The 68,123-nt window shown below is 51.8% G+C and overlaps 4 protein-coding genes across 9 annotated transcripts; 2 read left to right on the top strand and 2 right to left on the bottom strand.

The window, feature by feature from the left end:
- Positions 1 to 9,736: 9,736 nt before the first annotated feature.
- On the bottom strand, positions 9,737 to 13,515 carry PTMS (parathymosin). Of its 2 annotated transcripts, XM_063148507.1 has the most exons (5): positions 13,187 to 13,515; positions 12,325 to 12,396; positions 11,554 to 11,635; positions 11,340 to 11,404; positions 9,737 to 10,700 (listed from the first exon to the last, which is right to left on the bottom strand). In XM_063148507.1, the coding sequence occupies exons 1-5, from the start codon at positions 13,232 to 13,234 to the stop codon at positions 10,650 to 10,652; spliced, it is 318 nt and encodes a 105-aa protein (XP_063004577.1). In that variant the 5' UTR covers positions 13,235 to 13,515; the 3' UTR covers positions 9,737 to 10,649. The 2 variants fall into 2 exon arrangements, with proteins under 2 accessions (XP_063004577.1, XP_063004576.1); XM_063148506.1 differs by lacking the exon at positions 13,187 to 13,515 and having other exon boundaries at positions 12,325 to 12,400.
- A 7,615-nt stretch (positions 13,516 to 21,130) lies between these two features.
- On the top strand, positions 21,131 to 27,727 carry MLF2 (myeloid leukemia factor 2). Its single transcript, XM_063148505.1, has 9 exons — positions 21,131 to 21,214; positions 21,379 to 21,452; positions 23,176 to 23,302; positions 23,764 to 23,799; positions 25,243 to 25,296; positions 25,685 to 25,810; positions 26,141 to 26,300; positions 26,381 to 26,620; positions 27,138 to 27,727. Exons 2-8 carry the CDS (start codon positions 21,403 to 21,405, stop codon positions 26,557 to 26,559), a joined length of 732 nt encoding a protein of 243 aa, XP_063004575.1. The 5' UTR covers positions 21,131 to 21,214; positions 21,379 to 21,402; the 3' UTR covers positions 26,560 to 26,620; positions 27,138 to 27,727.
- Positions 27,728 to 38,313: 10,586 nt separating this feature from the next.
- COPS7A (COP9 signalosome subunit 7A) lies at positions 38,314 to 41,535 on the bottom strand. Its single transcript, XM_063148504.1, has 8 exons — positions 41,347 to 41,535; positions 41,173 to 41,248; positions 40,588 to 40,676; positions 40,311 to 40,513; positions 39,738 to 39,843; positions 39,237 to 39,388; positions 39,056 to 39,121; positions 38,314 to 38,914 (listed from the first exon to the last, which is right to left on the bottom strand). The coding sequence occupies exons 1-7, from the start codon at positions 41,506 to 41,508 to the stop codon at positions 39,082 to 39,084; spliced, it is 828 nt and encodes a 275-aa protein (XP_063004574.1). The 5' UTR covers positions 41,509 to 41,535; the 3' UTR covers positions 38,314 to 38,914; positions 39,056 to 39,081.
- Positions 41,536 to 48,895: 7,360 nt separating this feature from the next.
- Positions 48,896 to 62,240, top strand: PIANP (PILR alpha associated neural protein). 5 transcript variants are annotated; one of them, XM_063148500.1, is made up of 7 exons: positions 48,896 to 49,022; positions 49,907 to 50,068; positions 56,330 to 56,426; positions 56,538 to 57,127; positions 57,272 to 57,353; positions 57,585 to 57,812; positions 57,961 to 62,240. In XM_063148500.1, exons 3-7 carry the CDS (start codon positions 56,392 to 56,394, stop codon positions 57,980 to 57,982), a joined length of 957 nt encoding a protein of 318 aa, XP_063004570.1. In that variant the 5' UTR covers positions 48,896 to 49,022; positions 49,907 to 50,068; positions 56,330 to 56,391; the 3' UTR covers positions 57,983 to 62,240. The 5 variants fall into 5 exon arrangements, with proteins under 5 accessions (XP_063004570.1, XP_063004568.1, XP_063004573.1 ...); XM_063148498.1 differs by lacking the exon at positions 48,896 to 49,022 and adding an exon at positions 49,542 to 49,591; XM_063148503.1 differs by lacking the exon at positions 48,896 to 49,022 and having other exon boundaries at positions 49,778 to 50,068; positions 56,330 to 56,398; positions 56,541 to 57,127.
- Positions 62,241 to 68,123: the final 5,883 nt, after the last annotated feature.

Genomic DNA, 68,123 nt, shown 5'->3' with positions numbered 1-68,123 from the left:
TTTTAAACCGAAAGGGCTCATTGTAAATCAAAATGGATTTATTCCTTTATAGCTGAGTTTTCAGCTGGATCAATTCTCTGCTGCTCATCAGTGTTGACAAAAGAGAGGCAGCAGGAGAGATGGAAGGGAGGATGGGATTGCCCCTCTCTGCAGCACCACCCATTTGTGCTGGGCTAACAGGATGGTGTGCCAGACTGCAATTCAGAGGGTGCTGGCAGCTGAGCTGTTCTCTCAGTTTCCTCTCCACCTGGCACCTCAGGGCAGGTAGCACCCTGTGTACTTCTGTGGGATATCTCCTACTGCCCCACAGGAAAAAGGCACACAAACCCAAACAAACCCTCCTGTTTGTCAGCCACAGCATCACAGAGAGATTCAGGTGGGAAGGCACCTCTGGGTCCCCACTCCACCCCTCTGCTCCCAGCAGGTGATTCCCACTAGACTGGGCTGCTCAGGGCCTGGCCCAGGTGCATCCTGAGCACCCCAATTGTGGATAATCACTGCTTGCTGAGCTCCTGCCTTCAGCACTGCCAAGAGCCCTGGCTGGCTCTGAGTGCCCCCATTCTTACCATGCTGGGAGAGGACTGGCACATAGAACAGGCTTTCCTGGTGTAAGGGCTGGCCCTTACTCACCCTCAGAGGAGGCTGGGACCAAAGAGCTGGAACTATGAATGGACTTGAAAATTCCCAGGGAGGGGTGGGGTCTCCTGTGTCACTATGAGAGATCTGGGTTCCCAAAATGGAGAGCAAACTGAGTATTACAAAGTTGGTCACTGGGGTGCAATTGAGGCGACAGGGAGTAAACATGGTTTTAAGCTTGATTTTTTTTTTTTTTTTGGTGCCATTTATAATTCTTCCTGGTTCTAAGAAGTTTCAGACATCAGATCCCTTTCTCCAGGAGGAGCACACTCTGAGCAGCAATTCTCTCTCCTGTGACAGGTTTCTCTGCCAGGTTTTCCTCTGAAAGCCACAAAAGACCCAAGGACTCTCTTTAGCTGCACAGCGTGTGAGAGAGCAGAAGATAAAACAGCTAATGCTTTTGTGGCCTGTGTAAACACTTCAGACCCTTTGCTGAGGAGATGAAAGTCTCCTGGAAATTCAGACTATGTCAGCTTCCAGTGCTGGGCTGCCACAGGATTTGTTCAACATCCAAATGCCCGTGGATGTCTTATACTGCCAAGACATGGTGAGGAGGCTTCAGAGTCCTGCAGGTGAGACTGTCCCTGCTGGCAGGGTGCATCTGTTTGGCAAGGTTCAGGGGAAGCCACTGCCTCCTAAGAGCCCTGGTAAAGTCACACTTGGAATTCAAACATAAGGCTCTGTGTTGAGGAACAAAGCATGTGGATCACACTTCCAGAAGAGAATACAGTATCCTGGGAAGACAAGACTCCAGGGAGGGAGATGGATGATAACATGCTGTATAAAATGGGATCTCAAAGAGTGAACAGATTGTGTTACCTCTGTTTACAGCACAAGTTACTGGAATGTGTCCATATTTCGAAAAAGGATGTGGAAAAATGGAAAAGGATTTAGAAGATTGGTACAAAAAAAAATCTCACTTGAGAGCCTGGGGATCTTGCTTTGAAATGAATGAACTTGAGGTGTTTGATTTCTTCTACATAATCTGAAGAAAACAGTGGTGAGCTCAGGCAGCAACTTTACTGCAAACAAACAGAAATTAATGTTATGTGTCACAAAGACTGTATAATTCTTGTTGGAGGATGATGTGGAGGCCAGGAGTACAAATGAGTTCAAACACAGATGGGGTTATTTGTGGAGGATCAGTTCCTCTCTGGCTTTTAAATATGCTGACCTGGTGTGAGTGGCAGCTGAGGATGTCCCTGACTCTTGCACAATCCATCTTTCATATTCTTTTCCCGTGAGCAGGAGGCAGGCTCTCCACTCCAGCAGAGGAACACACAGATGACCAGTGGTTCTAAACTAAACCCCAAAATCTGCCTGGAAAGGAGGTGCATGTTTCTCTTGTTGTGGCCTCTTCGCCACCTGCAGATGGTGAACCACCATGTTAACATGAAACATGGTCAGTGGCATCCCTTGCTCATCCCCAGGATATGGGACTCCACAGGATTAAGGAAATTGAGCCAGGCAATCACCACTATAAGAATAAAACAGTATCTGCTCAGATTTCTCCAGGATTTTCCCTTACTCACAGCCCTGACTGGAAGGGCTCCCAGAGAGTTGGTGCGTGCCCTTTTCAACATTCAGAAGTAAAAGCCAGCTTGTGTTGCTCTGCAAGAAAATTCCACTGGAGGGAAACCATGGATGAGCATGGCTGCTGAGGTGAGGCACACAAGGCACAGGGAAAAGCAAGGAAAAAGCTCCTGGACTCAGATGAAGTGAGGTGGTGGTGGTGGCATGTGGGTGTGGGGACTTTCCTCTGAGTTTGGCAGGGACTGCCTGTTTTTTCCCTAGCTACAGGTGCTCAGAGGGCTCATTTGTTCCAGCCCTGAAGGAGATACAGGAGTTTCTATGTTTTCTTTTATTTTTTTTCAATTGTTATAATTTTCTCCTGTGTGTTGCTTATTAAGTCAAAATAAAAGTCACTCTGAAGAACTGCTAACCCCAAGGGCTCTGTGTGGCCCCTGTCTGAACTGTAAAACCAAATCAGCTTGTGCAGAGGAGGAAATAGAGGCAAAACGCTCCAGCCATGAGCCAAGGTAAAGTTCAGAAGCCTTAATAATGGAAAAGGAGGCTACAGTCATACTGGCACAAGTGTAGTTATTTAAAAGGGGAAAAAAATTAAACCAAGCCAAGAGCAACAGCATTTCCTGGTCTGTGAAAAACAAATGTTTTGGGTCAATATAAAAAAAGCAGGGGTCCTCAAAGTGAAGTGGCATACTCATTCAAGGGTCAGAAGATGATCTGACCTTCCCAGGTTCTTGAGGGTGGGATTCCACCTTGCAGCTGTTTTCATGAGGAAACAGATCCAAGAGATGCTCTTCCAAGCTTGCCTTCCTGTCTCAGTGCCACAGGGATTGACAGCCCCTGGCTACACACTCACTGCCACTGGCACAATTTCTGATAGTATGGTCCTTCGTGGGGTTCTAGGACAGACCAAGGTAAAATTTTGGTTTAAAAGGAGGAGGAGGAAAAAATGTGAGTGTGTAACTAGAACAGGGAATAACTAAAATGACTTCCATGGCATGTTCCTATAGACTGGGCACAGCTGAGTGGATGATAAAATGTGCTGAGGGTGGAAAGGACAGAAAACTTTTAAAATGCTATTCCTGCCACGTAGAACTGAAGCTGTGGACAGTGAGGAAACCAGGCCCTACCTCCTAAGGGCGGGACAGTCAAACTCCAGTCCTCTACCCAGGGGATGCAATAAGGGAAGGAACACTTCTGGGAAAGGGTCCAAAATCCATATGTGTCTTTCTAGGGGAGGTCCCTTGGGCTCGCCTTGGACTGTCCACAGGCAAAGGAAAGGACTTTCCTGAAGCCAGAGAGACACCTGTGTGCGTTCAAACCATCCTGGGGACAGCAGCCAGGACCAGTCTGACCTGAGTGACCACACAGGGACCTCTCAGCTCTCCATGTTCACCTGGTGGGCGAGCAGAGCCATTCCCAGCTCCAGCCCGCCCTGTGCCGGCGTTTTGGGTGCAGGGACGCTGGGGTGAAGCCGGCTCCGGTCTGCGCTCAGGGACACGCCGGGCCGGGCGCCACCAGGGGGCCCTTGGAGCGCCATGAGGGCTCCAGCCGAGCCTCTCCCGGGATAAATCCGTCCCAGGGGAGCAAGAAAGGCAACGTGGGGTGAGCCCTGCACGCTGAGAGGTCTGAGCCCCGTTTGCGTGCGCTGCCTGCTCTCCCAGGCTGCTGCTCTGCTTCAGTGTGAAAAACGCCAGTAACTTGTTTTTAAAATTTTTAAAAGTTTAATAGTAATAAAATGGTTAAAAAGAATAGTAACACAATTAGAGTAATAACAATTTGGACAATTTTAATTAGGACAATACGAGACAATAAAAACAAAGAGCTACAGACGTCCAGGTACCTTTTTCGGGGCAGCACGAGCCCCCAAAAGGACACCCGTTAACAAAGGATTAACCCTTAAAAACAATAGCCCGTTGCATATTCATACACCTCATACATGATGCATAAATTCCATTCAAACACAGGGTTCTGTCTGGTCAGTGTCAACTTCTTCCTCTGAATCCTAACAGCACCTTCGAGGTGGGAAGAATTTCGCTTCTTCTGATAAGAGGGCAATAAATTCTTAAATTCTTTTTCTCTGAAAGATTTAGGTGTCCTGTGGCTGCTATCTCGCTGCAAGTCCTTTCTGTTAAACAAAGCATCTTACATAGCACAGTTTCTATTTTAACTTTTTTTATGGCCTAAAACTATATTTAACACAGTACTTAAGAGAATTAATACAGCATTACTTTCTAACACAACACATATAATATTCATGTTAATATTTGCGAAAAGCAATCATAAAATACATGCGTTTTTCACATTCAGCTTGGGAAAAGAGATTTGGGTCAGCCTTTGTGCCCCAAGTTCAGGCAGGAGGACTTGGTCCTGCTGGGGGTCACTCCGGAGTCCTCAAGGATAAGAACATGTGCAGCACTAGGGTGTCCTGCTGTGCAGCACCTGGGACACCACAGGTGTCACCTCTCTGTCCCAACCCTGTGACACCCCGTCCTCCTTCCTGTCTGCAGCCTGGAATCCCATCTGTGGGCTTGGAAGGAAAAGCATAGCCAGCCCTGGGGGATACTGGGAATACCTAGAGGGATCCTGCCACAGATGGGAGATTTGATCTGGAGTCAGGATTTGATCTGCAAGCCCTTTAAAGCATAGAGAAACTGAGACACAAGAGGATCCTCTCCCAGTGAGGAACTGGAGTCAGCAAGGCACACCATTAGCAATGCCATAGCAGAATGCTTATTGCCACAGCTATGGAAAGGGATTCACAGACCCTGAAGCAGTCTGTATTTTCTTTAGTTATGAGCAAAACCTCCTGACTCATTTGAATTACAAGGCTGGCTTTTCCAAACATCCCCACTGAATCTTCTGTGAAATTTACCTTGTGAAGAAACATCAAATTCCCATCTCAAATCTGGGTCTGTATTTACCATGCTGCTGTCCTGGAAGCTCAGGAGGTTTGTTGGAGCCATATTCAACAACTTCAGCTCTTTTCAAAACTGGATCTGACACAGGAAAATATTTATAAGTACACCAAGAAACTCCCCAAAAGAAAACAGCAACCAGGTATAAGTTTTCTGGTGTTCTGATGGACAAGCCTACCTGGGGTTTTGCTGGGCCTATGCTGGGAAGTGCTGTCCAGCAAAGACCTTTTTGTGCTGCCCAAGGATGCTTCAGGCAAGGGGCTTTGAAAGTTTTCATTACAAATTGTGCAGCCTAGTAAATGCATCCTAAAATGATGCATGGATTGTTTGTTGTAAGACCTGGGAAAGTCTAGGCCATGACTCCACCTGAGCTGCCAGTGAGGTACTGGCAGACACAGGTAATCACAGGGCTCTGGAAACTGGCTTTTTTTGCTACATCTTACACCTTTTACTGGTTGCAGGATCTTCTGTCTTGGATGCAGGGAGCCCTGGTAACACTTTGTACTTAGGGACAAGATCCTTCACTGCAGGACATGTAGCAAACACCCTGCTGACATAAACCACTGCCTGGCTGAAGGGACTGAACTGAGAATAAAGCACCTTGAACCCAGACAGGACACTGGAGAGGCTGACCTGGATGCTTTGAGATGCAGAGTTTAAGATACTTGGTAGAGAATGGGAGCAATAAATGCTATTTCAAAAAGCACCAGAGGTGTATAGAAAGTGCAGGTCCCACAGCCCCCTGGCAACAAGCAGCACCAGTCAGATGTCACCCAGAGCACACACAGGAGTTGTGTGCTCTTCTGAGACAGGAAAGCACCTTCTTCTGTGTCTAATAAGAAATTATTAGAAACAGAAGAAAACAGAAACCTTCTTCTGTGTCTAATAAGAAATGCCTCCCTCAAGAGCAAAGCTGTGCTTGGTGGCACCACGCTGGGCCCATGCTGTGTGGCTGAGATCCTTGAACACTTGGAGACCTTGGGTCTGTCCTCACTCCTGTGGCTCTCCAGGCTTTGCTAAAACCATAAAAGTTCACCAGGAAATAGTACTGGGTTTGCATGGCAAGGTTTTAGTCATGGAGGGGCTCCAGGGGTGGTTTCTGTGAGAAATTGTGTGTGATGAACTGGCTGCAAATCCCTGCACTGCTGGAGGGGAGGAGATGGAGAAAATTGGGAGTGAAAGTGAGCCCAGGAAGAAAGGAGGGGTGAGAGGAAGGTGTTTTAAGATTTGGCTTTATTTTCTCATCATCCTGTTCTCATCTGGTTATTAATAAATTAAATTAAATTTTCCCCAAGTCAGGCCTGGTTTGCCTGTGACAGTAATTGGTGAATGATCTCTCCCTGGCCTTATCTTGACCCATGAAGCTTCCTTGGCATGAGCCTTTACTGCATTTTCTATTCCCCATCCTGTTGAGGAGGGGAGCATTACAGCAGCTTTGGTGGATTTCTGGGGTCCAGCTGGGGTCAGCTCAGCACAGAAGGAAACCCCAAATTCACCCACTGAGGAGACATCTGCAATGTGTCCTGAGCCTGAGCCCACACATGCAAGCACAGACTCCTTCCCTGAGACAGCAGACTGGAGCAGCCACGAGCAGGGCTGTCTTTGACTCTGTGTCTGAAATAAGGGAGAGAGGTGGGAGGGAAAAGTACACGGGCTTCCCAAGGATCTGGGAAGGAGAGTGCTTTCAGCTTCCCATATGGCATTTGGGACCTGGCAGAGCAATGTGTCCCCTAACCAGAGGGACTAAGGAACCCCTGATCCCAGGGGGAGAGGAGGAATAATTGGTCTTCACTGGATTTTTAAAACTAGAGCAACAAGGTGATTGTGGACTTTCCTGAAGCAAGAAGGGTTTTCCTCCCAGACCAGCAGTGCTGGAGGGCTCACTTTTTCCAGGTCTGAAGGAGGGTTCACAGCTCTGCCCGTGTGATGGTTTTGATTATTCCAGTCTTGTATCATCTATTGAATTAAAACTGGTGTGAAAGACACAGAAGCTGGGCAGAGGGGATCATTTGCCTAAGGGGAAACGAGAAGGTGATAGCTATAAGATACAAAGAGCATTCATCTCTGGGCTCAGCACTTCAGAATATCTTCAGACTCAGCTCACATTTTCAATAGCAGTCCTCTATTTCTTCATGTATCACAGAAATTGGTAGGTGGAAAGGGATCTCAAGATCCCCAACTCTCTTGGTCACTCGGAGCTGATCCCAGAGCTACATCTGGTTTTATTCAGCCAACAAGGCAGCGTTGTTGGTCACCTGCAGCAGCCAGGGCTGTCCCCAGAGGTTTGGCACCCCTTTCACAACCACAGCAGCCCTCAGGAGGCTTGTTCATCACTCTGGTGGGCCCAGGTCCCACCTGTCCAGTGACCCCTGCCAAGGAGCAAGGGGTCCCTCGCTCATCCAGGGACAGGGACCCGGCTAAGACCCCCTCACAGGTGGCTCTACCTGCTCTCTGCACGGTGCCAGCGCTTGCTTTTCCTGACCACACCTAGGGGCCATCAGAAGCAGAAATTGTCACTCTGGAGGGAAGTTTAGCAGAGCCTGCAAGAGCGCGACTGCGACTCCTCCACAATTCCCTCAAAGCAAGCAGACCTGGAGGAGGAGGAGGAGGAGGAAGGAAATCTCCGGTGCTGCTTGGCTGGCAGGAGCAGCTCTGCTGTGAGCTCGCAGCAGGTTCCATGGGAAGCAAGGAGGGGACAGCTGAGGGAGTTCTGCCCCAGCTGATGAGGTTAACAGATGGCCACAGGAATTAAATGAAATGAGCGGAGAATTAGCACAGGGACGAGGAAGGCAAATAAGGCCCCGAAAAGGCTTCATCATTTCTGGGGAATCACTGGTGAACACAGGCTTTGTTCTTACCCTGCTGACACCAGCACCACTCGACTGATCTCATTGTGGGAGAAGAAGTAGGCTGAAAGATGGATAAACCTGCAGGCTCTGACACACCAAGCATACAGGCAGGCTGGAAATGAGGCACAGTGCAAAGCCCTGCATCCTCAACTGCTTCTGGAAACCTGTGCCACTGCTTGCTGGGCTCACTCTGTCAGCCAAAATACCATTGGATTCAGCATGGATCTTCGTGGATCTACAGGAGGGGAAGAAACTCTGTGATTTTCTGTGTTATCTGTAGCCCTCACCTCAAGTCAGAGATGATGCTCTGCAGGTCACCAACATGAAAAAAAAAACCCCAAAGCAGATCAATTTTTTTTTATTTCTGTATCTCTAGCTGTATCTTCTAACTATTCACAGACAATGACAAAGGTGTTCAATAAAAATGCATTAGGTGCAAGAAATAGTAGAAACTGGGGAATCAAGGGGCCCATAGAGACACAGAGAAGCTGTCTGGCAGCCCTTTGTCACTTCTCTCTGTCCTGCAGTATTTCCCTCAGAGGAAAGGAAGGCTCACATTGCTAGTGCTGGCCTAACAATCAGCTGCTGCCCCACTTCCTTCTGGATGACTGCCTGGATAGAGCCAGTGGTACTGCTGCTGCATCCACATAGGAAGCAGAGATGGAATTATGCCTCCATAACTTCTCATTAGCAAGCACATTTTTCACTGCCCCCAGCCAGGCGCTGCACGGGTGGTGGGGAGGAAGTTTGAAAACCCCAATCTGCCTGTGCAGAGATGCTATCACCCGCTGATAATTCGGCTTCAGCGCCGAGCAGCAAAAGCTGGCTGCCAAGCAGAAAGTTTGGGGAAGTCCTGAGGACTTGCCCAAATCTGGAGCAGAGACTAGAATCTGCAATTAATTTTTTTTTTAATGAAGGAACGCCGGGCATACCAAATGGCACCGGCGCGGCTCCGAGGTACGCGCGGGCTGGAGCAGCCCATGGATCCCGGCGGGAGCAGGGACAGTGCGGTCACTCCAGGGCTGGAGCAGCCCATGGATCCCATGGATCCCGGCGGGAGCAGGCAGGGGCGGAGCGGGTCCCTGGCAGGCAGCAGGAGCTGCTCTCGCACCGCGGCTCCCGGGACAAGGAGCCCCCGCTGGCTGCAGCTCCTGCGGGAACGGGCTGCGGGATGCGGGGTGACCCCACGGGCAGCGGGGCTCGGCAGCAGCCCTGTCCCTGTGCCCAGCCCTGCTCCGGGAGAGAATGCCGGCGGATGCTCTGCCCCTCTGGAGACGAGCGAGCGCTGTCGCTCCAGAGGCCGATCCGCAGCCGGAGCAGCACAAAGCCGCTGACGCCGACACAAAAGTTGGGATTATTTACAGCTCCCGGTGGCTCCTTGCGCGGCTGCCAAAGCGCGGGTTCAAAGAGGAGAAACACGAACGGCAGCTCTAAAGGTCTGCTCCGATAAAAAGACAAACGCTTGACAGCTCTCCCCAAGGCAGCCAAAGGCGGGACAGAAGCGGAGCTGCCGCGGGTGAGTCACGCCGGGAGGCAGCCGGGGCAGGGCTGCAGCCACAGCTCCCTTCCCTTCCCAAACCTGCTGCCCAGCAGCGCTTCCAGAGACTCAGGACAGCCCTGGAGCTTCATCCTGCGTCTGTGCCGTGCCCTCGCAGGATCCCAACAAGGGGTTCCCAAACACCCAACACACGCCTCTGGATCACCTCCATCTCCCCTCCGCACCCGCTGCCGGCTGGCCACCCCCGCTGGCCACAACTCCCACCGAGCCCCGCAGGATGAGAACGCACAGCCACGCACAACCAGCGGTTTGAAACATTTTTAAACGCTTTTATTTACAGTGCTTGTTGAAAACAATATATATATTTATATCTATCATCCTCGTGATGTCTGTGCCATAGAAAACGCTGTGGCTATATTGCCGTTAATTTACAAAAAATGGTCACAAGAAAAATCTGAAAGGGAAAAAATGGAAATCAAGTTTGGTCCCCAATTGTGTCTCTCTTGATTTGTTTTAAAAAAGCCTCCAAATTAAAAAAATACACAGCTCAGATGAAATTCATATATAAAAGCAACCCTTATCTTCCAAAAAATTCACGAGGGCCAGCTTGCTGTCATGTAAACTTGGAAAAAAAAAAAAAGCTTAAAATAAATCCTGTCTCCGTGTGTTGCTAATAGAACCATTATTTGCTTGTAATATTCTTTGTCTCTCAGGGTTCAGCGGGAAAGCTGCAGGATGAGAAGAGGCCTGGGGCCGGGGAACGCACCATGAGAGAGATCTGTGCCCACACCTCCTGGCTCAGGGAGGAGCTCGGGCAGCAGGGCCGGGGGGCGGGAGCGCTCAAGAATCTCACACCAGTGACAAAAACAGGCGGGCAGGTGACAAGGGGACAGGTGACAAGGGGACGGGAGGGGCTTTGCCACGTGAAGCGCCTGGCGAGGTTGTGTGCCCAGGAAACCATGAGATTCTTGAGGGAAGAGGAGCACTGGGAGGTGGGGTGCAGTGAAGGGATGCAGGGACGGGGATAATTCAGCTGGGGAATGATGTCATGGACGGGCCAGGTCTTTGGGTGAGAAGGGAACTGCTGTCTTCCCGTCTGAGAGCGTTTCTAATCTTTCCTCATCTGAGATTGTGTGAAGCCAGAGGCTAACGGGCAGTGCAAGCACAGGCTGGAATGGAGGAGGAGAGATGGACGGAACAGGGGAGATGGGAGGGGAGGACTCAAGCTTTAGAGCCATTTTCTGTCTTCTGTCTCTTTGGATCCACTTCATCCTGCATCAGCCACAGAGAGGAAGAAGAAGGAGTTACCACCAGTCACCACCCCAAGGTACATTATTTCTCCATAGAATTGTTAACTGCTGCTCTTTCCTCCATATGGAAATCTCTGTTAGGCCCACCCCCAAATCCACTCCCCTCTAAAGCACCCTGGCGTGCCTGACACAGCTGGTTAAGATATGGACAGTTCCATCCAGAGGGACACCACGCCCATGCTGTTACTTCCAGGAGGTGTAAGAAGCCAAGGCTCACACCACTCCAGACAGACCTTAGGGTCTGCCCTTATGTGGAAGATCAGACCCTTCAGACACCGCACCCTTACAAGTCCACCGCCTGGCCTGAAGCCCAGAGGTCACAGGTAGTCCAGAGGCCACTGCCAAGCACAACCTCCAGCACCTCGACTCTCTCACTTTCTCAGCACCACTGGTGCTGGTGGAAGGACCTGGATCCTACAAGGAGCATCTAGTGATTTACAATCCCCTTCCCAGATCAGATTTGTTTACCTATCTGCTCCTGAAGCAGTGAGGCCCGAGGCCTATTTGAGATTGTCAGCAGCAGCATCCACATGGATTTGATCAACAAGCAGCAAGTAGCCCCACTCCCTCTCCCCTCCATTATTCTCACACTACTGCTCACCTTCTCCTCCTCTGCAGATCGTTTCTCTGCGTGGCCATCCTGCTCCTGCCCATTCTCATCTGCTTCTAAGCACAAGCAAGAAAGGAAAATCACGGGTTAAACTGAAGCAGCATTTAAGGAAATGTAATCTCACAGTCAAGAGGGATCAGAGAGAGAATTTCCCTCCACAACCCTTTATTCCTCCATGGCCTCCTATTCCTTTAATTTTCCCTACCTTCCTCCTCATCACCACCTTCGTCTTCATCCACATCATCGGGATTCTCTTCATCATCCTCGTCAGCTCCGTTCTCCTCATCCTGAATGAAACGAACCGGTCAGAGCAGAAATTAGTGCCAGGATGACATTTCCACGTGCTCTTTGCTACAAGCACAACAAATTCCAGAGCTCCAGCCACTCCAGGTATGCATTTGAGTGCATTGTTGCTCCGACACCGTTATTCCCAGCAGCCCTCCTTCACAAAGCCCATCCTTCCAGTCCATGCCCAACAGCACGAAGCTCCTTGCCTCACATCCCGATGAGCTGCTGCCATCCCTCCCAACAACCGCAGCATCTCTCTGATTACAGGCTAATGACTTAGCCGAGGCTCACGGTACATCTGCTCCCAGATCCCTGCCGACCTCCATCAATCTGTGCCTCTCCTCACTGCTCCTCCCCCACCTTCTCCAACACATGCTCCCTGTGGTCCTGCGCCCACTGGGGTATCCCGGGGTGCACATCTCCCGTGCCACATTCTCCCACTTGTTCTCAGCTCCGTTCCCTTCTCTGACCTTTTTTCTCCCCGATGAGCTGTGCTGACTACACCAAGTCCTTCAAGGCTCATTCTCCACAATTATCCAGGAGCTCACTACTCTCCCTTTACCTCTATGTGGATCTCCCTTGGCCTGCCCTCTTTCTTCATCTCCCGCATTCCCTTCCTATTTGCTGCCCACAGCGAGCACAAAAACCTCCCCGACGTGACCAAATCCGTCCCTCAGAAGAGCCTCACCTCTACTATCTCCTTCTTCTTTTCTTTGTGGACTGCTTTCTCTTCGAGTTTTTCCTTCTTTTCTTTCCTTTCCTAGATATGAAACGAGGTGCGGGGGGAAGGGGGGGAGGAAAACCAACAACATTCCGGCGGTCAGCGGCAATAAAAGAATAAAGGACGGGGATGCCTAGACAAAGAAGGCTGGGAGGAGAGGCGGCATAGCGGGCGAGGAGGAGACATATTAGGCGTTAAATCCGCCCGCCTGACAAAGGAAAACAGCGCAGCGAACGCGCGTCACAGCTACTTTTAGCCCGCACACGCGTGTGGAAACCAGAAGCGGCACGGAAGAGTTTTAACGATTTATTACCAAAAAAAAAAAAAAAAAAAAAAAAAAAAAAATAAGGCAACCTTGCCCGTAGGATCGAGGCGTTTCCGGACCTCTCTCTCTCTCTCCATTCCACGCCTCCCTCCTCCTTCCCCCGCCACCCGAGGGCCCGCGCTTTGCTTTGTGTCCACACAACTTTCGCCCCGCTCCGCCGTGACACCGCTTCCCGCCCCCCCCCTCCCGCCGACCCCGCTCCGAGCGGCGCCGAGCGGAGCCGAACCCAGCGCGCGCTCGCGCCGCCCGGCCAATGGGGGGCGGGGGCGGGGCGGGGGGGCCCCGAGGGCCCTCGCGCCCCCCGCCCCGCCCCCGCCCCCCCATTGGCCGGGCGGCGCGCGAAGGGGCCGCGCGCGCCCCCCGCCGCCCGGGCACCTCACGGAGCCCCCGGCCCCCCCGCCCCCTTCCCCCGCCGAGCCCGCTCCCTCCCCTCCCCTCCCGCCGGGAGCGCCGCCGGTTGCCAGGGTGGGCAGAGGGGAGCGGGAGGGGAGGGAGGTGGCTCACCTTAGCGCTCAGCTCCGCCGGTGCCTCCTCAACGCGTTTTTCCGACATCCTGGCCCCCCGGTTGCGAAGGGAAGAGGCCGGTGGGAAGCGTGCGCGGGAGGGAGGGCGAGAGCGAGAAGGGGTCAGCGGCGGGAGCGCAAAGTCCCAGCGGTCCGCAGGCGGCGGCAGGATCCCGCCCCGGGGGCCAAAGTACCAGGGTCTCCCGCGGTGGGGGGATCCGCCGGGGCAGGGGATTTATACAGCGCCGGTGACGAGGGAAGGAGGGACCTGGGGAGGGAGGAGAGAGGGACGGGAGGCGGAGGAGGGAGGGGAGAGGGACGGGCCGCTAGAACAATGTGCGCTCAGCCGCGGCCGCCCGGCAGCGGGGGCGCACCGCGGGTCCCCGCAAGGCGCCGCACGACCCCGTCGAGGCCAGCCGAAAGCCCCGCTCCGCGCCGAGGTGCTGCGGCTCCGACGGGAAGCGTCCCGGGAGGGGAGGGGAGCCGAGCTCTCTGCCCGCAGCACGCCCGGGGAGCCGCCCGTACAGGCTGGCTGGCTCTCCAGGAGGAATCCGGGGGAGGCGAGAAGCGGCGCTGCGGGGCCGTGTGGGAGGGCAGCGCTGGCGACACGCGGCCTCCTGCCTGGAATTTTCCACTCCAGCTGCCCGCCCTTCCTCCGCTGGAAGCGCTCCCGGCGGCGGGGCTCCTCCCGCCCCTCCCCTTCTCCCCCCGCCTGCCCGCCCAGCGCCGGGCGCTTTTCCCGCGCTCTGCGCGCGGCGGAGCGAGTGGGCGGGGCCCCAGGCAGGGAGTGGGCGGTGCTTCGCGGAGGGAGTGGGCGGGGCAGCCGGCGGCGGGGGGGGGCGGATTAGCGATCGCATCCCCCGTCCCCATATAAGGAGGGGCTGGGGCAGGGACGCCTGATTGGGCCATTCAAATGAGCTGTCTGCCTGGCAACAGGTTTCTCATTGGCTGGCGGCGGGCAGCGCGCCGGCGGGGCGGGGGCGCGGGGCCCTTTGGCGCAGTGCGAGGCGGGAGGGGCCGCTGGCACGTGGGGTGGCGGGAAGGCGCGCGAGGGCGCGGGAATTGTCCGTCCCGTCCCGTCCGGCACCGACCTCCCGTTCCCGGGCACCGGCCGGGCAGCGCACGGCGGGCTACACTGACCCTGCCGCCCGCCCGCCTCGATCCCGGAGTCCGGCAGACATTCTGCCGGTGCCTCCCTCCGGGCTGGGAAGAATCATCGCCCACCTCCGGGTCGCCCTTTAGCCAAAGGGTCCTTCCTGCAGAACCGCGGGTGATGACTTGTAACTGCAGGGATTTGTTGCTAATGAAACAGATGTTCCTGTAGCCACTCCTCAGCCCTTTGGTTACCAGCTTGAGTAGACTGGGATGACTAAATTCCCTTCACCTTTCCCAGAGGGTTTATATTGTCCCGCTCTTAGTCACAGGCTCATACAAAAGAAAAAAGGAAAATAAATCTGCACAAATTTGCAGGCCTACCAACATACCAACTGAGCGTGTACATTTGTACATGTGAAAAACGCCAATCACTTGTTTTTAAAATTTTAAAAGTTTAATAGTAATAAAATGGTTATAAAAATCCTAATACAATTAGAGTAATAATAATTTGGACAATTTTAATTAGGGCAATATGAGACAACAGAGACAAAGAGTTACGTATGCCCAGGTACCTTTTTGTGGGCAGCACGAGCCCAAAAAAGGACGCCTGTTAACAGAGAATTAACCCTTAGAAGCAACAGCCTGTTGTGTATTCATACACTTCATACATGATGCATAAATTCCATTCAAACACAGGGTTCTGTCTGGTCATCGTCAACTTCTTCCTCATAATCCTAACAGCGCCTTCGAGGCGGGAAGAAGTTCGTTTCTTCTGATAAGAGGGCAATAAATTCTTTTTCTCTGAAAGATTTAGGTGTCCTGTGGCTGCTATCTCGCTGCAAGTCCTTTCTTTGCAAAAAAAAGTATCTTACATAGCATAGTTTCTATTTTAACATTTTTTATGGCCTAAAACTATATTTAACACACTACTTAAGAGAATTAATACAACATTACTTTCTAACACAACACATATTTAATATTTGCAAAAAGCCAATCATACAAATGCATTTTTCACATACACGTGTACGCAGTGATTCTCGCAGGTGCAAGGCAAGGTTATTCACCCATCTAGTTGGAAAACGTATTGAGGTGCAGAAGCCCTTCTTGTCCTCCAGACACAAACTCAGCCTCTGTGCAAAGTCAGTATTTAGAGCTGGTGCTCTTGAGTTTAATTGAATGTGTCTCAGTTTGAGCATTTAACAGCAAAAGCCATTGGTATTCGTGGAACATAGGGCACTGAGTACGTATCTCCTGAAGGAAGGTATGAAAGGGATTGGATAAATTGTGGTCTGTGTGACAGGGAGGTAGAAGGTCCCCACCTTGCCATCTTGTCTCCTCCACAGCTACAGCTGCTTCTCTCATGATCTGACTAATTGACGTTCTTCCCAGCTACACACAGTGCGGAGTGCCTGCCCCAAAAACAGTCCTGTAACTCTAGACACGCACACATCCAGACTAGTACCAAAATAAACCAAATTATGAAAATGCATGCACTAATTTTTCTTTCCCCTACTGTTTCACAAAACCCATCTGGCCAATTTCTCAGGTCTAGCTGCTCTCAGCATTCCAGCCCTGGTTTGGCTCAAGTACCCATCTTTCATCCTTCTCTTTTGCATGAAGAAAATCTTAATTTCTAGATATACATCTAAAAATAGGACCAAAAATAATCCATAGAGTGGCCAGATGTTGTTCCTCTCTGCTTCTGTTTGTCACAAGGTGCTTGGTCATTGCTCTGCTGTTCTCCTCACCGATCCAGGATTTTTTTTCCAGGATCCTTTTCCTTTACACACTCAACCACTGAAAACACAAAATTACATTGACACATATCCCTTGGCAAAGACATCTTCACATTAATGCACAAACAGGCCGTGACACAACATCCTAGAGGGGAGAAAGCAAAGGATTATGTTCAGAGACGTTCCCGTGCCCCAAGAGCCACATTGACACAGACTGCGCACCCACGGATGCAAACAGACAAACACCTGTTTGTGCAAGGGGAGCTTGTTTCCAGCAACCTGTGGGGTCAGCCCTGCAAGCTGGCATGGCAGCAGCGAGCTCTCCTTTCCTCCCCAGCACCTGCACCCTGCAACCTCACATTGTCCCTTCCGTGCTCCTTACCCCGTCCCCTTTGCCATTTTCCCCTCATCTGCTGCTTCTTGGCATTAGTCTCCTACCTGTGTTCTTGGAGCACTCTTCCCATGGCTCTCTCCCTGGCTTCTTTGTGACATCTTGTATCTTACAAAATTCATCTCACATCCCCTCCTTTGTTTTCCACATGTCCCATTTTGCCCTGCATGATTGTATCTACTGTGCTTTTCCCCTAAATTCCAACGTGAAATTCTTCTTTGTGAAATTCTTGCCTGTTTCTGCATTCTGACTCTTCCTGCCCTTTGGATCCCGGTGGTGAGACTCCCTGGGCTTCTAGTGTGCAGCTGCTTCCCTCAAGCCCTGAGGGTATCCACTGACTGTCTCACCTAGCTCTTCCCTGTGACTCCTGCTCCTCCACCTGATCCGTGCCACTCTGCATTTCGCCTGCCAGATCGATCTGCAGCTTTCCTCTGCTCCTCTCTCCCATCTGTGCTCTCCCCTTTGTTGCAAACGCAAGTACACTCATTGTGCGCTCTGCAGATGCCCGCCCGTCCCTGCTCTGTGTGTTCTCTGGGCTTTGTCTGCAGTTGCTCTGCCAGCTCAGCAGAATATATTCCATCCTTTTCGGGGACTTGCATCCTCAGACAAAATGAGGGAGGTGCAGAAGTTACATGACGGATCATTGTCATGTGGAACAGACACTGTCCGTGTCTGCCTGCAGCCCAGACAACAATGGGAATGTCATTTTCTCCATCCAGTGTCCCAATTGTGGTGCTGCACCCTGTTTGTGCTTGGTGTTTATGGGGGTGTGTGCGTGTGTTTAGGTGCAGTACATACCTGTTTGTGTACAGAGGGGTATTTTCCCTGTTACACTCTCTGACTGCTGTGAGCGTGGAAAGCATGGTACTTTTCTGCTGAGGCGTGCGCTGAGCTCGCCGGCGTGTGCCCTCATACGTGAGCACGTGGCTGGGATGTGTTTGGGCTTTCATGCGTGGCATCTATTCTTCTGCTCCCAGCAAATGCGGGGTGAATGCACCTAGAAGCAATTATTTATGCATTTTGGTCTATTACCTTGCTAGTCATGTCACTGCGTTCTGATGGGGGGCACAGGGGACTTTAGTGTTTGTTTTGAAGGCTGAACTAACTAACTGCGAGCCATTTTCTGAGCAAAAGCAAAACACAATAACAGTGTATTTTAAGAATTATATTTACTGAGTAACTCCTAAGTGGTTCCAAACCACTTCCAAACTGCTTGCTGAATAACAAAAGAGCGGGAGGATGTGAATTTGCATTAAATTTTCTTAGATTTACATAAATACAAAATATCCGTCCTTTCACTCACAGCAAAAGTAGCAAAATCTCAGTGTGCAAAGGGAATGTATTTGAATGCATTTATGTATTTAACCCACGCCGTTCATCTTGCTGTACTGTGTCCATTAATCCGCTTTGTTCTTCTTTCACGATGCCCTATACCGAATTTAAGAGGAAATACCCAAGAATTCAACGCACCGGCCAACTTTGCATTGGGAAATGGCTTCCTGAGAGGCAGCATATTTAAATAAGCCCTGCAGAAGGGCTGGGAAGCAGGGTAAGTAGCACAATGAGAAGGAGCAAGAGGAGGAGAAGGGAATGACGAGGGGTGACACAGCCTGTCAGAAGACTGGAAAGAGGAGGGATGTTTTCAATCGTGATTTTTTGTGAGCCTCTCTTTGCTAACGCGGCACAGATGGAGGTCGCGGTTCTCGCTCACAGTGTGACAGACACACTCTTAACACGAGCAAAATATCCTGAAAGTAATCGCTGCCACACAGCGCAAGCTGCAGCCACCACAAGCTGGCTGCAGCATCCCAAACACGAATTTTCGCGTTTGAGGATCAAATCAGAGCTGTCCTTCACCGAGGGTGCCCTTCAGTGAGGTCGGAGCTGGTTGTTGGGTGAGGATTGCGTAAGAGGCACAGCGCAGGGAGCCAATGGGGAGATGGCTGTGGGCAGCTCCGGCTCCTGCTAACCAGGGTTTCTTTGTCTTCAGGCGGCCGCGGGGCCCCGCTGCTGTTTCTGCCTCCCGGGCCCGAATGTGCCGGCAGCAGGTACAAGGCTGGTGTCTCACCCTGCCTTTATTGCCTTCCCCCCGTGGAGATCGGTTCGCTTTGCGGGCCGGCCGTGCCGCCGGGGAGGCCGCGGGCGGGGCCGGGCCGGGCCGGGCCGGGCCTGGCCGGGGCAGGGGCGGCGTTCGTCGCTGCCCGCCGTTCATCGCTGCCCGCTCTGCCCTTCCATCGCCCCCTGCCCTCCCCCGCCCCCAGCGCAAGCTGGGCAGCTCCGAGGGAGAAAAGAGGGAGGAGGGAGACGGAGAGACATAATGGGTTTGATTCACGGCGAAAAGAGAAGCGGCCTGAATGGAGAGTGCGAGGGGAGCAAGATGGGAGCCTTGCTTCTCTTTCACATCCCAATGGCCATCCCCTTGGAGCACATCGGGCATAACGCGGGGAGTGCTGGCAGAAACCTCTCCTGGGAACACTGCAGCGGCAGATCCTGCATCCCTCAGACCTTGTCACATTCCACCGAAAGGTTGCCGTTCTAATTCCTCCTTCCAGGGTTTCACCGGCGTGACTCTCTGCAGCAAGGCTCCCTCGAGGTTTGCTGAACTGGCAATGGCCCCGGCAATGCAGCCTTTGGTAAGGTGTCCATCGGGGGTAAGGAGTGCTGTAAGGCTGCAGAAATACCCAGGGAGAGGCACAGCCTCAGCCCCCACTCTCACAAACCCAGCCCTGGGGTTGCTCTTGCAGAGGAGCAGCATTAGGGACAGAAAAGGGATCTGCAGAGCAGTGCTTGTTCCAGACTCTTTTCTGTTCCTTTCCCCTCTGTGTTTGAAGGCAGCAATGCCTGACTTACAATTTGGAAAAACTGAGAGAGCCCTACCATCTCTGGGACATTGCAGGAGTGGGAGGATCACTGGTATCCAGGGGACAGCAATTTATTTTATCCCAGATCTGGGGAAAAGAAGAAAGAAAGAAAAAAAAAGAAGAAAACCGAAAGAGATGTTTACATTTCTGCCCTAGAAGATCTTTACCTCCCTTTGCATCCTGACACTTGAGGTCAGCTCCACACTCCAATCAAACAGCAAGAGCGCCTCAGAGCAAAAGGAAAACACACCAGACAGGAAAGGCTTTCCAGACTGGAGGTCTCCGAAGGATGATTCAGGTTTGCAGAAGCAGCATCAGAGAGACTGAGGCAGCGCCAACAAGGGCTTTGTGTGAACTCCAGCACTCACAGATGAGCTCTGAGCTGGTGACCGGAGCTGTTTCAGCAGCTCACTTGTGAACAGCCTCCCTCCTAGAGGTTTGGCCCTGCTTAACCCGTGCCCTGCCCACAGGACTTATGTCCACCTCATGATCCTGCACCATTGTGCTGCCGGCAGTTCCCCTATTGTGGATGTTTTGGTTTCAGCCCCTGCAGAATGCAATTTCTGTGCACAGAAGGGACTTCTGAAGAGCCTTCTGCATGCACACAGGCATATGAGAGGTTTCTTTCTCAATACCAAGCAGTTCTGAGACCTGCTGGAGCAAGAAGTGTTGCCAGGTCCTCTATGCATTCCACACATGAACCATGCTACTGGGTCATTTTCCTCTGTCAGACTCCAAAATCCAAGGACACGGCTCCCGCCACAACTCAGGAGCTCAATTTCTCAACCAAGTCTTGCAACCTGCTATTTCCAGTCCTCTGGCACGGGTCCATGCTGGCTCCTGCATGCGGTGGGCCGGATGCAAGAGTCAAGAGAAGCAGCACTGAGGAAGCGTGCCCTGGGCTGGAGCTGGGATGAGTCACTGCTCCCTTCCCTGTAATCCAGTGGGGCTGAAGGCAGCCAGCATTCCCCAGAGATGGTGACACAGGTGTCACCCCCCTGCTTTCTGGAGATTCCCCACCACTGCTGTGGGTGCACACAAGTACCTACTCTTTGCCTGTGATTCCCAGTAGCTGTCCAGGATCAGTGAAGACCCGCAGCTGGCTCACAAAGTGTCCTGCCTGCCTCCGCCAGCAGAGCAGTGCGTGCACTCGCTGTCCATGTGCTCAGCGCGGCCCAGTGGCTCTCTGGGTGCCTCCTACATGCCCATGCCGTGCAGGAAGCCTGGGATGATAAGTGCTGCCTCTGCAGCAGCCAGGCAACGCTGTGGACTCTGGCTGGGAACCAGCTGGCCACAAGCCACAGGGGTTACTACAGAATCACAGAATATTCTGAGTTGGAAGAGACCCATCAGGATCCTGGAGTCCAGCTCCTGGCCCTGCACAGGACCATTACCAAGGGTCACATCAGGTGCCTGAGGGTGTTGTCCAAACACATCTTGAACTCTGTCAGGCTTGGTGCTGTGGCTGCTTTCCTGGGCAGCCCGTTCCAGTGCCCAGCTACCCCCGGGTGAAAAACCTTTGCCTGATATCCAGCCTAGACCTCCCCTTACACAGCTTCAGGCCATTTCCATGGGTCCTATCACTGGTCCGCAGAGAGAAGGGATCATTGCCTACCCCCGCGCTGCCCCTGCTGGGGAAGCTATGCGGAGCGATGGGGCCTGCCCGGTGCCTCTGTTACCATCCTCCCATTGCCATTGCCATTCCCGTTCCCGTTCCCGTTCCCATTCCCGGGCTGCCCGGCGGGAGCTGCGGCCCGGGGGCGCTGCCCGCGGGGGGCGCCAGGGGGCGCTGTGCCGGCGGCCCCGCCTCGCCCGCGCCCTCCCCCGGGGCGGGCGCGCATGCGCGGCGCGGGCGGGGGCAGCGCGGTGCGGGGCGCGATGGGCGCGGAGGCGTGAGCGGCCCGGGGGCTCGGGCTGCGCCGAACCGGGACCGCCGACACCGGCAGGCACGGCGGGGCACGGGCGGGCCGGGAGCGGGAGCGGCTGCGGGGGGGAGAGCTGCCATCACCTGCCCGGGCTGGCGGCGGGGCGGGGCGGGGGGGCCGGCTCCGGCGCTCCGCCCCTGCCCGCCCTCAGGCCGGCTGCGCTCACCGCCCTGTCCCCTCCGCAGAGGCCGCCCCCGAGCGAGGGAAGCATGTTCCGGCTGATGAGGGATGGCGAGCCGGAGGACCCCATGTTTGCCATGTGAGTCGGGGTGGGCATCCTGCGGGGGAGCCGGAGGGAGGGCTGCGGCACGGAGCGGCCCCGGGGAGGCGAGCGCTGCCCCCGCGTCCCGCCGGGCGGGCTGAGGCCGGGCGGGCCCGGGGAGCGGCGCGGCCGGCTGGGCACAAACACGCACATCCTCCAGAGGGACAGCGCCGCGAGCAACGGGGGTCGCGTCCGCCGCGTTCCTGCGATACTGGAGCGTGGTCTTGGAGGGAAGCGTAATAAAGTAGGCCAAAAGGCATCGCAGCTGTCTTGAGAGGAAGAGAGGGCTGGAATAATAACTAATCTTTTTCTTTGCGCAAGGATTTTTTTTTTCATTATGCAAAGTAGGGTTGCAGTTGAGATAGATAAAATCTGCTGCTCTGTCCAGTGTTTGTTGCTGTTCTGCACAGGAAGTCATTAATGGAGCTGGAGAAGGCTGCTGAAACAGTTGTCAAGTTGTGAGGAACAAAGTAGAGAGAAAACAACGAGTAGTTTTGAAACACGGGTATTGAAATCTAACAAAGGTCCCAAGAACTCTTCCTGGGATTCCTTTCACTGAATGTTTTTGTTTCCGTCCTCAGTACAGAAATTGGATGCTATTGATAAATTTTGGCAGTGACACTAAGTTGGCAGCCCTTGCCAAAGTGGATAAGGAATCGACTGTAGTACAGGAAGAATTTGATTATGTTAGACAAGACACTACTAGAAATTTGGTGAAATTTATGTGTGCAGAAGAATAGTCAATTTTTTGCTTATGAAATCAATGGTAAGCCAGAATTTTATGAGCTTTGAGGAGATTAGCAGGAGAGGAGACCTTGATGTCCCAGTTAGTCACTGAATGACAGCGTGTTCTCATTTACATGGCAGGTATGAGTCTAGCTTTTATTATGGGAAGCATTTCCAGTAGAGACAGAAAAGTATTGGTTTTAAGTAGTGGGTCCTTCTGTCATCTCAGGAAGAGCCTGTGCTATTAATGCTGAAGAGGGATAATTGCAGGCTACAGGATGTGCAGGAAAAAGCTATGGTATTTCCCAGAAGTTTCTTATTGTGGCCACCCTATTCTGTGACTCTTTATCCTTACCCTCCTTTTCCTCCTCTTGCTTCACCAACCCGTGTGAGTGCGGGCAGCCCTCAAAGTGGAGGCTGCAAAAGTAGGGAAAACCAGTTGGGGATCCCAGTTATCGTCCCCTTTCTCCCTCAAATCTGGAAAAGCTGTATGTGGTCTCAAACCCCGGAGGGGCAGAGGGGTGTGAGGCCATGCAGTCCATTCTGGAGTCTTGCATTTCACTGTTTGTGTCTGTGTACATGGAGGGCTGAGAGGATGATATGTGTGATCTCCTGCTCCCTGGTCCATAAAGTGTAGCCAGGAAGATCTTTGTGCACTTCCCTACAAAAGATGTTAGAGCAGTGAGGTTCTGGAGTGGCCTTGGCCACACTCGCCTCCAGAGCAGTACTGAAGCAGGACACCAACCTGCTTCTGAGCAGACAGAAATGAGTACCTGAGAGAGCTTCTGTGCCACGAAACCTTCTCTCAAGAAACGGGGTGGGATCCAAAGATCCCTTGCAGCCCCAGTAATCACCATGGACAACACAGACCTCTCAGGATTGTGAATTTCAGCTCGGGACAGGACGCGCGGTTGTGTAAGAGCACCACAGAGCTGGGAGGAGCGGATTAGATGGGATTTTGTCCTCACCCTTGTTCTGTGCACCTCTCCCACAGGGATCCTTTTGCCATGCACCGGCAGCACATGAACCGCATGCTGTCCGGGAGTTTCGGCTTCGGGCCGCTCCTGGGCATCACCGACGGCAGCACCCCCGGCGCTCGCCAGGCTGGCCGCAGGATGCAGGTAACACGGGCTGAGTGCAGCCAGGATCCCTCACACTCTCTCTGTTTCTGTCTCCCACCCTTCCTGGGCTGGGCACCCCCTCTCCTCCACACAGGTGGTTTTATCACTGCCTAAATCTCCTAGGCAGTGGTGATCTGGTCCTGCTCTTTGTTCCACCTGTATTGAGGTGTTGAATGCAGCTGTGTTCTAGGTTGGATGGGAGGAGAGGAATAAATATGTGTTGTTTATCAAGGATGTGTATTCATACAATGGGGAGAAATGTAGGAGCATCACCTCATGTCTGGTTCGTAGGGTGATACGGCTCGAACCCCCAGGAATCCGTGGGGCGCTTTCTTGATCTGTTTGTAGAGCCTGAGTGTTCCCAGTTCTGTTTCTGAGAAGGATTACTGTGTTCTGATGGAGATCTAGTGTTTGGCTGCTGCAAAGTCATTCGCTGTTCTGTTTTTCTGTTCTCCTGGCAGGCAGGAGCTGTTTCACCCTTTGGGATGCTCGGCATGGTAAGTTTTTGTTTTTCTGGGTCAGATTAGAGGCTTTCCAAGTAGTGGCTCCATACTGAGATTCATCAGCACTGTGTGCAACCAGTGCTAAAAGGTAGCCATCTGTGAGCATGACCAGCTATCCAAGCAGGTAGGGAGGATGGGAATGTCTGAAGAGACCAGGATGAGCTTTAGATTTATAGTAAATGGAATAGGGAAGAAAGTATTGAACTGAAACTGGAAGCATCTGGTTTCTCCTGGATCTCTCATTGAGTTGTTTTATGACTTCAGGCCTTTACCTTGTTTCCCCTCTAATGTTTTAATCCTGCCTGTGAGCTGTTTTTGAAGAGAGAGTCTAACTCTGTGTGTGTGGGGAGGTTGTATTTGCACCTTGACCAGAGAAAAGTCATAAAGCTGTTATAGCACAATATTTCATGGGAATTGGGACAGTTAATATCTGGGAAGAGCAGGTAGTCCCTTAATAACCTCATATGTCTGAAAAGAAGCTGCAGATCTGGAGGTAATGGAGGAGCTGTGAGGGTGTGAGGAAAGGACTTGGCCATCAGTAGGCAGAGGGGATTATTGCGCCTCCTTTGCCAGTGGTGGAGGCTGGAGAAGCCAGCAGAATTCTCCAGGTGAACAGGGCTGGAATGAAGAATGCTGTGTGTACGTGAGAGCACCGCGCTCGGAGCGTGCTGATCTCCGTCCTCCGCCGAAATGACACAGTGGAAATAGGTTATTCCAGATCCAGCAGCTTCAGCTGTCTTGCTCTGCACAATTGCCTCAATGAAAGAGACTCCAGCGTCCCGGAATTTTTGTAGCTCAGAGGAGGATTAATAAGACTACAAACACATAGACTTCAAAGCATAATAACATTGTGTGTGAGTACTGCTCTGCTGGAAACGAGAACAAGAGGCTACTCGAGGAAACAAAAAAAAAAAAGAAATGAGCAAGTTTGAGCTGACATTGTAATTTTGTTTACATATTGCACAATTAACCTGTGAGACCTGCTGGCCCAGGGTGTTACTGCAGCATTCAGGTTTACAGGATGGAAAAGGCAGGTGTTTGTAGGGGAAAGTAAGCAGATTTGTTGTTATGCTAGAAAGAAAACAATCAGTGGAAATTTTCTTATGATCACTGTTAGTGCACATGCTGAGATTTCTTCTCCTAACTTTGCTGAATCCCCAAGCTTATAAACCCCAGTGCATTGGCAGTTGGATGCAAAGTAAAAGAACAGCTTTTGCCAGAACATTGGGCAGTGCAACCTGAGAGAATGGAGAGAGCAGCAACCCCAAATTCTGTTTTGGTTTTGTTTTCTGTGCTACTGAAAGAACATGAAAAAAAAAAAAAATCAAGGTTCTTCTTCTTCTTAGGCAGCAGGTTCTTTTGCAGGCAGTTTGTTGTTCTTTCCTCATGTCTCTTCCCAGACTGACTACTCTTGTGTTCTCTTTTCCTTTTTATCAGGCAGGTGGCTTTATAGATATGTTTGGGATGATGAACGACATGATTGGAAACATGGTAAGAACCCTCCGTGACCCGTTCTGTATTCGAGGGGAGTTCTGAGGATGCTTCTTCCATCCCATCTCTTATCTTACTGTGCTGCTTGGGATGGACTGAGCCACACCTGCCAAGGCTGTAAGCTTTGCTTCATCACCGGGAGTCAGTGACAGAGCTTGTTCCCGGGTGCAGGGAGAGGAGAGGGGTGAGGAAGGAAGTGTGTGGGTGGACATGTTTAGCAAGAAATAAGTATTAATTTAACAGGAAGGTGTATTCTCCAGAAAAAGACACCCATGGGGATTATGTTCATCCTATTGTAACTTCTTACTTCATTGTAGAGAAGGAATTAAATGCCATCTCTTCTTCCCTCCCATCCCTTCTTTCCACCATTCCCCATTCCTTCTTGCAGGAGCATATGACAAATGGTGCTAACTGCCAGACATTTACCTCCTCAACTGTCATCTCCTATTCCAACCTGGGTGATGGGCCCAAGGTCTATCAGGAGACCTCAGAGATGCGTTCAGCACCTGGCGGGGTAAGGAGGAGGCTGCTGGCCTTGCTGTGAGAGGGAGGCTTGGTTTGGTGGCTTTGTGGGTGGCCACCTACAGCACTTTGGCTTCTCAGTCAGCTGCAGTTCGAGGAGCACGTTGAGCTCTTGTGACTCACTGAGCCGTGCCAAGGGCCCCTGGGAGGAAATGGGAAGAGCTGGCAGTGGGGAATCCATTCTTCCCTCTTTGTTGTGTCTGACATCCTGGGAGGGGTGGCAGTGCAAATTGCCTGAAACACTGGAGGCAGGAATCAGGGTGCCTTAGGGGGCTGGGAGAAGGAATGGAAATACTGATTCTACATGGGAACCTGCCCCCAGATCCGTGAAACGAGACGAACCGTAAGGGACTCGGACAGTGGCTTGGAGCAGATGTCCATCGGGCACCACATCAGGGAGAGGGCCCACATCATGCAGCGCTCGCGGAACCACCGCACGGGCGACCAGGAGGAGAGGCAGGACTACATCAACATGGACGAAAGTGAGTAGTGCCCGTGTCCTCCTCCTCCTGCCGGCCCAGCCAGGTGCTGCTCCCCCCTGAGCCGGGTGTGTCCCTGGCAGGTGACGCGGCCGCGTTCGACGACGAGTGGCGGCGAGAGACGTCGCGGTTCCGGCCGCAGCGGGGCCTGGATTACCGGCGCCACGACGGCAGCGGCGGCCGGCGGGCCGAGGGGGCTCGTCTGGCCATCCAGGGCCCCGAGGATTCTCCCTCCAGACAGTCCCGCCGGTACGACTGGTGAACTGGAGCAGACCTTGTGGGGGGTGCAGCGTGGCCACCCCCAAACCTGCCTATGCGCTCTTGTAAGTCTGAACAAGTTCCCTCTTCTTCTGCTGTGTGGTTGCCTCTTACAGCCATAGCGTTATTTTTTTTTTCTTTGCCCTAATCTTACATTATTTTGAAGTTTCAGTTGCAAAGTGATTTTCCCGCTTTGAGAGAGCAGGGGAAGGTGTGAATTTGGAGAAGATGGAAGCTGTTTAAGTTAGCTTTGTCATGAACAAAAGACCTGTGGTGTCAGCCTTAACTGATGGCTGGAACAGTGTGATGTGATGTAGGATTGCAGTCTGTGGAGTGTTCATATTGTCATTGTGTAGAACTTAGAAATCATTTGCTGTCCATCCAGTTTGAAATATAAGTAAGTGCAGGTGTCTGCTCTCCTGTGCTTTGAATAGGGCTCACTAGGATGTGATCTAGTGCTTGAAAAGGGACGTTTTCCCCTTTTTTGATGTCTACACATCAGGTTTAAACATGTCTTTATCTGTCTTCTGCCTTCTAGGCACCACTTATTCTGTTTATGTCTTCTGTTTCCTTTCCTCCCAGGTACAGACAGTGAAACTCTGAAGCCCCTTCAAAGCACCACTTGGACCCTCCTCAAATTTAGTATTAACCTCCCTCCCACTTAAGAATTGAAACAAAGCAACTAATCTTCTGCATTGCTCTATTTCACCCCATTTGGGTGCTGCAGTGGGGCATGGGGAATCTCACTGATGTGCAAGGAACACATTAATTGCCCATTCCCTCTCTGCTGTCCCTTGGCTCTGTTCTTTTTTGCCAGTAGTGCTGGGCATGAGGAGCTGCCACCTTGCCTCTTCCATCCTTTCCACTCTTTCTGTGCTGGGTTGGGCTGGTTCTGAAGTTTGTGTTTAGTCCCCTGAGAAAGGAATATGAGGGAATTCTGCTAGAACCCCCTGTCAGTCCCCTCACCGGGACAGAGGCTTCCATTCCCCTGCTGCTCCTTGGCGCATCTGTGGAGGAGCAGAAGGATGTGTGCGTTGGAGAAGGGAGGAGCAGAACAAAAGCTGGATCAGCCTGTGGGCCCCCTGACCCCTCTTCAGTCAGCTCCCCCACTTTTTTAATTTGTGAAACTTGTAACTAGATGTTTACTGAATAAAGAAACAAACTGTAAAGAATTGGTGGATCAGTCTCTACCTTCAGCTGACCTAATTGTGCCTGCTGTGGAATTAACCAGCCTCTTTCAAGTCCTTGGAAAATTGCTGAGGAGAAACTTGGTGTGAAATTCTCAGGCTTTGTTTTCTTATAGAAAACAGCCTAACAGCCTTCCCATGTAGTCACAGAGTGAGATGATGCTCAACATGGAAATTGTGAAAGAAGACCCAAGAACTCACCATTTGCAAAAAATGCCCTCTAATTGCTGTAGTTTTGTGTGCACTCAAGGGAAATTGGTTGGTCTTTCTTGTTGCCTGGTCAGCTGTGCAGCCCTGAATTGGCCTCTGGGGTTCCTGCACAGACAGGGAATATTTCCATTATTTTCTCACTATATCACTGCAACCGTGGCTGACAGTATGAATGACCTTTCCTTGACTTCCTCAGTATTAGGTGAAAATTGAGAGGCATGAGGAATATAGGACCAGGGAAGATCTCCTGGGTTCTTGGCCAGTTTTGTGCTCTGGCACACACTCTTACACAATCCTTTTCATGAGTTTATTTGGAACAGAAAGCAGGAAATCAATTCATGACTTACACTTGGAAGTGGTGTGCTGGGATCTCGTGGTGTATCCCTGTGTTGTGCATGTGGGCACTAACAGAGACACACCTTGCTGGGGACTGACTGTCGAGCCCTGAGAAAAGGATGAAGCATCCTCTGGAAGCTCAGGGCAGAGTTTGCAGCGTTCCACCCTTCAAGGAAGTGCAGAACAGAGCCATGGCTGGAGCCCACTTCCCCGTGCCGTTTGTCCCATGGGAAACCCCAGTAGGAGTCACTGAATAGTTTGGTTTGGAAGGGACTTCAAAGACAGCAGCCTGCTGTCCCTGGCAGTGGAGTGACTTTCTGGAGGTGTCATAGGCAAGCCCTGAAGAGAGCAAGGCTGAAGGAGGAGCTCCACAGGAAAAAGCAGGGCTTGGGAGAGGTTTCGTGGAAGTAATCCTGGGGTTGGCAGACTGTGAAAGAAGGGACTGCAACAACAGCAGCCCTCATCTCTGGCACTCTTGAGCCAGTGCAAGATGTGGCACCTGGTGCTTTGATCCAGTGAAGAACCAGCTGAGCTCAGAAAGGTGCTCACAGCATGGAGATGGTGGCAGTAACCAGCTGCCAGGTCCTGGCCAGGTTTTGAGGTGATATCTGAGATGGAGGACAAATGTTGCATTAATAAGCAGAGAGGACTCAGTTTCTTCATGCAGAAAAGACTAATCTTTATTGTATAGGTCCTATTTTATATGGATTTATTGTATAGGTCATATTTTATAGGATTATCAGGAGGCAGTGTGTCAGATCTTAGTGATGGAGAATACATTCACACTTAGTTCATTGGTCAGTACATGGTATTTTGCATGTCTATCAAACTTTATAGTTAGTTTACATATTTTTTCTCCTGATTCTCTTGAGGCAGATCTTACTGTTTATGCAGGTGCTAGTTGTTTTTCACTCAAGAATAAGTTGTTGTGTTAACGAGCTCTCATACCAAGATTGTTTTCACACGGGAACTTGCAAATTACTTAGCTGCACTTAGAAGAAATGACAGGCTAGCTATTAATTTAACAGAGCAGGGCTGATTTTATGAGGCCTTTCTTTTATAATTCTTCTACCTGTCTACAACAACAGGAAGGTGGCCGTGGTGGGGATTAACATTGACCTTTGATCATGAGGATCCATTCCCCTTTGGGCATGGATTTCCTAATCTTGATCTAATCCCAAATCCCTTTATCTGGATTCAGCCTTTGCTCCCTGTTGGGTGCTGTCCTGATTACAGATTTAGGTAGGACCCTTGAGTGCTCTTCCACTGGGCAGTGGGAGGGTGATTACCTGGCTGCTGAGCCTTGCTGAGTGCTGCACACTCACTCCCAAGGTCTCAGCCTCCTCCAGGGCCAGCAGGGCAGGAGGAGGGAAAGGCTTCAGTGAGAGGAGAACTTGGTGTTAAGGCAGGAACCCAGGGGAGAGTTTCAGAGATCCCAAACCAGGAGCAGGGGAAGTATATTGAGAGGGTGAGCCCTTTGCCTGTCCCAGGCTGACATGGTACCTGCACTTGTGGCTTCAGAAAGCAGGAGGGTTTTCTCCAAAGAAGGGAACACGCTTACCCGGGTTCATTTTTTCCAGTGAGTTACAGTTTCAAGTGAAATGTTTTGCCCTTAAAAACCATCTACCTCCTGTATCAGGGCACAGGAAAGGCTGGGATGAGACTCTTCCATTTCTGAAGTGTCTCTGACAGCTGTGCCAGCAAGATGGAGGAAGAGAAGGCTGGATGTTCTCAACATGAAAATCAAACAGTATTTCTTTCAGATGGGCATGACATGGTTCCAAGTCACCCTTGTCCATCCAAGGGAGACAAAATCCCTTCTTGCTCCTTCTCCCATAGCTGTCACCTTCAAATTGGATGAATTGAAGTACCAAAATAGGGCAGTTCAGTGGTACTACTGCATCTTCCTAAGGAGCAAGTAGCACATCTGAAGTGAGACAGAGGGAAGGGGAGGGGGATAGAATGAGGTGGAGATAGGCTGGAAACACTAATGGGAAGATGGATAGTATAACCTTGGATGAGAATGCACTAGTTACACACAAATAAACCAGAAACTTAGGTGGTTTTGTTGGTTGTATATTCAGTTTTCCATAACTGAAAATATATCTTTAAAATTAAGCCCATTAGGGCTAGGAGGAACTTTGTCCTTACATGTTTTTGTGGGTAGCTCTGAAGGTCTGTGCATCTCTCACAGTACTTTTTGAGGTATTGTAAAATCCTGGGGGAATTGTAGAATACTGGGGAGAAAGAAGTCTGGGAAAGTTAACCTGGTGTCAATACTTGTAAATAAAAAATTAGATGGTATCCACACCTGCAAACCAGGCAAACTGACATTAAATCAAGATAAGAGATGCAAAATGCATTAAATTTAAAAATAAGCATTTATGTCTCAGTGCTTATGATATGTGATCTCACTTCTCAAAATTGTTCCTGTCCAACAACTGTGATAATTTCTGATTAAATTATGGGTTGGGTTAACAAAGGCACCACAGCAACTCAGAGTCAGAGGTTGCAACAGCACAAGGCATTTTATCTGGCCACACAAGACTCTGTTCTGAAGTAAAACAAGTTAGTAATTATTAAAACAACAAAAAGGTCAATATTATAAATTTTAGTTCACTGATAGATTTCAAGTAATGAGGGGGAAAAGAGAGTGTAGAATATGAAATTATTTCCAGTAGGACGTTGTTGTGAAACTAATGCTCATTAGTAACTTGATTAATGATCTGAAAGAAGGTATTAAACCAGTCCTGATGAAGCTTTCAGAGGATCCAAAGAACAATGAATGTAATAAATGTTGGAAAAAGATGAGATGTACTGAACAGTCAGTAACTATTGGTGTGTTTATTTATAAACAGTAGGTATTTTTGGCTGCACTGAATGCAGAAAAGACATTCACCCAGGGACATAAACACAGTCTGTGCTCTTTCAAGATGGAGAACTCCAAAAGGAATTGGGATTGGAAGACAACCAAGGAAATGAATGGTACTTGCATAATTCTTCCTCTTTGCAGATGGGTTACACTGGGATGCATTACCAAGAGCAGAGGTAAAAATTCTCCTCTTTGAAGAATCACAGAATGGTTTGGGTTGGAGGGGACCTTAAAGATCATCCAGTTCCAGCCCCCCTGCCATGGGCAGGGACACCTTCCTCTAGACCAGGTGGCTCAGAGCTCCATTCAACCTGGCCTTGGACACTGCCAGGGATGGGGCATCCACAGCTTCTCTGGGCAACCTGTGCCAGTGCCTCACCATCATCACAGTAAAAGATTTCATCCCCATATCCAGCACAAACATTCTCTCTTTCAGTTTGAAGCCATCTCCCTTCTCCTGTCACTACATGCTCTTGAAAATAGCCTTTCTTCATCTTTCTTGTGGGCTCCCTTCAGGTACTGGAAGGCTGCAATTAGGTCACCCCAAAACCTTCTCTTATCCAGACTGAACAATCCAAATTCTCTTTCATTTTCCCAGCCTTTCTTTGTAGAAGAGGTGCTCCATCCCTCTGATCAATTTGGTATATCAGAGTAGTGAACCAGTTGTGGGAAATCTGGGTATTGGACGCTAAAAAGGAAACCAAAGAAGGCTCAAGAAGGGTGAAACAAGGATGCCTTGAAGGCTGGAAACACTGCCCAGCACTGCAGGTTAAGGTGAGCTGAACTCCTGTGTCTGAGTTCACTCACTGGAGCACAGGCTGGCGTTACCTAATCGGGAATGAGGCTTCTGACAGCAGAGGGCTCTTCAGCCCAGCAGAAAACCTGCAGCGACCTCACCATGGAACTGGGAGTGAATGCAGACCTTGTCAGAGCAGTAGAGCACACCTCCGTTTCCCAGCTCCCCCCACTCCAAAGCCCAAAAAGAATTTGGGGAGTGGGCACAGGAACGGGTTGAGGGAATTCTTGGCCACTTGAGAAGCCAAGCAATGGGATTATACCAGTCCCAGGGCTTCAAAAACCTGTGAGTAGGAGAGGGAAACAGACTGGCACAGGGCTAGACTGAAGGGAAAGGTGGGAAGGGCAAAAAGAGACCTTTTGACTTGACAAGGGCTTCAAAGCAGGTGGGACCACAAAGAGCTGCAGGGAGCTGAGCTCTCTCTGGGCACAATGGTTTGCTCAGGAAACAAACAGGCACTGCCATGGGGCTGGAATGTAAAATCCTACAGGCTCCAGTGCTGGAGAACAAAAGGATTTAAAATAGACCTCAATCCAGTGTATAACTTAAAACTGACTTGTTTGATTTGCAGTATTTTTTTACTTTCCATAACACTCTAAAAAATGGACTTGATTTTATATTTCAACCCTGTCTTAAATGTAACTAGGATTTTTTTGCCTCCTGGGAATTTTCCTTTTTAAAGACAACACTTCAAAAACTGTTTCCATGGGGAAACTTCACTTTGGTTATTATTACTTCCACCATCTCCTCACATCTGGATGGCTTTTTAAATCCTGAGGGCACTTAATACAAACTTAGCGTGGGGGGAAAAGGTAATAAAAGGAAGGGAAATAGAACAGACACTACCTGTCTCCAACTGCTGGTGATGTAATGTCCAGAGGTAAGCTGGGAGATTAGACACTAGCCTCACCATTTCCATCCCTTACTAATGGCAGAAAAGGAGAACAAAGATTGCAAAAGAATAAATGCTTGAGTAAATAAATAAAATCCAGCAACATTGCCAGATTGGATGAGGGTAACACACAGGAGAACATAGGTGGCCTTGAAGTTGTCAGTAACAGCAAAAGGGCTAAAGTTTGTAGCACAGAGTGAAAGGGAAAAGGAGCATAGGGCCTAAAATCAAAATTTTGGTGATAAAATGAAGCTTCTTTGATTATGACCATCAGAAAAGAAGAAAGACTCTGGATGACCAGAGGAGAGGACATGCAATCCAGGAGGCATTTCTGGTAGCTGTAGATGTATGTTACTGTGCCTGTGAGAGATGCTGATCAGACTCCACCTGTGGAAGAGAACTGTGCTCATTTCTAGCCAAGAAAGCCTAAATTGAAGTGCAGGTAAGAGAGCACTTTTGCACTCTATTTGAAGAGCAAGTAAGAGAGTAAGGAGAGCTCACAGTGCACGAGGAGGCTGATTTGGTTAGTTAAGCAAAGTGAAGTCTGTCCTCAAGGGAAATAAACACCAGGGAGGAAAAACAGCTTCAGCTAGAGCCAGGCTGGCACAGGCACAAGAGAATATCAACTAGCTGTGAATTCACTTAAGCTGGAAATTAAAAAACTTTAAACCACTACAGCAGTTGGGTTCTGGGGCAGCCTGCCAAGGGCATCAGTGGGGACTGTAAAATTCACCAGCTTGGGATTGGCACCTGAGAAGCTTTTGCAAGGGATTGTGAGACCACAGTGGTGAGAGATCACACTCAGTCACCAGGAGCCTCCTTGCTTTTGCTCCCACCAAAGAGATCATCCATCTTCCCACATCCTGAAACCAATGCTAAATGCTTCAGAGGCAGATACAGCCAAAGCCTCCCCAGAAACATTTTCTCCTGATCTGAAGGGGCTGGCACTTTACTTGTCCTCAGAACAGGAGGGTGCAGGGCAGTTTTTAACATGTGCACAAGTGCTACAGGAATTCTGAACATTCTTGCTACTGTAAAAGGGTCACAGCTCTCAAATCCTGCTGACATTTTGCTGCCTATTGAATTCATCACAACAGGAATATAATTGCACACTGCACAAAGAATTTTTGCAAATGAACTCCTTTCCTTGGCAGGAGAAGAGCTTGCCACCAGCAGAGGAGGCAGACAATAGTCCAGCCTAGTTCCACACTGGATCAAGAGGGGTGCTCCTGGAAAACTGCAGAAGATGAGAGAAAAGCACCCAAAAGATGGGGTGCCTGTGGAACCAGCAGAGAAAACAGGTGGTTTTTATATGAGTATTTCAGCTAAGCAGTGACTAGTACTAGGAAAAGGGATGAGGAAAGAAGAGCCCTGCAGGTGGGAACACAGACAGACTCCCATGGAGAGGATGGCAAAAAGGGAAAGGGGTCACAGAAGGAAAATGAGCAGCTATTCCAGGGCATACAAAGAAGACAAGAAGGATGTCAGAGATCTGAGAGACACATTTGCAGCAGCTGACATGAGCTGTGAGATTCTTCTGACTACTCTACCTTGCTCTGCATCAGAATCCTGCAGAGGCAGGGCCCCGTCCCAGGAAGGATGGCTCAGCTGTGGCAAGCAGCAGGCACGGCCCTCAGTGGCTGCTGTCAGGGGGGTCTTTGTACAAAGGTACAGCCCCACGGGCAGCAGAGGGGGACACACACCATCGGTGCCAGCTCTCCCCACAGCCCCACCTGGCACCCACCTGGCACAAAGGGCCTTCAGGGGAGCACCCTGGTGCAGGAGAGGCAAGGCATCCCTGCAGGGAGCTCTGGGGACCACACAGATGTATGATCACCCTGCAGACCAGCAGGTGCAATCTGGCTGGCATGGCCACGGCCTCTGCAGCACCACTCCTCAGCTGGCACCAGGAGCTCACCAGGACGCAGGTGGTGGGCACAAGTTCTGCTGCTGGGCGGGGCTGCCATCCTCCCTGCTGCCCCAGACAGGCCTGAGGGGGGAAACCTGCTGTCCATCCAGAGATGTGCCCCCCAGCCAGTGTCAGTGGTGCAAAGGAGGCTCGGTAATGTGTACCAGCACTTGGGTCCACACCAGCCCATCATTCTTCAGGGAACAAAGCACCCTGCCAAAGGTCTCCTCTGGAGAACAGAGGCAAGGGCAGCCTCAGCAACCCCAGTAAAGAAAATATTGACTCCTTCTGAGCACTCAAGGACCATCTCTGACTCCAGAGGTACCTCAGCACAGAGCAGTGCAGGATGGGGAGTACTTTAGATAAGCCCTGCAGGGTGTCTGCCCAGCTGTGACACCTCTCCCCACCCTCCAGGTATGGATGGGCACTGCTGCAGAAGCCAAGCTGCTGGCAGCAGCTGCCCAGCACCTTCACCACCTTCAAGAAGGGGAGCAGCAAGCTCCCCAGAAGAAATTGTGTCCCAAGAGTGCAATAATTACCAACATTAACACCAATCCCGTGTTACCTCTTGCCACGGGGCAGCTGGAGGCAGCTGGCAAAAGTTGGACATCAGTGATGGAGCAGTTCAGGTCCTCTCCTGCCTCCTCCCTTTTTTGAACCCATGTGAGAGCCCCATGCAGGTACCCAAAGAGGGTTTGCAATGAATCACTGTGCAAGAGCTGTTAGACTTTCTGTGCTGGGGGTGGCAGATCTCCTGCTCCTCATTTTGCGATGGACATTTCTCTGTACCCTCTTCTACAGCCCCCTAAACCTGATTCCTTTGCAGGGCTTAATGTGTCCAGGTATTTCTGTTTTCCTCTACTCAGGCCCTTTCCTTGGGAAAAAATGGGTTAAAACATAAAGACATTTTAAAATGAAAACTTATAATGCTCAGTACTTACCTCACTCTTGCCATCTTCAAAGTGATTTATAAATGTTAACTAATTAATTAATCTTCACATCTTCTCCAACTGAAATTCAGAGTCACGGCTGAAGCGAGCAGAAAAATAAAACCCGTGGTTTTCAGGTGAAGGGCAAAGGCAAACCTATGCTCCTGCCCTCTGTTTGCCATCCAGCAAGGCAATTTGCAGCAATACTTTCATTCTGCACTGCAACCCTCTCATTTATTTTCAGTCCTACCAAAGGTCTGAAGTAATTTTATGTGCTACCTCCAGCTTTCCTTTTCTTAATGGAGGTCTTAAAAGGTGCTCCCTTTGAAAAGTAAACAAAATGGAAGACTTTCAGAGCTGTGTTTAATCCCAAACTCTCCTAAAATCCATAACACAGCCAGCCTTGAGAGGGGGATACAGGCAAATGGGAAGGGGGAGCAAAGCCAATCTATGGCAAATGCTGCTCCCAGAGGATGAGCTGACCCTGGGACATGGTGGGGAGGCCATGGCTGTCAAATAACAAAGTTATGGCACGAGGAGAGAGCCAGACTTGTGCCAGCTGGGACTGAGCTGTGAGGATCCAAGTGTGGGCCTTCAGCACAGCCTGGGGCTGGAGTGGTGAGCCCCACCAGTCCCACGCTGGTCCACACGTTGGCTGCTGTCACCCACGTGGGAATTGGTGCTCCCAAGGCTGATGGCAGCGCGTGGCACAGAGCTCGGGCACTGCTCTGCCCGGCCCTTGCTGCACAGGGCATCACACGAGCACTGTCACATGCAGCCAGCCTGGAGCTCTCAGTGCTGCCTTCCAACTCCACTCCTGGGATCTGCAGCATGGATTTAAACTGGATTCAGGGCATTGAAACAGAGCCTTTGTGTCTAAAAGCCACCGTTTGGTTAAAGATAGCAAAGCCCAGCAGACCAGAGAGGAGATGAGGCACTCGGGGCAAGGCGCTGTTACAGCTGCTCCTCCTGAGCAGCAGGTTCTGGTGGGACACAAAGATCCTCCTCCAGTACTGGTAACTTCAGCTCTCCCTGGAGGTGACACTGCTCCAGCCCGGCTCCCGCTGGATGTCAGCCAGTGGCTGTTAGGACACGTGCTGTGTCCGACTGCTCAGCTCCATCCAAGCCCATTCTCATCACACCCCAATGGCTTTGCAAGCAGCACATCTTTCAAAGGGTGTCAGGTGCCAGACATGTGGCAGGTGCTTGACAGGTATCTCCTCCCCTGTTGGCACCTCAGCTCCAGACTAGCCCTTCCCAGGGAGCTGAAGATCTGGTACATATGGGCATTATTGTTCCTGCAGACAATCACAAACACAGCGAGCACAGAGCCTCTGCTCCCTGACAGAGACAGATGAAGGTGATGTGACGCAGAGGGAAGAAGGCTCAGGTGATTTAAACAAAAGCTGGAAGCTTGGTCACACTGCCTCCCAACAATTTATGGAGGACAGGATTCATCAGGGAGGCTCCCAAATTAGTTAGGCCTCTCTAGATGGGCATACACAACCCAGGCCCAGCTATCCCTTCATGTGCTCCAGCAGCCAGATTTGTGTTTCCCATCTGGCCAACTTCGTACCAAAACTCTCCCACTTGGCACTTCTGGGCCAGGCAACTACAGCCAAGGTGCTCGATGGTGGAAGGTGTGGGGCTGCCTGAGCTCCTGGGAGACACCAGCCAGTGAGAGCCATCACCCCAGGAGAGCTGGCACATCCCTGTCCCCAGCAGAGCCAGGCGCTAGCCCAGCCCTGTGACCACACACAGAGGAGCAAACAAAGCTGCTGGGGAGTTTCAGGAGTTCATGGCTTCGGGTGACAGGGCTATCCCACTGACAGTCAGGGCTGTGTTACAGCAGCCTGGAATTAGCAAAGCAGGGATATTGCATTGAACCTGCCTTTTGTGGGGTTTGAGATCTGGGATGGCACCTTGTTACCACCGAAACAGGCACAGACTCACCCCCCTCCCCTTTACAAGACTTGCTCACACCTTGGCTCCAGCTCCCACCTGTCTGCACAGGGAGCTCACCCAGGAGAAAACCCACCTCAGCCAGTGAACCCAACATGGCCCCATAGAGACAAAGCCCCCAGTTTCCCTTCACTGGATAATTTTTTTCCGTGGTTTGCTCACACACAGGAACACAGGTTCAGGGAATCAAATTTTAGTCTTGGCACAAGGCGCAGAACCAAGCGGGGGTGGGAGTCACGGTGTCAATTTACATTTACATCAGCTACATGTCATGGAGAGGCAGTGTGACACTGACACCCGTCTGACTCGGCTCCAAGCCAGCCCCGAGGAGGCATCCTTTGAAGAATCTGAGTTAGGTTTTTTCCTGGGCATCTCACAGGAGTCACTTTCACTGATTTGGATTTTTTTTTTCCAACCAGACATCACCACCACCCGAGAACAGCTTGTGCAGCATCCATCCTGTGAGAACTCACACATGTGGGCATTGACTCTGTTACCTCCACCTGTCAGGCAAGTCCCCACATCACTTTCCATTCTGTCCAGGATCACAAGACACACAGTATTGACACAAATAAGGACTTCTTCTTCAGTCTCTGCACCCTCCTCTGAGACTACCTGCAAATCACCTTTTGAAGAGTCTAGAGGAAAATCAACCACACAAGGAACACTTTAAATAAGATTTATGATTCACTTCTGTTTTATGGACTCTCATCCCAACAGAGATACTACCTTTGAGAAGGGAAACTTTGAGGGAATATTCCACCCCAAAATGGGATAAAGGCTCTTAATGTCACAGCTTATTTTGGAACCTCCAGAACTGGTGTACAAGGCAAAGAGATGCCACCCACAGGAGCACAGGTTTATATAGATATGTCCATAGATCTATATTTTTATTGTTTTATATATATTTATAATATATTTATATATTTTTTAAAAGAATCCCTTCAAAAACTACCCTCCCACCTAGCAAAACAAAGATTAAACAAAGACTGTGTCCTGGAGCAAAGTATCCCAGGGGGTCTCATGGAGCCAGAACGACTGCTGTGCACCAGCACCCTCTTTCCAAGCTTTTGTGATGCCCTGGGGGTGCCAAGGTGACTGTCACACCTTGTGGCTCCTGAAATTGGCCTGTCAAAAGACAGGGAGAGAGAAAGAGAGAAACACGTGGCCATGGCGACGGGGGCTTGGGCGGTTGGGGAAACAGCAAGGCGTACAACCTGAAGCTCAGAGTGTGAAATGCTGCGATGAAAAGGAGGGAGACGCTGCCTGCAAGGTCGGTAAAGGAGAAAGAAAAGAGAACAAACGTGCAGGAGAGTTAGCTGGCAAGATGGGTCTCGGAGAAGAGCTCAGAAGCATCACACTTGGGACCCCTGCTACCCCTCCATCCCCCAAATCTCTTCCTCTCACCCTCCCAGTTGTGAAGGGAGATCCAGCTAGTTTGATTTAGACCAAATCTTCGTGCTGCCCCGGAGCCTGCGGACACAGGGGGAAAAAAAACGAAAAATAACAGTTCAAAGTGGTTCATATCTCTCTCCCTTCCTGGGTGCACAGAGCAAAGTGCCCTGGTGCTCCCCCACACACTGCTCACCCCTTGGCCTTGGAGGTTTTCTTGCTCGCCTGGCGCTGGTTGGTGCCAGGGGCCGGCTCCCGGAGCTCCGTGAGGTGCTGCTCTGGGTCCTGGGACGTGGCTGCTGCAGCGGCTGCTGTTGTCACTTTAATGGTCTTCTTCAGGTTTGCCACCTGCAACAGCAGCAAAGACAGAGCTAATGTGTTTCCCAAAGCCGGAGATTTTTTGGCTATGGATTTTTTCAGTTGCCCTCTGAATTTTTTTAAATTTCTTTCTAAAGGAAGCCCTGGAGCTAAGAGCTGCAAGCTCCCATCAAGCAAAAGAGCCAACATCTGTCCAGGCCCCTGCACTGCAGAGCAGTATTAAGCTGATTTAGGACTCCTCTTCAGGCACAAGTCCCTGGGGGGTCTGGCCTGGGGAGAAGGCAATGCCTCACTCCAGCAAGACTGTAACAACCACAGCACAGTGGCTCTAGCTGTTTAAAGGCAGGGCCTTTGGCTGCTCCCTGCTGCAGGCACTCACCTCGCTCTCGATCTGCTGCTTCAGGGCCAGCTGCTGCTCCTTGTGCTGGTTGGCCCTGCTGACCTGCTCCTCGATGCCCGAGAGCACAACCTCACAGCCCTGGCACCTGGAGAGGAGACACACCACTGAACAGGCCAGGGAATTGGCACAGCACAGCGACAAACGTGACAGACAGCAGATTTCAACTCCAAAATCACTGGGAAGTGACAGCTATGCCAGGCAGGGAAGATACAGGGGCAGGAGTCTGATGTAATAACGCAGGGAATTACATTATTATCTGGGAGAGGGACACGTAACAAAGCCATGCTGGGTTAAGAACTACAGATAAACACTCAGGAAGCCTCCTGCCAGCAGCCAGCGCTGTGCCAAGGCTGCTGCATCCCCATCACCCCTCCAGACACAAACAGGGGAATTACTTTTGGGAAATTACTTTCCATTGGAGTATGGGAGAGGGGATCGAGTAGGTCACCTCCCAACACCACCCACCCTTAGCAACACACAAAGGATCCAGGGAAGCCAGCGGCCACTCCTGCAATCTTTTTGGGGTGTTAGTACTGGGGGCTTCCTCCTCACCACTCCTGCAATGTGCGGGTGATGGTGCTAAGCTCCTCCCTCCGGATGTCCCTCCCAATGCTGTAATCCACCTCCAGGCGCTGGTTCCGTTGATCCAAGCTCCCTCGCAGCACATCTGCATACACAGCCTCAATCACCAGGTCCTCCAGCTGCCGCACGTTCTTCAGCTGCAACTGCTCCAGCAGCACCGAGTAGGGGATGCACTGTGGAAACACGATGGTAACTAGCACCAGACAATCCCAGTGGGAGGAGAGCTCAGGAAAAACAGGGCCACTACCTTGATCTTGGCAGCCAGAGTGACGACTGACAGGTGCCTCAGTTTGTTCTTCTGGGCCTCTGTCAAGGGAGGGAGGTTTGCTGCTTCAGCTGTCGTCAGGGGAAAGAATGGGATATTAGAATTTATGCCTCGTTTCCCAGTTCTGCACAGAAGCACCTGTACCACACCCGTCTCTTAAGACGTCTGCACACCAATCCCCCAAGTGGTGCTTCGTCTTGCCAAGCCATCCCCATCAATTCTCAGCTCAAAAGACCTTTTCTGGGCAGCCTTTCTTCCTGCCACCCTCAACTCAGCACTTCTAGCTGTCCCATGGTTATTTATGCGAGTCTGCACATCCCAATGGATATCCAAGTCTCTCCCCGGCCCCTCAGAAACGCCTGTCAGGATGCTCTTTGGCAGGTGGCAAATGGCAGCGTCAATCTCCGCCAGGCACCCGCTACTCTGGGGCCCAGAACACAACCGGGCGTGTGTCGGGCCGGGGGCTCAGCCCTGGCTGCACGGTGGGGCCCCTGCGCCCCGGGTCCCCGCGCGTTTCCCACCCCGCGGATCCCCACCCCGGGCCGGGGGGCTCGGGCCCGGCCTCACCCAGGTAATCCGCGTAGGTGCCGTAGGCGAAGATGGTGAGGAGGCGGAACACGGGGGAGAACTCGCTGTCGGCCAGCTGCGGGGACACAGGGTCAGGCGGCGCCGCCGGGCCGCGGGCAGGGCCGGGCCGGGCCGGGCAGGGCCCGGCGGGGCCGCGGGGCGGGCGGCTCTCACCTCGCGGACGGCGGGCATGTCCAGCAGCTCCCCGAACACGTAGATGCCCGGGGCCTCCAGCACCTGGTGGATCAGGCTGGCGAGCGCGGCGCCGCGGGCCGCCTTGGCCAGCAGCAGGAACTGCTCCTGGCTCTGCCCCGTCACCTTGCCCTCGGCCGCCATGGCGGGGCCCGGCCCGGCCCGCCCGGCCCGGCCGCTCGCTCGCCCCCCGCAGCCCCGGCCCGGCCGCTCCCGGCCGGCCCCGCGCACCCGCCCCACACCGCCGGCGCACGGCGGCCGCTTCCGCGTGTGACGCGCACCCGCCGTCCATTGGCGGACCCGGCGGTTTGTCCCGCCCCCGCCGCTTCCCCATTGGCCGGGCCGGGCGCCGCGCGGCGGCGCAGTCCCGCCGCCAGGGCGCCCCCCGCTGGCGGGGCTGAGCGCTGCCGGCCGTGCAGCGCCTCGTCCGTCCCGCGGCCGCTTCGTCAGTCCACCGCATTCCCGGGCCATTCCCGGCCATCCCGGGCCATTCCCGGCCATCCCGGGCCACTCCCGCCCAGCCCAGGCCACTCCCAGCCATCCCCGGTCAGCCCGGGCCATTCCTGGCCACTCCCAGCCGCCCTTGTCACCCTGCCATGGCAGCGTTCATGTCCCCGGGCCAGCACAGGCTGTGGTCTGCCTGCGGCGCAGCCTCCGCCGCCAGCCGCTGGTCCTCAGCCTTTTGGCCCTGCTGGTCACTGGCACCAGCCAGCCCTCAGCTCCTTTCTGCGCTGTTCTCATGCCCTGCTCACCAGCAGCTGCTGTGTGCTCACTGCTCTCTTCTTTTTCACGACCCATCCATCCTCTGTCGAAACCTCCCAAACTGCCCAGCCACAGTGAGATGTGCAAGGCAATCAATGCCAGATGAACATCCACATATTTATGGGTCTTGCCAGTCTGGTGAATATCTGCTCCTCATCCCTACACCTGGAAATGTTCGAGGCCAGGATTGATGGCGCTCTGAGCAGCGTGGTCTAATAGCACAGCTCCCTGCCTCCAGCAGGGGTGTTGGAACAAGATGATTTTTAAGGTCCCTTCCAACCCAAACCATTCCGTGATTCTATGATTAATGTTGAAATAGCTGGTGAGAAAACAGATGCACTACTATATGGCATGGTGTTTTTCACATCTCAATGATCTATTCTATAAGCACCACGCCAGAATTAAAAGAGGTGCATGGAATACCTTGTGTGTGCCCACACATCACTCTCATTTTTGCTTTCACACCATTAAGATCTCACTATTTTGGGGATATGTAAATGTAAAAAATCTTATGTTGCAAAGCACTGTACTTATGTATTTAAGCCGTGCATTTCTTAAATCCCTGCATGCCTCCCCTCCTCTACTGCATTAATTTTTACAAAAAAATGACTTTACTATCTGCTGAATCATTAACCATCGCACTTGTCAAGAAATGCATCCCTGATGCAGGCAGGGTATGGCCATAAAACGATAGTTTAAACGCTCCACAAGGATAGAAATGTTTCTAGTGCACCTTAAGTACCTCTTGGTGGGTGTATGAGTTACAGCAATGCGGTCATTGCTGAGGGCACGCTTCCCTGTGCCAGGTGAGAGAGAACAGAAACTGGGGGTCATTTGGGGAAAAAAACACCCACACCTTCAGAGCTCTTCTCATCTTGTATAAATCACACCGTGGGCAGAGGTGAGTGGTGAGGGGACTGGGAGGAGAGCAGGCAGTGTGCATTTCAATAAGCAATATTAAGCTGTTTGGCCAAGAGTTTCCAGTGCATCACCAATTTCCTCATGGCTGGCTCCTTCAGAAACCCACAAAGATTTTCCATGAAATAAAAAGAGGCAACAAATTGATGGGAGCCCGATACAGTCTATGCAGGCAGCACGGTTTTAGGATGTTAAAATCATAGAGCCATCAGGGCAAGTTTGCACTCCAGCACATGATTGCCAGCAAGAGATTTGGGCTTCAGCTGGATCAGTTTAGCACATATTAAAGACAGTTGACTTGTGCTTTGCCAGACTTCTGTAAGTGCAACATCTTGAAATAAGTGTAACATCTTGAAGTCTTCATCTGGGTAAAGTCTACGTTTGTTAAGATTTTACTTGCCAGTATCAACAACTCTCATCTCCTGCTTTGACTCTAGTTCTTGTCACACAGCTGCTGTGGCTGAGTCACGGAGAAGGCTCCTTTGGGGCACAGTTCTGCTCCAAACACAATTTCAGAGCTAGGAAACATAACCCCTGGCTGCCTTGGGGAGTTGGATCATTGTCTCCCAAGCTCATTTGTACAGCTCAGGGTCACTCTCTTCAGTCCCTAAGGCTCCTTTAGTGTTTGGTCTCCTCACTGAGGCCACTGAGAGAAGGAGGGAACAGTGAGGACAGCCATGGTCAGTGTGAAAAACTGAACTTGTAATGTTAATGATCGTGCCACGAAGATTAGGTGGACATCTCTTAAAACAAATTCCAGGCATAAGGAGCAAAACAGTCTGAGTGCTGGGCCAGAGAAGCAAACATGTGCCCTGAAAGGGAAGGGCACTCAAACCCTCAGTCCTGCTCTTGTAGGGCACATTTTCATTTATGTGAACCATTTTCATTATGTGATCATTTTAGCTTTGAGATGTCACGGTCTCGTTTGCCTCAAAAATCCAAAGCGGAGCAAAGAAACTTCTCTGATCATCTTCCACTAGTAACTGAGCATGGGCACAGTCCGTGAGCTCTCCCAGGAAAGTGCCTCACGCCTGGTGGCTCTGGGCATTGTTGGAAGCTACCCTGGGTCCTCAATGAACAAAGCAGTAAGGAGCATTTCCTATGCTCCACTCAGGTAAAATGGGACCAAGACATATTTTACCCACCAGGCATTTCTTCAGGAAGATCATGATGACCCAGGGAAGGGGGAAAGTCTATCAGTCTGTATTCTCAGAGCCAGCAATATTTGGCTTCTCCATGCAGCAGGATGAAGGGAGAGGCAGGCAGGTAATGTTGGCTGAGAGCTGTGAAGGCAGGTTGCAGGGCAGTATTGACAAGGGCACCATCTCCTCTCTGCTTTCCCCTCCCTATTTCTATTTAGGCCTGATTCACCGTAGCCTCACACCTGCTGTCTTCACTTACACCAGTGCAGGGTGCATTCAAATCAGGTTCAAACGTAACCCTGCTGATTTGTAGTGTTTTATTACTCTCTTCCCCACCCCCTTGCCGGCTCCTTCCATCTCAGTTTTATCTCTGTATCGATCTGTTTCTCTCACACTCTCTGACACGCTTGCTGCCTTTCATTATTAGTTAGATAAAGCCTGGCAGCCTGAGCATCCTAGCTTACATGATGCTCTCTCGGTCTCCTCCTCCACTTTGGCCCCAATTCCTATGGTCTGTGTGCTGGGTCCCCAAGTTTTTGTCTGCTCCTTTTTTATCCTGCATCAAGGGCAAAGACTAGAAGGTCCTTTCAGTGACTCAGATCCTGCACTCTCCCAATGAGGAGGTCATCGTCTTCACGAGTGCAAAAGTCATGGGTAACATCTCCACAACTTAGCAAAACTTTGGCCTCATCCCTAGATTGGAGTGCTGGGTGTTGAAATTAAATCCCAGCCTCCTAGAGGCAGTAACTTCTGTGCTTTTGCTTTCCTCACAAAGCAAACACCTATCTTTATGGTCACAGGGAAACTGTGAAATGTGATTTTCATGTAACCAAAAGAGCCGAAAGTAGGAGGCGAAGAGTGCAGATGAAAGCAAGTCTGTACGACATTTCATAATTTTAAGATAAATCTTGTGACATGGAGACGTTCTGTGTTGTTATTTCGGAATGCTTGGGATTTCTGATCCTAGCTGTAACCACCCCCTAGCATCATCCCTCTCTTCTGATCTCGCTCTGATCTCTACAGAAAGAAACCTCCATTCTCTTTGTGCTACAGATCCACTTTCTTTCCTCTCTGCTCCCTGTCCCACTTTAAAGCTGTAGAGCTCATTCTGGGTTCTTCCTTTCTTCGCCACCACAGAATCCAACTAACTTGTCAAAACGCTGAAGACATTTTTTTTCACCAGTCCCTCTCCAAACATAGCAGAGTCACATCTCATGAGACGATTTTTCACAACTGTGTGTAACACGGACTCTGAGACAAAAACACTGTAAGGACAAGGGAGGCTGGCATGACTCTCTTGGATACCAACATGATACAGAAGCCTTTTAACCCTTTAGTTTGTACTGGGCTAATGCACACAGGGCTTACACTTAAAATCAGCCCAGTATCAGCTGCTTGAGGGTAGCTGCATGATAATTCTTCCTCTGATCTGCTCTCACAGCCCTCAGGATTCTGCAGACCAGGAACTGTCTTCCAGACAGGCCTCCGGTTGTGATTCAAAGACTCCAGAAGAGAGAGGATCCTGCACTTCACTAGGTAGTTTGTTTCTGTGATTAATCACTCTCCAGTGACTGGCTCTTGTTATTCCCTGCCAGAATATTTGGTAGACTTTTCTCCAGGAAAGGAGTGATACTGCAAGCAAGTCATGTCTCGTTCTGCTTTTTGATATATTAAACAGGTTGACCTCTTTAAATTACTGAGATCTCCAGCCTTCAGATCACCTTTGATTCAAAGTTATTTTTAAAATATGGAGCATAAAGCACTGAACAGTTTTCCAGCATGAAAACTGTCTTACTCATACACAGAGAGAGGTTTAATCGTCTCCTTGCTGCCATCCTCACTTCTGTCCTTACACAGACAGGAATCACTTCAGACTCATTGCTGCAGCCTGGACCACTGATTCTGTGTTCAGTTTTCTGCCTGTTACAATCCCCACATATTTTTCAGAGCACCTCTTTTCAGGACTGGAAGTTATTCCCTGTAGACGTGGGCAATTTTTTTTCCTGTTTGTGGCTGTACAATTTGCTCTCAACAGTCCTTATAAGAAGTTTTATGAGAATGGCCACCTTACTGAAAGGGGCAGGTCACTCTGTCCTGGTCCTATCCTCATTATTTTTAACACTCTAACAATATTTGTGCCCTCAGTAAATTGTGTCAGAATGAACTATATCTGCTCACCAAGCACTGAATAAAATGGTGAGTCATACCTGACCCGGGACTCATTCCTGGGCATCCACATGAGAAACACTGCCACTCAATGGTGGGCTTCCAGGGATGACCTCCTTTGTGTTTACAGGGCGTTAAATGGAGTTAACCAGCTCACTTAACCTCCTGCTCTGTTAATGTTGCATAACGCTTTTTTTTCTTATCAGCATGCTTTGGGAAATTAACACTTCCAGAAGCCTGGATAGATCTGAGCCATCACCTTTCCCAAACAAACCTGTAGTCACATCAAAGACTGACACGAACAAAACAAGTTTATGCAGCAAGATTAGTTTCCTCCAAACCAGGCTGATTGGCATTAACTGGAGAATCTCATATCACCTCTTTGTTGCTTTGCCGAGAATTTTTCAGGTCTTCTGTTTGCTCTTTACAAATATTCACAGGGCACAGTTCTCTTCCAGTCTTCTGGGATGTCTCTGATATTCCAAAGCTTATTAACCCCTTGTTTGGTGAGCAGTAGGGCAGAGGAAACTGGGTTCCCTGTGGACTTTTTTTTTTTTTCCTGTATGTTCTGTACCTTCCACTACCACACGTTCAGCAGGGGTCTCTTGAGGCACCCCTCCCATGGCTTGCCACATCTGTGAGGGGCAATTTCTTCTACAGTCTACATCACTGGGCTCCCCCACCACTCTCTAACATTACACAGCTTTTTTACATAGCTCAGAGCTCTTTGTTACATCTCTAAAATGACACAGCTTTCCCAACATTTTCTGCTTAATTCTTTTGGCCTGCTGGATGGGCTGCTCTGACCTGTGGGGCTTTGCCCAGCAGCATGGCTACAGGCTCTGTTCCAGCACAGGCATTGGAAGCATCTCCTTCCTCTGTCAGGCTGCTGGTTTTCATACAATTTGTTGGAGCTTATTTACCTTCTAGAATCTGGTCATTTTGTCAAATCCATGGCAACTAACAGACAGACAGACAGACAGGATTCTGCAGGCAGCAAGGCAACAAGGCAACAAGGTGGGTCTCTCTTCCCTTAAGAAACAACAGTAAAGCCAGCAGCAGTGGCCTGCCTGGGCTCAGGATTCCTGGGTGTAAATGATCTGTACGTGATCACTGCCAGACAGAAATAACAGCCAGTAACACCTAATTCCATCTCTCCCCTCAAATTTCCATGTAATTTTACATTAGCTTTCCTTTGAAAAGGAAACCAAATGAGCCATTCCATTTAAATCACGTAAGAGTGAGGTACAAGTGACATCAGCCCTTGAGCTCTCTGTTCCCATCATCTCGATAGCTTTCCTGATTCCCCCCACCACATCTACCAAGGTTTCCTTGGTCCCTAAAAAAATCCTGCTCTTTGTCCTCTCTCATATTTCTGACTCCTTTTGCTGCCTTCTGTAGTTTTACTCTTCAGGGGGATTTTCAGTGTTTGCGTCATTTGGATTTTCACCCTTTAGCTGACCTTTCCCTGGTTGAAATTTCTCTTCTGTTTTGTGCTTCCCAATTATACTAAACACATTCGTCAGGATTTGAAAAGGTCAGAGAGAGCCTGTGTGCCTGATGTAGCCCCTTCCAGAGCTTTCTACCTTCTGCTCCTTCCAGGTGAGGAAGCAGGGGGAGAAGCACAGAGAGCGAGACAAGCTGAGCGCTGACTTGTGCTGCTCCACCATGTCTGCACGGGGGGTTTGTCGGGATGACACAATGAGGGATCACTGAGCAAGGTTTGTGCAGATGATTTGTACAAGTCCTGGGAGAGCTGGAATGAGAAGGCTGGAGTGTGACGGGAGCCTGGGTAATCTCTGACAGGAAGCCCCATGTACATGAAAGGGACAAAAGGCGGGGTTTGGTGTGTGCAGCCTGGTGACACACCGGGCTGTGGCATCTGACACAAACCTCGGCTGTGACACCGCTGCCCTCCTCCCACACCACGACCTCCTGGTGACAACAATCCCCGTGCTGGTCCTCCAAACACACCAACATCACTCCCAAACATGTGAAACACCTGTTGACTCTGCTAAACATGCTCACAAATTCACACACAAGACTCAAATATCCTGGCATGGAAAGCTTGGAGCAGCCTGGTTCATTGGCAAGGAGCTCGCAGGAAATCTAGTGAAGAACTGACTCAAACCCTTCAGATATGTGTCCAAACTTGGCACAACCTGTTCTGGCCATCCTGCCGTGCTCAGGCTTGGTACTTTGTGTCCATTTGTCACCTGCTTCCATCCCTCATGCAGTGGCAGGTTGCTTCACAGCTCAGTGCTGTCTCTATTACTTCTTTCTCGTATTTTTTTTCTCCCAGGGTCAGTCACAGTCTTTCCTCATCGCTTTATGATGAAAAGTTTGATTGTTTTTGAGGATCTGAGGAAATTACTGTCTTGTTTCCTCATATTTCAGGCCCTGGAGTGGAAACTGTCTCTCTGTCATTGACTTTCTTCTCTCGCCCGTTGGTTGCTCAGCTGCTCCCTTCTGATTTGGTCTGTGCTTTCTGTTTGGTTCTTGATGGTGGAGGGAGATGTTCCCTGTGAAACGCTCGGCCCCTCAAAGGCACATCAGCTTCTTTCTTTAATTTTGCTGTCACATCCCTACCATTTCCAGACGCATCCCATCGATCCCTGGCAGAAACTCGCTTGGGGACGCGCTCAAAAGAGCCGGGCGATCCCTCAGCGGGTAAAACACACCTTGGAAGGATCCCCCTCCTCCCCCCCGCTTCCCCATCGCTCCTACCTCACCCATGTGTCCCAGGGGCTCTGCCCGTGAGGCTCGACCGAGCCCCGCCGGGGGTGCGCCTCGCCGGGGCCGCCCGTCCGTCCGTCCGTCCGTCCGCCGCCCCCCGCCCGGTACCGCGGCGGCCACGGGGGCCCGGGGCTCCGCAGCCCGGGGATGACAGATGCGGGGACGGGGGACGGGGGGCGGGACCGAGGGGCGGCATGTCCCCGAGGGCACTGCTGCGGGGCGGCAAGGCGAGGGGCGGCGGGGACGAGCCCCGGGGGGCGGCCCGGGGGAGGGGGATCCCGGGGGGCCTCCGCCCCCAAGGACGGACCGGTCCGGGGGTGGCGTTCGCCGGAGCGAGCTGGAGCGACGGGTCCCTTGGAGACACCTCTCTCCATGGCAACCTAATCGCTTCCTGTGAAGATCCCGAAATAACCGACGAGCCGGGGGAGCGGAGCCGAGCGGAGCCGAGCCGGGCCGGGCCGGGCCGGGCCGGGCGGGCAGCGGCGGGAGGCGGCGGGGGGCAGGTCCGGCGGGCCGGGAGCGGGGCTGCGGGAGCGCGGCGGGCGGGCAGGGAGCGGCAGGAGCCGTGGCCGCCGGGGCAGGGGGCTCCGGGCCGGCGGGACGCGCTGCCCCCGCCCGGCCGTGCCCTGCCCCGCCGCCCCGGCGCCCCCCGCGGGCCGCAGCGGGGCCACGGTGCCGGGCGCGCCCGTGCCAGCAGCCATGGGGTTAACGGGAGGCAGCGAGCGAGAGACACAGAGACGGAGAGAGAGAGAAAGAGGGGCTGGACCAGTCCTCGGCAGCTGTTTATTTCAAGGCATCTCTCGCTCCCTCTCCCTCAGCCAAGGCTCAGCCTCAGCAAACCTTCCTCCTCCTGCTCTTCCTCCTCCTCCTCCTCCTCTCCTTCCTTCGTCCTGGCCATGAGAAGCACGGGCAGCAGCAGCTGTGCTCCCCCAGCCCTGTGCTCCGCCGCCCCGGCTGCGCCCCGCTCGTCTCCCCGCAAGGTAAGTTCATCCTCTCGGCCCGGGCTCGGGGGACAGAGTGGGGACGGGGCTGCAGGGCCGGGGGAAGGGGGGCTGCATGCCCGTCTCCAAGTCATCTCTCCCCGTCTCCTTCCCTGTGTCCTTTCTCCCCCTTTTTCTTTCCCCTTTCCCGATCTAGGTGCTCTGTCTCCTTCCAGCCGGCTGTCTCCTTCCTCCCCCCCTCCTTTTCCTCCTCTTTTAGTTGGGGGCAGGGGATGCCTGAGGTGCCGGGAGGGAGGGGGCACAGCCGAGGGATCGCTGCCTCTTACCCTCCAGCTCCGGGCTCCATCACAGACCTGTTGTGCTGGAGCACTGGAGCCTGCGCTGAGGAAGGCGACTTCAGCCAAATTGGCGCAGCTGGAGAAAGGAAACAGAGGGATCAATCCCACCTCCTGCCTGGCCAAGGGTGCACCATGCAAGAGAGAGCAATTCAGATGTGGAGACTCAGCACTTGGAGCACTTGGATGCCCGGGAACAGTAGGAAACTGGGAGGCAGAAGATTGTCAGACTCATGACATGTATTGCAGGCAGGCACTAGATGGCAGGGGACCGGCATCCTAGAGTGCTGCTTGGAATGGGGCCACACTCACAATTCCCAAATGCAGGGAGACTTGAGCTCAGAGGACCATTGATGGGCTTCACACGCCCATTCCCTCGCTATGAAAACACCCAAATGCAGCATCACCCTTCCAGCCCTGCGTTCTGCCCCAGCCTAGGATCGCCATTCCCAGCCCGTAAGAGCTCACCCAGGCAGCCTGGCACGGGAATTCCTATCAGCAAGTCACTGTGCGCTGCAGGACCTGCACTGACTCAGGGCGAGCAGTGCCAGCCCCTCTGGGATCCTGCTGGATCCTCCTGGGTGCTGCCACCAGCCCTCTCAGCCTCAGACATCAGCCTGACGGGAGGCACTGCATTCCAGCTGTCAGCCCCCAAATTCAGCCAGCTCTGGGAGGTGCTGCCCCCAGCCCCACACATAGCAGCAACTCTTTCCCTGGATGGGCTTGGCATCTCTACCCCAGCATTGGGATTCACGGTACCAGCTGCCAAAACTCCTTCGAGTGCAGCAGAATTGTCCCCCTGGGTCATCTGCTCTGGGATTCCTCCCTTTCCCTGTCCCCACCCAGCCAAATCCAGCAGGGCATATCCATAACCCCTTTCCACCAACACCAGGGCTCCTGCTTCCTGCTGCCAGACCAGCAATGACTGCATCTCTGCCTCTTGGACCATGAACTCCGGGGTGTTCATGGCCCCTGAGGAAAATACAGGTGTGGTGTGCCCAGGGCATCACGCAGTGTGGGGGGGTCTCGCTGCCAGTGCCTGAACTCGCTCTGCTCGGCGCTTGGAGAGAGCTGCTAGGTTCCGTGGTCCCAGATCACAGACTCCTATCAGTAGCTGTCACCACAGCCCTTAGTGCTGGCTGAGAGATTAAAAAATGACAGCCAAGCAAGCATTCCTTCTCTGTAAGGAGGGCTGGGTCCTCCTCAGGTTTGTTTTGATTTTTTCATCACTATTTCGAGTGGAATCGTTGCAGTGGGGGAGCTGGGCGAAGCAAGGATTTGCATGAAGCTCTCGGTGCTGCGGGGTTGCTAATGGTGAGCGTTACTCAGCCAGCAGTAAGTTTCATAATCTTGGCCCAGCTCTTGTGAATGTTCCATTTTTCAGGGTCATGAGCCTCTTTACCCTTCTTCCATCCCTTCCCCCTCTCCCCAAACTGGTTGGCAATTTCATTGTTCCAGTGGAATATATCCGTCATGTGAGGTCATCGCTGCATAAGGAGAGGTGATTGATTGCTTAGGTCGCTGGGGCCTGTCCCATGCTGGGCTTTGAATGCTGGTTTGGAGACCTTGAACCGGACTCTGTGCTCGAAGGCGAGGCGATGTGGGGTGCGGAGGGGCACGGTGATGCATTCCCGGCAGCTCGAGTCGCCGAGCAAACAGACTGCTGCATTCTGAACTAGCTGGAGCTCTCTGAGAGCAGACAGCTTCATTCCTAGAGGCACAGTATCACAGCAGTCAAGCTCTAGATGTTACAAAAATACAGATAGATCATCATCTGCCAGCTGAGCCAGACAGAATCGGGTGCAACTCTTTTGCCATCCCCGGATGGAAAGAGCCTCTACCCGCTCCTCACTAACGCGGCTTGTGTGCGCTTGGCTTCATCCAACTGCTCTCCAGTCAGAGCTGATCTCGGCCAGGCATCGAGAAAGCTGTGAGATTCTCAGATTTTAAGGCCAGAGGGACCATTTTGATCATCGAGACTGACCTACAGCAGAGCACAGGCCAGAGAATTTCACCAATTTAATTTCCTGCGCCAAGCCCATAACTTCTGATTGAACTGTAGCATCTCTTTTAGGAATAGAGCCAGGCAAAGGCTGCAGGCAGTAGGGAACACACCACCTGCCTAGGTGAATTGTGCTGGTGTGTGACCCTCTTTATTAATAGTATTGTTCCTCATTTGAATTTGTCAAACTTCAGCATTTTGTAACAGAAGGTTACAGATTGCACTTGATGTGAGGGAGCTACAGCACACGGCTGGCACCTTGGTTCTTTTATTCCTGTGATGCCTTTTGTATTTGGATAGGATTTATCTATGGCATTGAGGTATATGAGAATCCTGAACACGGAGAAAGAGTAAGCGAATCCTAGGTCTTTCCTGGGGCACAGCAGGATCTGAGCTCCAGAGCCCAGGGTGTCACATTCAGGGTTTATTCAGAGCTCCTTGCTCTGACCAGGAGTGCAGCAGGCTCTGCTCCTAGCCATTAGGTAGGATGCAAATTCCCAGTCCCCCTTAGTGAACTGCTGTGTGTATGCTTTGGGACATGGCTCCTGAGATCTGCTCTCTCATGTCCCAGCAGCGGCTGGTCCATGCTGCAGGAGACTTACAAAGAGGGAGGAAGCACAGATGGGTGTGGGGAACAGCAGCAGGATTCATGCTTCCATCCTGCAAATGCATGAGAGCAGCTCCTAGCAGATTAGCCCCAGTCTGGAGTGATGGTGGGGTCCATATGCAGCAGCAAAGAACAGTGTAATTCTTACTCACTGCTTTCAAGCACCAGGATTCACAAACTGAGCTCAATGAAGTGCCCCGGGGAAATAGCTTTGTCATTCACACTCTGTCATCTGTGCATCACAGGACCGGAACGCTGAGATGAGGGCTCTGTACCTAGAGTGAAAGTGTACAGGTTTCCTGTTCAGACTCTGGGAGTAGCCCTGTCCAGTTTTATTGACATTAGACCTGGAAAACACATATGAAAGCAAGGGCCTTGCCGTGAGGTACTGGTGCAGAAATTCAATCTCTCTGCTCTGGCACACAAAGGCTTACCTAGAATGGTATAAGGTGGGATTTATACTCCCAGGTAGTGAGAGCATTGGCATCCCCTCCTCTGCTCTGAAGGCCTACCAGTTTATTCAGGATCCACACAGGGAGCTGCATGCAGAGCTGAAGGAAGGGCATGTGTTACTCTGGCCCTCCAACACAGCAGGGTTAGTGCCCAGGACACAATCCTGCTGCTGGTGGCTGACCACGGAGTGCCCCAGACATGCTTTGTCTGCCTTTTAGTCAATAATCCACAGGGACATCCATGCTCCATTTCAAACATAAATGCTCCAAGCATGCTGGAATCCAGCCTGCACTGCCTGGTATTTTCACCTGAAACATTCCTTCGCTGCCACACCCTCCATGCCATGGGAGACACCTCTGTCCGGCTCCCAGCTCCTCCACAATCAGTCCAGCGTGTGCCAGTGCAGGACACAGTCTTTGGCCACGATCTCATTAACAAACCAGAATGTGTGGACAGAGACCAACCAAGTTGGCATCATCCCTGCACTCCTCATCTGGAGCCTCCTTTGGGGCGGGGACATCGGGAATCACCAGCTCATCACTCTAGGCAGCAGAACCCATGCACAGCAGTGTCTCCGGTCTGAGGCTTGCACCCCCATGTATGGGCTGTCCCCTCCTTGCACATGAGGCGGTCAGCGCTGGGGCTCACCCCTCCTCAGCTCACTCCATACGTTATCTGCTCCGTAGGCCTGAAACTGAGACAACCATGTGTGAAAGCCATCCAGGATCTGGCTCTGTAGGGTATCTTATTCCCAAGTTTTCAACCCTGGAATTCCATAGACTGGGTGTCATTGCTGGAGCTCACAATCTCAGCTTAGAAGAACAAGATGTCTCCATTATGAGATCTCCCAACAAGGAGAGCACAGCGACCCCAGCATTCCTACCCCCAGGCACATTTCTGAGGGCAGAGCCATCTGTTGGGAGGAGTGCTAGAGCTTACACGTGCACCACTACTGTGCCACACTTCCCTGTGGGACTGGCACTGAGGTCTGCCTGCACCTGGAGAAGGTCGGCCCTGCTGGGATGGCACTGTCCAGCCCCACATCTCCTCCTTCCCGATGCAAAACAGCCCCCTGCCCCCTGAAGACTTGAGCTGTGCCACAAGCAGAGCAGGCTCTTCATCCCAGGGAACTGCTGTCCCGTGGTGAGTGCCAGGCATGGCCCCAGGCACTCCAAGCCATCTTCAAACCTCTCCTGCAACTTGTGTGCCCTCCAGCCTGGGGATTCACACAAGGAGGTCCTCCATGCTTGGAATTCCTTCCCTTTCAAAGTCCAAAATAAATTCTGTCATGGATTTCTGTTGCCAGACATGATCTTCCACGGCATCGTGATCATAATCCAGATGGCCAAGATCTCGCCAGTATCTGGGTTCAGAAGAAACTTGCTCCATTCTGCTGCCTCTCTGCAGAGCTGCATCTTAATACTGAGTCCCCTCCAAGGCTTAGAGGTTCAGGAGCAAAGAAAAAAGAAATGCTGAGAATAGCTGCTCTTTTCTCCTCATCTTCATCTCAGGATCCCTCCAGAGACTGATCTTGCCCCGGAGGGAGGGGCAGGGCACATTAGCCAACAATTCTTTTTTTTTTTTCTGTGAACTTTGTTTAAATATTTAACAGAAGGAAACTAAAAATATCCCCGGTTAATGCAGCAGGAGCTAGACAGCTACTTAGTCTTGGGTGCCCTTCCTCCTGGGCCCCTCCTCTCAGGTGCACATCACAGCAAGCCCTGGGTTCTTCCCTTAGGAAGAGGAAGTCTCCCACACAGGAGGGGCTGCAGTTTTTGGTCAGGGCATGGGGTGAGCCGGGCGGATGGCAGTAACCCCTTGGAAGCCGGGAGGTGCAGCACAGCTGGCTCAGGGCTGGAGGGGCAGCGTTGGCCTCTGCACTGACTCCCTCAGCCCAGCATGCCTGTTTCTCCATCCCGGCAGCCACAGGAGGGCATGACCGTGGGCTGTCGGCATTCGTGCTCTCCTTTTCACGATGAAGGAGCAGGCTGAACATCTCGCAGGATTTTGTTTTTTCGTCCTGTGCGTGCGGTTGCAGAAGGATGCGGGGTCAGGCACACAAGAGCTCACCGGGAAGGGCCGGCACGGCGCTGTGCCCGGCCGAGGGAAGGGGGGCAGCAGCAAGGGCAGCAGTGCCGACACCGGGCTGATGCCGGAGGGTGCCGAGCGTCCAGGGCAGAAAGGACCTGACCTCGCTCCGTGCTTGTGTTGCTCAGCCGTGGGAGACGGGAGACAAAAGGCAGGAATAGGGGAGAAAGGGAGGGATGGGACAGCGCAGAGGACATTAAGACACGGAGTGTGGGAAGGTAATTTCATGTTAGCTAAGAGGAAAGTAAATACTAAATATTTGATAGGCATATTTTTTTCTCTTAAATTCTTTAGTGAGGCTGGACTTTTTCTCGCTGATTCACTCTTTCTCAGTCGTCTTGGTTTACCACTCTCATGCTTCCCCTCTCGCTCCCTCGCTCTGGCACACAATGAAGAGGCTCTTTTTTAATAAATGGATTACACACTCCACACTATAAATAAACACAGGAATTAAGATTCCAACTTGTTCCAGCGATAAGCAAACAAAGATGCTGAATCCCCCTCTCGGCCCTAAGACAGGAGAGTCCCCGGGGAAGCTGCGCATGTGCCTGGGCACGTGTGCTCCGGAGATCGCTCCCTGCTTTTGGGAGCATCTGCTAAGGCATGTGTATCTGGGGGGACCTGGCATGGGGATGGGGACCATGCACCTCCGTGCATGGGGGGCACGGGAGCAGGAGAGGGTGCACGCGTGTGTGCATGGACTCTCCTTATCCTGCCAGCCGGGAGCTCACCTGGGGTGGCACACACTGCCTGCAAGGACAGAGCCGTCACCACTGCGTGGGGGGACACTGACAGCCCTCCCTTTTGGTTCCCAGTGAAGAAGATGAGACAAGATCCTGACTGAGCAAAGACACTGTTGCATCTGAGATGGAGCCCAATGCCTGGTAGGTTCACAGCTTCCCACACTGGCAGGTGAGGCGGGAAGAAAACAGGAGTGTGGGTGGTGGGCTGCTCCCGGCTGCTTGGCCTTTCAAAGGAGGAACGTTTAGATCAGGCTCTCTTCTTCTTCCCCCCGCCCCGCAGCAGGATGCCTCCACTCCTCTCCCGCATCCACTCCCTGCAGCTGTGGCATCTCCTCCTCGTCGTCTTGGCCGTCCCTCCTCCCGGCACATGGTCTCTCCGCTCTCGGGGCCCCGCAGCCCCTCGGCCTCTTTGCACCCGCCGCAGCCCCTCGGCCCCACGGTCCATTTGCATCTGGGAAAGGACCTCACAGCCGGAGCGGGATTCCCGCTCGGATTCCGGCTCGGATTCCCGCTCGGCCGTGCCGCGCCAGCGGGCCGTGCCCGCGCGGGGAGCGGAGCTGCGGCATGTGGTGCGGCTGAGGCGCCAGGCCGCGGGCGCCCGGCCCGCCACGCCCTCGGGCTTCGAGGACGGCATGCCCTCCTCCCAGTACCCCTGGGCCATCGTGTGGGGCCCCACGGTGTCGGATGAGGACGGAGGGGACACAAACTCAGCCAACCCGGGCTTCCCGCCGCTGGGATACACCTTCGTCTCGCCGCACGGGATGGCGACGGCGCAGCCCAACTCCCACTCGCTCCTGCACAACGCGGGGCTCAACCTGCGCGAGACCCCGGCCACGCTGCGGCCCTTTCTGTTCGGGCCCCGCGGGGAAGGTAAATCTGCACTCTGCTGCTTTCACTCCCAGTCCCCTGCAGGAGCAGCTCCTTCTGCAAAACTCATCGGGGACCTCCCTTGCCCTGCTGCTCCCTGGGGACCCAAGGAGCAGCCATCACAAGCCTCACTCCTCTGTCTCGCAGGTGTGGACCCCCAGCTGTACGTCACCATCACCATCTCCATAATCATTGTCCTGGTTGCCACTGGAATCATATTCAAGTTCTGGTGAGTGGGGTTTGGGCCAATGGAGGCTCTCACTGGGCCAGTGTCCACAGGAAGACTGTGGGCTTGGGACCCATTTGTCTCAGGGGTGCACATCTGGTGCTGCAATCCCTTGCAAGGTTTGGCACTCGGCCACGCTGGGCTCTAATGCTGAATGTAGAGGGGTCCCTCCCACAAACCTCTCATCAAGGGCTGGGGCTTTTTTCTTTACCTCACCCCTTGTTCTCTCCAAAGCTGGGACCGAAATCAGAAGCGCCGGCGTCACTCGGGGCAGCAGAGCAGCGGGAGGCAGCAGGAGAGCCAGCAGCCCCTCACAGACCTCTCCCCCACCACCGTCAGCATCCTGGGGCCCTACGGCGACCCCCTGACCCCCAAGCCTGAGGCAGAGGAGTCCAGGAGGGGCCAGGAGGGTGCAGAGAAACTGGGTGGCCACGGGAAGAATGCAGCATTCCAGCTCAACCGGTGAGTGCCCAGTGAGCTGGGGCAGGAGGGGCTGGCAGGGGACAGGGGGACGGGCACACTGAGGCAGGGCAAAGGTGATGTTGGCTAGTGACAGGGGGGCTTGGGGCAGTTTAAGCACTCATTAATTCCCAATTCCCTCTTTCTCCAGAATCCCACTGGTGAACCTGTGACGCTCCCGGGAGAGGCTGAGCTGGCTCCCCCACCCTCTGTCACCGCTGGCGAGCGCGGACTCTCCCCGCCTCTGCTGCCCCAGGAAAAAAAGCAACCTCCTTGTGCCACGGCCCACCACCACCACCTTTATTAACTAACCCCACCGGGATGTGCCTGGAAAAATGGACGAGCTGGGCCTCCTTAGCCTCCTGCTGGGGGAAGGTTGGGGACCCGCCCTGCCCACGCAGGACAGGGTGACAAGAGAGCAGAATGGTGGGAGGGAAGACAGCTGGTGGTGGTGTGAAATCCTGACCTCCCCAGCCCCTCTTCTAGCATACGTGCACAGACACACTTGGATCTCCATGACTCTCTCACCAGTGCATGCCTGACGTCGGGGGTAGGCAAGGTGGAAAGGCGTACCCCTGTCCCCGTGGGCCCTCACCCTCCGTGTGTCCCTTCCCGTGTCGTGTGCTTTGCAGTGAATGTCTGGAGTTCAGTGGCTGCAGGATTGCCCGCCAGGTGACTCGGATGGTGGCAACTTCGTCTGTTCCTGAGACCTTGGCCCTCCTGAGAGTCCCAAGGGTGGGTAAAGCTTGGGCAGAAGAGGCTCACAGAGCACCTGGGCCCTCTCAACGACCCATTTCCTTGAGGAAAATATTATCTTCCCCCTAGATGGAAGATAATCACATCTTTCCAGTTTCTTTCTGCCTAACACTCCTTTGGGTTATTTTCTCTTCAGCTTGTATCTCTCTTCCTCTCTCCGTCCGCAGTTTTTCCCCTCAGTTCCCACCCCCATGCCACTTCTCTTGCCAGTTAAAGTTGGAAATCATTCCTTTAGCTTTCCAAATGTTTTGATCTTTGAAAGCCTCCTTGCTGTCCCTCTGCACCCCTTCAGTCTCCTTCAGCAAGGTTTTTCTGAATAACACCAGTCTGTGATGATGCTTTCCGGAAAATCCGAGGTGAAGCCCTCTGCTCACTGTGTTTCTTAGCAAGTGTCCTGCACACAGCTAAAGCGTGGAATGCAGACATTTCTGGGCATGAGGAACTTGAATTTTGCTGGGCTCAGGAAGAGATTTGCTTTCAGATACTCCTGGCACAGGCAACAAGGCAGCAGACGGGACTCTGCACCTGGGATGACCGAGAGCAGTTTCGAGCTGATCTTGGGAGCACTGGAAGGGTTGCCATGTACTGCTGCTAGGTCTCTCCTGGAGTGCAAGGTGACTGGAAACCCACGAGGCAGAGCTCACCAAGAGCATGAGAGAGGGGTATCTGGGCTCCCAGATGAAGCTTCATTCAGTCCCCCAGCTGGTTAGAAACTGAAAGCAATGGCACAAGTCATCTGTCCAAATTGTTGCCTGCAGATGTCCTTCAGGGCTGTGGCGTTCTGTGGGGCTGGCAGCCACACTGTCACTTACCTGTGTGAGCAAGATCCATGCATCTCCACCTCTTCCAGGCATGGACCCATGGGTGTCACTTTGAGGATGTGCGAGATGGCAAATTTCAGCTTAATGACAATAGTTCCTCTTAGCTTTTATGGACAACTTCAAATCAATCAAAACCCCACACTGACAACCACTGAGGTGAAAAGATGCACATTTAGATAAGGCTGCCCCTACAGTGTACAAACACCTTTAGCTGCTGGACTGATGTGGCCAGAGGCAGGAAAATCACCCACAATTTGAAAGCCCTAATGCACTATACAAGGTCTCTGACAAAAGTGATCTTGGAGAGAGGGAAGCAGCCTTTCATCCTTTATCTCTGCATAAAAAGCCTGTTCTTTATAGGACAAAGCACAGGCAATTTCATAAGAGGCCTGGTTCTGCCCGTTTACCCAGCTGAACCATTAGGTGTTCTCGGGTCCCATCTGACTCACTGTGAAGGGCATTTAAATCAGAGTGTAAATTACAATAAGCTTCCCAAAAACAGTAGAGATTTGGAGAAAATGACAGGTCAAATAAAATTACTGGCTTATTAAAAGCACAGAGTGGCTGAAAGATGTAGGTGGAAAAGGACTCTGGAGATCTCTAGTCTAAGCACAGGCTGATTCTGTGCTTACAGCAGGGGATATTAGTGCTTTACCCTAGATCGATCTGTTACTGAGCCTGTTCTTATTCAGGATCCATGCAAGGCTTGGGTGGACATTTAAGCTGCAGATGGACATGGAAGGACCAGTGGCAGTTCCTGCTCACTGCCCCATTCATTGCTGTTCCCCCTCTCCCTGGCACGTCCCTGCTGGGGAAGGACATCTGCAGGAGGCTGCACTGCTGATTGCTGGCAATTTGCAATACCTTCATCTGGTTGAAGTAATTTTCCAGACCAGAATAATTAGATTGTTCTTTGATCAACAGCATTTGTTGAAACAAGGCCAGAGTTTAGACTCTTCCACTTCAATGGCTGTCCTTGGACTTTCCACATGCTGCATGGAGAGAAGGTTTGTAAGAAAGTGGCAGGGGACCACAGGAGGCATAGTGAAAACATTTTCCAACACTTGAGGTGGGGAAGCCCTGAGCTCTCCTGGGAAAGTTTTTGTAAATTCTGCAAACAAATCAGATTTTGGTGGTTTGGATTTTTTTTCCTCCCCCTTTTACATGTCTCTGGTTTTGGTAAAAGTAACTCCAGGGAGAGAAACCTTTCATGGATACTGTGGTAAGGGGAAAGCTGGTGAAGCTGTGTAGAGAAAACTCTTACGACAACAGAGGCTTGGGTATAATGAACATCTTTTCTAAGAACAATTTGCCTAGCCAAATACATTTTTATGATAGTCATTCAATTTCTCACCCAAAACAGGTTAGATACAGGGAAACAACTTCATTGTTCTGTCCAAGCATTCATTGCTATGCTTTGTCCCCGGAAAAAAACACTCAGAACACATGTGGACACACAAGCTTCTTCCAGTTAATAAATAATCTCACTGGATCTGTTTTCCCCATGACTAGAGCCTTATAAACCATCTTCCCCTACAGAGACTGGAGCCAGAGCATGCCTGAGGTCTTTACCCTGGCCCAGGGTAATATTCTGTAGGATGTGCACATGGATGGGTTGATAGTACCAAGTCAGGGCAGAGGACAGCACCTTCTTAGTCACAGCCCATCAGGTTTCCCTGTCTTCTACATGAATGGAGAAGAAGGATTGTTTTTTCTTTCCATTAGAAACAGAAAGTTTTTTCTTTCCATTAGAGAGAAAAGCATGCAGGGAAACCAACTGGAAGTGTTCATAGTCTTGGGCTAATTCTGCTCAACATTTCTATGCTGTTGAAAGGGAACATCCAGGTGGGCCAAGTGAGATGAAATGACTGTGTCTCTGCTGAGCTCCTGCAGAGCCCTGGCTTTTTTACCACAAGGGTGGTCTCTCTGTGGGCACAGTGGAAGGGAGGGAAGTTCCTGATTTGAAGCAGGAGCTGGAGTCTCCCTCTCTTTACCCAAGAGAGTGGTATGACCACAAGGCCAAATCCTGCTGGGGCTTTCCCATCTGGCTGGTTGCAATTGGTAGGCAGGGGAGCAGACCTCTGGTGTGTGTATCCACACCTCTCCTCCAGTGCACTTTCCAGGGGCTAACATCCAGCCAAGCATCCCAAAATTCAGAGAGGGCTATCTACCTCTTCCTCAATGGCACCCAAGTGCCCTTGCAAATCTGGTCCCTTCATTTCCCGCTCCACTTCCTGACGAAGAAAAATGCTTGGAAAGGAGTGGTTTGTTCATTCCTTGCAAGTTCTCAAACAGGACCACCTTGAGACTGTTCTGAATTAAACTTTTGTTTTTCACTCTGACAAACCACATCTGTGGCACAGCCTTAGAGCTGAGACCTGCAGCACAAAAGTCCTGGGTCAAACTCCAGCTCCCCAGCTGCATCCCTGCTAATGTCCCACTGTAGTCCTGGCCCTACCCTGGCAGGACCATAGAGAGAGGTCCCCTTCCTTCACCAACTGCTGGCTCTCTACTCCTCTTTTCCTGTTGTTTTCCCTCTCCCACTGTTTTCCCTCTTCCCATTCTTGTCCTGTACCATGGTCTCCCTCCTGGTTCTCTCTCCCTTCCTACTGTTTCACTTTCCCTGCTTCTCTCTTGTTGTCCCTTTGCCACTCGGTCTCGTTCTGCCCCAGCTCCCATCCCCTCCTCCAGCCTCCTCCTGCTCCTCTGCTCAGTCTCGCTCTTCCCCTCCCCTGCCCTTGTGCGCTGTGATATATATTTTTGTAGGATTTCTCTTCTCCTCGTGGTGAAATATTCAAATCTTGTGGGATGTTAGTTTCAACATTTTTAAATAAAACTTTGCAAAATATTGAAAGCAGACCTCTTGAGTCCGTGGAAGGTGCCACACTGGAAAAGCCAGGGCGGGATGAGAGGGGCACCCTGGGCAGATCCCATCGGGATGGGGGCTCACACTGCTGGCATCCCACATTCTCTTCTTGGGAGTAGAGGGGGCAATTTGGCCCCGTGTCCATCTTCCCTCGGTCCCTTTGCCGACTGAAGGGGCCCTTTGGCCAATGTCAGGCCTTTCCATGGGAGGTGGTGCCTGGCGGAGTTCGAGCCCTCCTTCACTCCCACGGAAGCAGCTGTCCCGCCTGTGGAGCTGCTGCCTCCCAGGCACGGCCTGGGACTGCGGGTCCCGCTGGGGGCCGGGGTGTCCGGGCGAGGTGACAGCAGCCGAGGGGAAGGGAGGGAGGGACACGCAGCCCTGCAGGCGCACCAGCCTCCCTCACTGTTCCCCGCGGCTGCCTCCGCAATTTCTATTTACAGCCCTGCTGCCTCCCCTCCTGGCCACAGTGCTGCTGCTGCTGCTGCTGCTGCTGCTGGTTTCCAGGGCTGCTCTGTAATTAAGCATCCTTGTCTCCTGCAACTCCTCCACTTCCAGCGGCAATCGGAGCTGGGGCGCACCAGCCTTGATGGCCACTCCAAGGGCTGCTCCCTGGCAATGGCTGGATGACTGCTGGGGATGGGGATGGTTCCCAGCCCCTGCTCACTCTGTCCTGTCTGAGTCCTTTGGGCACTGGAGGTGTCCCTGATCCTCTGCTTTACTGTTGGAGGAAGGAGCAGGCTTCGCAGACCAGACCTGGCCTGGGACTCTGGGGTTTCTGCCCACTGGAAGGACCCTTCCTGCTGCAGGGCCAGGCCCTCCACATGGCACTCTGCACCCTGGACAGGATCTCTGTGGTTGGTGGTGGCCCCAGGGCCATCAGAGAGCAGACACACTCCTGTGGTGGCTGTCCCGGGGTACAGGCACACAAGAGGCTGGACAGCTCCTCTTCTGCCCCTGTGCTGAGTATGGGAGGGCAGAGATCTTCACCCCTGTTCTTTAGGTGTAAGATCCTCTCCAGCCAACAGCTTTGGGGCTGGGCAAGCTGGAGAGACTTGACAGAGGTGGTGATGGGTTCTCATTGTGCTGAAATTGCACTCATGTACTCATTGGTGCACTGAGATGTTTTGCACAAACCTCATCTGCTTCCAGCCAGAGCTTCAGCCCTTCCTGCTGACTTCTCTCTGTCATCAGATGCTTTTCCTCTGGTGCCCTCTCTCCACAGGCTGGGGCTGCAGGCGCTCAGCCAAACATACCCTTTTTCACCAGGACTCACTCTCTGACTCACAGGAGAAGCTCCAGAAGCGGCCCCTTATTCTTCTGGCTTCCTGAAACACTGACTGCCTGGTCTGGTCCCCTCCCATCACCACTCCCCACTACATCACTCCTATCCACCTGTTGACTTCCCACCCTTCCAGTCTGGTCCCAGCCCTGACTCCTTTTCCAGCATCTCCATTCCTTTCCTGTCTGCAGCCTTGCCTCCTTCCCTACATCTCCCCCACATCCTGTTCTCCAGCAGGGAGCTAGCACTGGGAGTTGCATTCTGAATGAGGACAGCAGAGATAGGAGGAATGAATGGCATTATTTAAATCAAAGAACATACAAAACCTGTACAATGACTTCAAGACACATAAAAATCACCCCAAAAACGAAGCATGAGGTGTTGCTGACTGCTGTGATTTCGTGGGAAAGACAGTAGTTCAGAAAAACATTTTGAAATCATCTCCAAAATCTGGGATTCCCTCCAGCTGAATGCCTTCTATAACCTGCTATAAATTATCCCATTATGGGGGAAAAAAATCAGGCATCTGTCAGCTGGAAGAGTCTGTATTGCAGGGATGTGGCAGCAACCAACAACACTTGCTCCCTACCTCCCGTGCTGAAGGACCTTCTCCAGAGTTGTGGCTGGAAGTTAGGACCCCATGTGCTCTGGTTCTGCCCTCCTCTCCAGGCCTGTGCTGCTGGATGGCACTCCTTAGTGCTCCTTTGCAGCACACCTTGTGAGAGAGCCACCCCAACACTGCGTGGGCATGAGGGGAGTGCTGGGGAAACACCTGTGGAGCTGTGGGCATCCCTGTGCTCCTCAAGGAGGATGTGGAGCAGGGAAGGCAGCGTGGACAAGCTGTGCTAACTCAAATGTGAGCCTTTGTGCAGGGGGAATGGAGAGCTTCAGCCACAGGTAGCTCAGCACTCTACTAAAGGGACCTGCCTGTGTGGATGGCCATTTAATTAGGAGAAATGCACAACTTGAAACTGCCATAAAGAGTCGCCCTGAAACAAGCAACCACTCATTTCAGCATAATGTAAAAGAGTTGAGTAGCTCCCTTGGTTCATTCCTGCTTTGATCCTCGGAGGCAGAATTGAATCTTTATTGAGGGCTGCTGTGTCTCCGAGTGCACATTGCGCTCAGTGAATAATAGGCCATTCAGTGACGCATTCCACATTGATCCAGAGCCCAGCTTTCTCTGGGAGTGACCAGAATGCAAGCAAAACCATCTTCAGCCTCAGATCAATCCTCACAAGGGATCTGGCAGGGAAGCAAATGCCAGCTCCTGCTCCAGGGCCCTGTCCTGCCTCTCTGTGGCTCCTAGTTAGCGCTCCAGTGGCAGGAGAGCAGATGCTCCAGGGCAGCCAGTCTAGCTTGAAGCTCAGACTTTGTCGACAGCTGGACATACCACAAGGGTTCAACAAACAAGCAAGTAAACAAGCCTGGGGTGACTTGTTTTCTATCAGAGGAACATGGTGTGATGCCTACAGCATGCACTGGTCAAATCTGAGTTACAGCCTGGCCTGGCTAGGGAGCCAGTTGGTTTCCTTGTTAGTTTAACTGTAAAAGGATGCACCAGAACCACAGGTATTGGGGTTCTCTCGGGTGCTCTCTAAGCCTTGGCAAAGTGACACAGACTGCAGAAGCTTTCTGAGCTCTTCCCAAACCAAGGGGCTGTCAGTGGTGGGTGTTCTCTGCTAGGGTCAGGGGACTCAGTCTAGCCACGTTAGGACACAGTTTTGCCTGAATGAGTTCATTAACCAAAATGAACTAATGAATGCAGTGGTTAAATACACCTACAGTGGATGTTTGTGTTGGTCTTATTATGTGGATTCAGACACATTTGGCAATACCAGGATGAGTTATCTAAGCCTGAAGTGGTTTCTCTCCCATGCCTTTTTTTCTGCTTTGCCAATTCTTATGTGACATACTATACAAATCACACAAACATCACACAAATGAGATCCAACGCTCTGTGTACCCTGCGTTGGCTGGATACACAGCAGGAACCCTAAGAGGTTCCTTTATAATGAGATTTCTCTTATATCCAGCATCAGGTCCTCTATGATAAAACTGAAGACCAGAAATACTGTCCTGGATAAGTGTGGGTTTCTTGTATCTACTCCCATTAGCCAGCTTACCTGTAGCTCCCTATCCAGTGCAGTAATCCTGAGTGCAGGATATGGGGAGGAGACAGATTTTTCCCCTTGTACCTGCAAGTTAGAGGAGAGCTGGGACAAAAGGGTGACTAAGCACAACACTGCCTCTTCCAGGGTTTTGGTGACAGTTCTTTGTTCCTACTCAGGCAGTCCTGCAGAGAGGAACAAATTGCCTAACTAAAATATAGGGAGCCGAGGCTGTCAAGCAAAGGCCTAAAGAGAGGTATGAGGGAGCAGGGATATGAAGGAGGACAGGAAAAGGCAGGGTGAGCAGAGAGTGGGCAGAGGCGGAAATTGTGGCTAGGATTAAATGATGGGGCTGGAAGGAGAAGTAGGGTCAAAGCAGGAATCAGAATAGAAATTTAGAGCTAGGGGGCACTGAAAGCACTGGGGAAATGAAGACAAAGTGGGTGAAGCAGGGCTCTGGGAGCTCACAGGGACCAGGGTGCTGCCAACACTGAAGCCCCAATTTAGCCTGAGCACTTACCCAGCTCTCCTGATCCTTTCAGCTGTTTCAGGAGCAGCAGTTGAATCCTCCCCTGCCTCCTGGGGAGGGAAAGGAAGGGAAAGCACATGCTCATGGGTCAGCCCTCACAGCTCAGCCTCACTGCTACAGTGCTGGCCCAACCCATGTGTGAGAGATGCAGGACTGTCACAAAATGTAGGTCAGGGGCTGAAAAGTCTTTTGCAGGTTTAAAGGTCTCAGCCCTCTGATGTTTGCTCTAAAGGATGATACATTCCCACTTAAGGGATGCTGTTCCCTTTTCTTGCTTCCTTATCCATGATAGTTGTCTGGCCATCATTTTCCACGAGCTGAGATGGAGCCCACTTCATGTGACCTACACAGGTACCAAGAACTAAGCCATAGGAATTGTGCTCTGAATAACCACAGCTCTGAGACCACCAAAAATGAGGCTGCCAGAGTCTGCCCTTGTGCTCCCAGAGCCAGTCTTTTGGCCTCTGGCCTTTACCACTAAAGGGCAAGGACAGTACCACCTGAAGCAGTGCCTGGTAAGGGAGGAGTCCCTCACACCTGGAAATCTATGCACTGGAAAGCCCAGAAAGAATGGTGCATGAAGAAAGTGCTTAACACAGCTGAAGCCAAGGACTCAAATGTGAAGGAAGGAGTGAGTAGTGGTATGAAACAGTGAGCACCATCCTCTGCACCAGCAGGGCTGGCTGGAAAAGAAGTGCATGATAGTCTGACTCCAAGCATCTACCAGGATGGTGGATGAAGGAAAAAGCTGGTGTTTCACAACTTCTGAGCTCACTTTGCATCCTGGGTGGTTGCTGCCATTTGTTTTCTTCTTTGGTGATAATTGTACGTCGTTTCAGTGCACGGTTCACTGCACAGATGATTTCACACACCCGCCCGAGCTGTGCTTTATTGTACTTTGTTTAAATATGCGAAATTGTATGCAACTCCATGTGACGTCTTATGCAAATTGCTTCTTGTGTTACTGTGCATATTTGAAATTAATTTGAGTATGATCACAGCCCTGGCTCTGAAGCCATTGTTTAGACTGAGCACTCACCCAGCTCCGCTGATCCTTCCAGTTATCTCAGGAGCAGCAGCCTGAGCCTCCCCCGCCTGCCTCAGCCTTGATCCAGAAGCAACGTGCACTGGAGGTGACACAGCTTAGATGAAGGTCATGTTCCAGGCCTCTGCTGAGTTTGCCAGTTAGTGCAGCCAGAAACTCAGTATTTCGTGGGGAAGCTGGAGCACCAAACTCATGTCCTAGAAGGGTCTGCAGAGATGCACTCATGGGGAGCAAATTTTGATCCCTGCAGAGCCAGGCTAGACTCTGGACAAGGATATGCCATCCAGTGGTTCAACAGCTCACCAAGATATCCAAAGGCATCTAGGCTTAGAACAAAGCACTGGGGTTACATCAGGAATTAAAGGTGCTTTCTGGAGAAGCTTGTTAACAATCTGCCCCTTCTGGCAGTGGGTCTGCAGATATAAGGCAAATGCTCTACACACAGGTGTTCCATGTTTTTAAAAAGATCAGATTCCATTAAGAACATCTACTAAACACACCAGCCATAACACAGGCAGCAATATATTTTCTACGCTAATCTCTGAACAACATTCAAGCCATTTCAGCAACATTCTTCATGCTAATTTTCCCTTTTCTCCTCTTCTTGGTTATGAGTCAGCAGCTAGGCTTGAAACCCCTAACCTTCATCGCTGAGGAATGATGTAGACCTCACTCTGGCAAGGCCTTAATCATCTGTTAAAGAACAGAACAGAGACAGTCAACCACTGAGTTTCCCGTAACTCCTGTTTTATCCCAGCTCATATAATCCACTGGAATCTGGAGTGTTTCATGCAAGGATTTCTGTGCTGGGCAGTTGAGTGCAGGTGGTGCTGGGAGGCAGGGGTGGCTGCAGTGTGGGCCACATTGCAGGGTTGCTGGTGTCCAGGGCTGGTTTCCAGCAGAGAGG

Source organism: Melospiza melodia, chromosome 2, assembly GCF_035770615.1.
Source record: "Melospiza melodia melodia isolate bMelMel2 chromosome 2, bMelMel2.pri, whole genome shotgun sequence".
In the NCBI taxonomy this organism is placed as follows: domain Eukaryota; kingdom Metazoa; phylum Chordata; class Aves; order Passeriformes; family Passerellidae; genus Melospiza; species Melospiza melodia.
Note: the sequence above shows the minus strand (reverse complement) of the source record. Positions and strands in the feature narration are given on the sequence as shown.

Excerpts from the sequence above, each read along its gene's own strand:
- PTMS (XM_063148506.1), bottom strand. The coding sequence starts at position 11,634 with ATGAGGAGAACGGAGCTGACGAGGATGATGAAGAGAATCCCGATGATG. Across the intron at positions 11,405-11,553 it reads AGGTGGTGATGAGGAGGAAG|AAGCAGATGAGAATGGGCAG; the intron begins GTAGGGAAAATT and ends GCTTGTGCTTAG. Across the intron at positions 10,701-11,339 it reads GATCTGCAGAGGAGGAGAAG|GATGAAGTGGATCCAAAGAG; the intron begins GTGAGCAGTAGT and ends TGGCTGATGCAG.
- MLF2 (XM_063148505.1), top strand. The coding sequence starts at position 21,403 with ATGTTCCGGCTGATGAGGGATGGCGAGCCGGAGGACCCCATGTTTGCC. Across the intron at positions 23,303-23,763 it reads AGGCTGGCCGCAGGATGCAG|GCAGGAGCTGTTTCACCCTT; the intron begins GTAACACGGGCT and ends TTCTCCTGGCAG. Across the intron at positions 25,297-25,684 it reads ACGACATGATTGGAAACATG|GAGCATATGACAAATGGTGC; the intron begins GTAAGAACCCTC and ends TCCTTCTTGCAG.
- COPS7A (XM_063148504.1), bottom strand. The coding sequence starts at position 41,508 with ATGGCGGCCGAGGGCAAGGTGACGGGGCAGAGCCAGGAGCAGTTCCTG. Across the intron at positions 40,514-40,587 it reads CTCTGGCTGCCAAGATCAAG|TGCATCCCCTACTCGGTGCT; the intron begins GTAGTGGCCCTG and ends GTGTTTCCACAG. Across the intron at positions 39,844-40,310 it reads ACCCGCACATTGCAGGAGTG|GTGCCAGGGCTGTGAGGTTG; the intron begins GTGAGGAGGAAG and ends TCTCCTCTCCAG.
- PIANP (XM_063148500.1), top strand. The coding sequence starts at position 56,392 with ATGCCTGGTAGGTTCACAGCTTCCCACACTGGCAG. Across the intron at positions 56,427-56,537 it reads ACAGCTTCCCACACTGGCAG|CAGGATGCCTCCACTCCTCT; the intron begins GTGAGGCGGGAA and ends CCCGCCCCGCAG. Across the intron at positions 57,813-57,960 it reads GCAGCATTCCAGCTCAACCG|AATCCCACTGGTGAACCTGT; the intron begins GTGAGTGCCCAG and ends CTCTTTCTCCAG.